Below are 72,089 nucleotides of genomic sequence, written 5' to 3' on the forward strand. Positions count from 1 at the left end.
GAAAACAGCCTGCTTCAGTACTTCATGGTGAGATCTTCAGTGTTGGTTCCAGTGACTTTCTCAGGTATTTGCTGATTTCTGAAGCTCTTCAGAGAACGATGTTAAGAAAGATGTCTTTGAAACAGGGCAAAATTCTTGGTAGTTTCAGACAAAAAAATGGAGGTAAGGACCTGCTTAAGAGGAGAGGTATTGTTAAACACTCCAGGTTCTCAGTTGAAAGCCTGGAAGGATGCATTCTAAGAGTAAGAATAAAACAGAAGTAGATAGAGTCTTTCAAAATCTGCAAACAAAAATCCAGATAGCTAATTAGATTGACATTATCTTCTCACTGTATCTTTCTTGTTGAACTCTCTCTGAAGAGATTCAAAAATCTCTTCAGAGACTGTAGAGATTTTTCTGCAAAATCCATTACATCTAATCAAAAATTACCAAGGATCCCAAGAACCAAGATCTGAATGTAAAATATAGAAAATAAAAACATATCCACAGATAAATCAGGTTTTGAAAGTATCAGACATAGAGTTTAAGATGAAAATAATTGTGATTAATAGGTTCAAAAATACATGATCAGATAAATAATTTAATCAGAAAACTAGAATTGTAAAAAGAATTAAAAAGAAATGCCAGTACTGGAACAGTACTAATCAAAGACTACAGCAAACATACTTGTGATTAAGAAAAAAATCTTTCAATTTGCCTCAGCAAAGGTTATTATAATCAGAAAGAACTGTAAATCTTCTCCAAAGAGGAGAGTTGGGGAAAATACACCAGGGATTTTAGATTTGGGTGTTTTAGTCTTAACAAGGATTCGTCAGAATTCATGAACAAGGCAAGTTGCTGGAAAAATCAATGCTTACATTAAAATATGTAAGTCCATATTGAATTACTATTAATTCAGGTTGTTTGCGGTCTAACCTTATAAATATATTTCTGAACAAACTGGTCTAAAAGGAATTTGACCTCAGATAGTCTGTGATATCATGGTTTAGTTTGGTATAGTTCTGAGAGTTTTTTGAGAGTGGTTTTGAGAGTACAGTCCTTTTTTGCAAATTGTAATTTCTGATTTAATTTTCAGTATGAACCAAATCTTTAAAAAAAAAAAATCTTTAAAAATCTCTGAAGAAAACCAGGAAAAATAATTATAATAAATAAAAATGATAAAAGTTTTCATGAATTCTAGGTTTATGGCTTGGCTGCCAGGAAGAATGATCATTTAATTAATTAAAATAGAAGATCCATGGAAAGGTCAAGAGTTAGATTAAAGAGACAATCATTAGTTTTCAGAATGTTAATTTTGATGTTATTAAGGCGTATCCAGGTGGTAATTTGAATAAGAAGCCTATTCTTCCTATGTAATATCTGGTATTAGGAAGATATAGAAAGTAAAATTCATTTAAATGTGTAATGCTTATTTTAGCCAACTGTTTTCTGTTCTTAGTTTTTCAATAAACTATTTTTTGTACGTTATACAGTTACTCTCAGTATTTCAATGTAAATTCGAATTGTTTTACTATAAAACTATCCTCAACTTGCTTTATATCTGTTGCTTTATTAATAAAACATGCCATAGCAAAGCTTATATAAACACTGTAGCAAAAATGAACTGATCTAGATATGACAGATTCTTCTAGTCATCTTAGATGTTTTAAATAATTCCTAAAATTTGTTTACTTGATTATACAGTGTCCTATGGGGTTTTGATAATGAAGTAAATCTGTAAGACTCGGGATGACATGCTGAGTTATTAAATTAGCCTCTAAATTAAATTTTGAGTATATCTTAGCTTGTCTTTGGCACCACATAAGTTTATTTAGCTCAGAAGTACATTCAAGTACATTTTAAATGGTATGATATGTCTTTGAGAATAATAAAAAATTTATGTATAGGATTACATCTCTTTTTTTTAGAACTTGGAAATCGATATCCACTTAAGTTTAACTGACTTGTTATCTATGTAAAATAAGAGGCAGTATTTCTAAAAATTTTGTGACTAATAATCATGCAGGGTGGAATTCTCTTCAAAATTCATGTTTAATCTTACTTAGCTAAGGGTATGGACAGTTTATTTTCATGATTGTGTCATCATGCCCTGTATTTAATCTCCTTTTCTGTTTTGAGTTCTATTCTTTTTTTCTCCTCTTGAGTTTCTGCATATTTTCCTCTATTGTTTATTGTATTTTTTCTTCTTTTTTATTTACCCCATTTCAGTCTCACATCATGAGATAGCTACAACTTACTGATTGTCCAGTATCTGGAACCATGGGCTAGGGTCATGTTTGAAATATGTAAGATAAAGTCTTTACTTTTTACAAACATATGAACATAGTTGTACATAAAGATCATGGGCTCTTCAGCTTTCTCCACATGCTCACAAAGCAGAGTGTGAACAAGTACAAATATACAAGGTGAAAACCACACTCATGAAGGCCAGAGGAAACAAGAAAGAGAGTGTGATAGTTAGAAACATCTGATTAAAAAACAAATCTTGGAGAAATTTGAAAGGGAGCTGGCTTTTAAAGAAAGAGACAGAAGAATATCAAGTGGGCATAAGTCACATGCACAGTGGTGTCTAGCACTGTCTCACAAATACCATCTGTTTGTTGAATTAGTCTCAGGTGGCAACGAGCAAGTGACAAGTAGGCAAAATCAGTCAAGTGAATCTGGCTGGAGCAGGGAGTCTACAACGGGAAAACAAAAATTAAAAGGTAAGGTGAGGGAATTTGGAGACAATTCCAAAATCTTAGAAAGATCTGTATGCATTTTGTGTTATTACAGAATCAAATTTGGAATATGATAAAAGTACTATTTCAAATAGTTTTAGATGTTTTGGAAGTAGTGATTCTTGTGGTAATCTATACCTAAAATATTGTAATTTTGATGGAAAAGTACTGTGAAACCAGATAACAACAATTTTATACTTGCATTAGAAAAGTATTTGCATAGGTAGTAGGCTAGCTAACAGGTGCAAAAGAAGTTGAATTAAAAATAATTCCAATTAGCTGCTATCATTGTCAACAATGGGCACAAAGTTACATTTAAACCAAGTAGGACAAACAATAATCACATGAGTGCAACCCTATTATATGGTGTTATTTTTAAAAATGTAAGATTAATGCTGTTTTCCTATTTCTGTAATGTATTCAAGCATTAAAATAATTACACAAGTACTACATGAAATGTAGTGATTAAGAAAATTCAGGCCCATACGTGTTGTGTTCATATCCTTTTGAAATACTAGCTTTTTGGACATCAGATGCATTACTCAACCTATCTGCGCCTCAGTTCCTTTACATATTAAAGGGAGGTAATTGCAGATGTCTGATAGTATTTTTATGAAAATTAAATGAGTTAACATTTGGAATTTGGAAATGCTTGTCAATTAGTAATCCACCCCTAAATGTTAGCTATTATTGCTGTTGATACTGTTGCTGTTAGATAAGATTCAAGTAATACCTAAAATATAAAGTAAAACATAAAACTTACTCTTTACTCATATAGAATCACCTCATTCTCCTTTCCAGAGTGGAGAAGAGTTTTATTTTCTTTGTATACTTTTATTATGAATTTACTTAAAAATATGTGTTTATGCATGTTTATTTAGCCTTTTAATGTAAATTTAGGTCATACCTGTGTTTAGTTCTGTATTCTTTTCATACATCATTGTGCCTGAACATTCCGTGTTAGCAATAAAACTTAAAATAGCTTAAAATATCTACTCAGTAAGTCATCATGTTCATGTACAATGATTTATTTAATCAGTTTCCTTCAGCTAGTATTTAGGATATTTTCTTTTTTTTTTCTATTATGAACAATGTTGCAAAGGGTATTCTTTTGCAAACAACTTAGTATACATATGATAGTAAAAACTTTTAACCAAGCAGTGCATGAACCAACTAATCACCATGTGTAAAATAGATAGCTCCTTGGAACCAGCTGTTATAGCACAGGGAGCTCAACTCAGTGCTCTGTGACAACCTAGATGGCTGGGATGGGGTGGGGGTGGGAGACAGGCCCAAGAGGGAGGGGATATATGTATACGTATAGTTGATTCACTTCATTGTACAGTAGAAACTAACACGACATTGTAAAGCAATTTTACTCCAATTAAAAAAAAAAAGCCTACTAATCAGAATAGCTGCTAGATGAATGTGCTATAGTAAGAGACAAGCAAACAAAATGTAGCATCTTACAAAATAGATAAATATAAATTCTGATAAGTTTTTCCGTGGACTAATTCTAAGAAGTGAAATTAGTTGTTTAAAAAATGTGGCCTTTAAAATTTTTAAAGGTATCATCAAATCTGTCCTTCTAAAAGGATTTTATTTTAAAAAACTTTAAATTAATCTAAGTTAATGTTTATAGACACTGATATTATAGTGATGACAGAGTAATAAGAAGTCATGAGTATTAAAAGAGTAACTGAATAATTTATAAAATAGCAATGTTGCAGAATCCATTAATGACATTCCTTATTGAGTTAATGGTGGCAAAATTAAAGGAAATGTTTAATATCTATTAAAATGCCTAAAATATGTATGTATTTCATAGAGCACTTGATTGTCTCGAAATCACAACTCACGATTTTTAGTTTTATATTAGAATCAGTAATCAAATAATTGCTAGAGTATGTAGTCAACAAAGAGTGGCCAGTAAGACTTTAACTCTTTGTATGTTAAAGCTAAACCTTAAGCCAACAGGGTAGTAAGTTTTTCAGAGGAATTTTATATCTCTGTGTATATTAGTCAAACAAATTCAGCAGCTGCAATGGCCAGAGCTAAGTCATGGTTTTTCAGTTTGAATGTGATTTGAATCAACTTTTGACAAATATTGACTAACCTTACTTTATGTCCCTGGTACCATGCTAGATCCTTTGGATTCACAGGTGAGTAAGATACAGTGACGTCCCTCAAGGAACTTAAAATCTAGAGAGCTAGACATATTAAATAGAGGTCAATGCAAAATACTGTTCGGGGGAGGAGCTTTAAGATGGCGGAAGAGTAAGACATGGAGATCACCTTCCTCCCCACAAATACATCAGAAATACATCTACATGTGGAACAACTCCTACAGAACACCTACTGAACGCTGGCAGAAGACCTCAGACCTCCCAAAAGGCAAGAAACTCCCCACGTACCTGGGTAGGGCATAAAGAAAAAAGAAAAAAACAGAGACAAAAGAATAGGGACGGGACCTGCACCAGTGGGAGGGAGCTGTGAAGGAGGAAATGTTTCCACACACTAGGAAGCCCTTTTTGTGGGCGGAGACTGCGGGTGGCGGAGGGGGGAAGCTTTGGAGCCATGGAGGAGAGCGCAGCCACAGGGGTGCGGAGGGCAAAGTGGAGAGATTCCAGCACAGAGGATCGGCACCGAGCAGCAATCACCAGCCCGAGAGGCTTGTCTGCTCCCCCGCCGGGGCGGGCGGGGGCAGGGAGCTGAAGCTCGGGCTTCGGTTGGATCCCAGGGAGAGGACTGGGGTTGGCAGTGTGAACACAGCCTGAATGGGCTAGTGCACCACAGCTGGCCGGGAGGGAGTCCGGGAAAAAGTCTGCAGCTGCCGAAGAGGCAAGAGACTTTTTCTTACCTCTTTGTTTCCTGGTGCGTGAGGAGAGGGGATTCAGAGCGCCGCTTAAAGGAGCTCCAGAGACGGGCGTGAGCCGCGGCTATCAGCGCGGACCCCAGAGACGGGCATGAGACGCTAAGGCTGCTGCTGCCGCCACCAAGAAGCCTGTGTGCAAGCACAGGTCACTCTCCACACCTCCCCTCCCAGGAGCCTGTGCAGCCCGCCACTGCCAGGGTCCTGTGATCCAGGGACATCTTCCCCAGGAGAATGGACGGCGTGCCTCAGGCTGGTGCAACGTCACGCCGGCCTCTGCCACCGCAGGCTCGCCCCACCTCCGTACCCTCCCTCCCCCCAGCCTGAGTGAGCCAGAGCCCCCGAAGCAGCTGCTTCTTTAACCCTGTCCTGTGTGAGCAAAGAACAGATGCCCTCAGGTGACCTACATGCAGAGGCGGGTCCAAATCCAGAGCTGAACCCCGGGAGCAGTGTGAACAAAGAAGAGAAAGGGAAATTTCTCCCAGCAGCCTCAGGAGCAGCATTTTAAATCTCCACAATCAACTTGATGTACCCTGCATCTGTGGAATACCTGAATAGACAACAAATCATCCCAAATTGAGGGGGTGGACTTTGGGAGCAACGATATATATATATTTTTCCCTTTTTCTCTTTTTGTGAGTGTGTATGTGTATGCTTCTATGTGTGATTTTGTCTGTATAGCTTTGCTTTTACCATTTGTCCTAGGGTTCTGTCTGTCCGTTGAAGTAGAAAAACCATATGATCATCTCAATAGATGCAGAGAAAGCTTTTGACAAAATTCAACACCATTTATGATAAAAACCCTGCAGAAAGTAGGCATAGAGGGAACTTTCCTCAACATACTAAAGGCCATATATGACAAACCTACAGCCAACATCATCCTCAATGGTGAAAAACTGAAACCATTTCCACTAAGATCAGGAACAAGACAAAGTTGCCCACTCTCACCACTATTATACAACATAGTTTTGGAAGTTTTAACCACAGCAATCAGAGAAGAAAAAAAATAAAAGGAATCCAAATTGGAAAAGAAGAAGTAAAGCTGTCACTGTTTGCAGATGACATGATACTATACATAGAGAATCCTAAAGATGCTACCAGAAAACTACTAGAGCTAATCAATGAATTTGGCAAAGTAGCAGGATACAAATTTAATGCACAGAAATCTCTTGAATTCCTATACACTAATGATGAAAAATCTGAAAGTGAAATTAAGAACACTCCCATTTACCATTGCAACAAAAAGAATAAAATATCTAGGAATAAACCTACCTAAGGAGACAAAAGACCTGTGTGCAGAAAATTATAAGACACTGATGAAAGAAATTAAAGATTATACAAATAGATGGAGAGATATACCATATTCTTGGATTGGAAGAATCAACATTGTGAAAATGACTCTACTACCCAAAGCAATCTACAGATTCAATGCAATCCCTATCAAACTACCAATGCAATTTTTCACAGAACTAGAACAAAAATTTCACAATTTTTACGGAAACACAAAAGACCCCGAATAGTCAAAGCAATCTTGAGAAAGAAAAATGGAGCTAGAGGAATCAGGCTCCCTGACTTCAGACTATACTACAAAGCTACAGTAATCAAGACAGTATGGTACTGGCACAAAAACAGAAATATAGATCAATGGAACAGGATAGAAAGCCCAGAGATAAACCCACGCACATATGGTCACCTTATCTTTGATAAAGGAAGCAAGAATATACAGTGGAGAAAAGACAGCCTCTTCAATAAGTGGTGCTGGGAAAACAATACAGCTACATGTAAAAGAATGAAATTAGAACACTCCCTAACACCATACACCAAAATAAACTCAAAATGGCTTAACGACCTAAAGGTAAGGCCAGCCACCATCAAACTCAGAGGAAAACATAGGCAGAACACTCTATGACATAAATCACAGCGAGACCCTTTCTGAAACCATCTCTTAGAGAAATGGAAATAAAAACAAAAATAAACAAATGGGACCTAATGAAGCTTAAAAGCTTTTGCACAGCAAAGGAAACCATAAACAAGATGAAAGGACAGCCCTCAGAATGGGAGAAAATATTTGCAAATGAAGCAACTGACAAAGGATTAATCTCCAAAACATACAAGCAACTCATGCAGCTCAATATCAAAAAAACAAACAACCCAATCCAAAAATGGGCAGAAGACCTAAACAGACATTTCTCTAAAGAAGATATACAGATTGCCAACAAACACATGAAAGAATGCTCAACATCACTAATCATTAGAGAAATGCAAATCAAAACTACAATGAGATATCATCTCACACTGGTCAGAATTGCCATTATCAGAAAATCTACAAACAATAAATGCTGGAATGGGTGTGGAGCAAAGGGAACCCTCTTGCACTGTTGGTGGGAATGTAAATTGATACAGCCACCATGGAGTACAGTATGGAGGTTCCTTAAAAAACTAAAAATAGAACTACCATATGACCCAGCAATCCCACTACTGGACATATACCCTGAGAAACCCATAATTCAAAAACAGTCATGTACCACAATGTTCATTGCAACTCTATTTACAATAGCCAGGACATGGAAGCAACCTAAGTGTCTATCAACAGATGAATGGATAAAGAAGATGTGGCACATATATACAATGGAATATTACTCGGCCATAAAAAGGAACAAAACTGAGTTATTTGTAGTGAGGTGGATGGACCTAGAGACGGTCATACAGAGTGAAGTAAGTCAGAAAGAGAAAAACGAACACCATATGCTAACATATATATATGGAATATAAAAAAAGAAAAAGAAAAAAAAATGGTCAGAAGAACCTAGGGGCAAGATGGGGATAAAGATGCAGATCTACTACAGAATGAACTTGAGGACACGGGGAGGGGGAAGGGTAAGCTGGGACAAAGTGAGAGAGTGGCATGGACATATATACACTACCAAATGTAAAATAGCTAGTGGGAAGCAGCCACATAGCACAGGGAGATCAGCTCAGTGCTTTGTGACCACCTAGAGGGGTGAGATAGGGAGGGTGAGAGGCAGGGAGATGCAAGAGGGAAGAGATATGGGGATGTATGTATATGTATAACTGATTCACTTTGTTATAAAGCAGAAACTAACACAGCAATGTAAAGCAATTATATTCTAATAAAGATGTTTAAAAAAAAAAGTACTGTTGGGAGTAACTACATAAGAAGCACCTAAACAAATATTAAGTGGAAAGTGAGCAAGTTTTAAAGAATATTTTCTGAAAGGAGTAATTGCTTTTTAGAGTTTTAGAGGGAGATGGGGACTAAGGCAGTTGAAGATGCAAGGAAGAGACTGTCTAGCCCTGGCTCTTACAAACACCAACTGCTGGTTCAATTTTGCAGGTGTGAATTAGCAAGTTATATATTGCTAAGATAATAAAAGTTAATTTTGCTGGAGAAGAGATCTTGCAAGGAGAAAATCTGGAAATAAGGTGGTGAGATTAAAACTCAAAGCTGTAAGAGAGCATGGTTTGGTCAGAGAGCCGGCGTTTTTGTGGCTAGTAGCAAATGAGTGGAGCACAGATTATGAAATGGGGATTGGTAGGAGATGAAACCTAATGCCCAAGTATGGAGTGGGCTTAGAGTAATTTTAAAATTGTGTCTTGTGGGAGACTGTGGTAAATTATTACCAAGATGGCCAGAAAAAAATCTTTCCATCTCTGTTTGCATGACTTTTTGTAAACTGACTTTGCCATACATCCCATCAAAATGTGATATTTGTTTTCCGTGAATCTGGTACGGCCTTGTGAATTGCTCTGATAAACAGAACATGGCAGAGGTGATTTAGTGTGGCCGCCAAGTTCAGACCTCAGGAAGCCTTGAACCTTTTGCTTTCCTTCTCCTACTGTTCTGAGGTTGCCACCTAAAGAAGTCTCATCTATCAAATTGTAAGCTAATTGGCTGCTGGACAGAGAAGTGCAGCCAACAGTCAGAACCAAATACCAGATATGTGTGTGAGGCCATCTTAGATCACCCAGTTCCACTGAAGCCACCAGAGAACTGTAGCCATATGCATGACTAGGAGAGACCAATAAAAGAACAATCCAGAGAAATCTGGCCCAAATTGCTGACCCACAGATTTGTGAGGAAATAATATGGTTCTTATTTTAAGCTAACACTTTTTTGTATAGTTTCTGAGACATATATGGTGAGACATTACAAGGCTTTTAAGAAAGACTGGAACAGGGAGATGATCAGCTTCACTATTAGAATATCAATCTGGCTGCTTGTGGAGAATGGCTTATAGTTAGGTCCTGAATGAAGATGGTTGCACAGCTATTTCTATAACCTATAAAAAATGATGAAAATTTGTACTAAAATGTTAGTAGTGAAAATAAGTGGACAGATTTTAGACATAATAAATAGTTGGATTGGACAAATAGTAATGATTGATGGGGAAGCTGATGTGGAGCAGGATGAGTAATGGAGCAATGAAGGATAGTGCTTAATTTGTAGTTGGGATTCTAAATGGATTCTTGGGCAGCCATTGAGGTAGGGACATAAGTAGCCATTTTTGTAGAGGGAGTGTTGAGGATATTGTTAGTGTCGACTCTTTTAGACTACTTTCCTTCATGAAATAAGAGGCAATATATTTCTTCTATGGTATATTCACAGTGATAATGAAAGGCTGGGTCCAATGTTCTGGAACAGAAAGAAGAAATTTGGCTTCGAGAAAGTTACAAATGGGTTGCAGATGAGATCATTCAAAGCAAGAGCATAGTATGAGTAGAGGAAGGGACTCAAAGACTCAAAATGTAAATCTAGGGGCTTACAGGAAGAGTTGAAGATTTAACCAGTGATATCTGAGAACAGATCTTTCTAATAGTTCTGCTGTTGTTTTCCAGCTTTGAGGATACTATCTTACTATCTCTTCAATATTTAGCCACATCGATTCTTCTGTACTCTAAGATGAATATGATACAGAATCCTTCACCCAAATTATAGTGTCATAAACCAACATTGGTTTGCCACATATTTATTGAACACCTACTACTGTGTTTTCAGGAACTTTTCTAGGCTCTATGGATACAATGCTACATGAAATAAACAAAAGTTTTGCTCTCCTGGAGTTTAGTAAATAAATTATAAACAAAATGTAAATAATTTGGGGGAGTGCTAAGTGTTGTAAAGGAAAATAAAGCAGGATGCATTGGTACAGAATAATGGGAAAGAGGTGCCATTTATGTCAATCATGTGAAAGTTACCTTCCACAGACCTGAAGAAATAAATATGGAGAAAACATGCCAATATTGGAGAGAGAACTCTGCAGGTTGAAGAGAAGAGCACATAAAAATTTCTTGAGATGGACATGAGTTTGGTATGCTTAAGAAACAGAAAGAAGGCTATAGTGTTTGAGTCACTTTATAGAAAGAGCTTAGTTGGTGGAAAATGTGAGACTTCATAGATGTCAAAAAGAATTTTGGATTTCAGTAAATCTATTATGGAAAGCCAGTGGAGAGGCTGAGACAAGACAATGACAACATTTGATTCATATTTTTAAGGGATTCTTCAGCCTATCTTATGGAAAATAGCTTTGACTGGGTAACAGTGCAAGCAAACAGAAGAGTTACATGACTATTATAGAAAGAAAGGGTAGAATAAGTGGTTAGTCTAAAAATATATTTAAAAGGTAAGGTGTTAGTTTTCTATTACTGCTTTAAAAAATTGCAAACAGTGATTTAAAACAACACAAATCTATAATCTCACAGTTGTGGGTCAGATGTTTGACATGGGTCTCATTGGGCTACAATCAATATGTCAGCAGAGGTGAGTTCGTTACTGGAGACTCTAGAATCTACTTCCATGCCCAAGCAGGTTATTGGCAGAATTCAATTCATTGTGGGTGTAGGACTGAGATCCTGATTTTCTTGCTGTCTGTCTGCCAGGCCTTGTTCTTAGCTGCTAGAGACCCCCTGCATTTTTTTGGGCCTAGCTCCCTTTGTCTTCAAAGCCAACAAAGATGGGTTGAGTTCTTCTCATGCCTTTCTGTTCTCCTTTCACTTTTGCTACATATCTCTCTCTGACACTTGTGCCTTTCTCCTCTGGTTTTAAGGGCCTATAGCTTATATTGGGCCAAAGATAATCCAAGATAATCTCATTTTAAGGTTCGCTGATTAACAACTTTAATTCCATCTTAAAAGTCCTTTTGCTATGTAAAGTAACTCATTTAAGTATTTATAATAGTAACACCAATGGGTGAAGGTCATGGAGCCAAAATGTCCTGCCTATCACATTCGATCTGACTGGCAATTACTTGCAGATATTTGAACTTTTTTTAACCTATAAAAATGGCAATTTTATGCAGTTTGATCTAATATTATTATATAACAATATTCAGAATATTTTTATGATCAATCTTTCTGAATACATATATATGATAAAGCCTCAACTTTTATTGATAGTAATAAGAAAAAGGAGTACTAGCAAAGAACCATAGTTTATATATATATATATATATATATATATATATATATAATTGCTTCATAAATCCATTTAATTTTCAGAACAACCCTATGAAGTCAGTACTGTTGTTTCCCTTGCTTAAATATTTTTGTCTATATGGAAAAATAATATTCTCACTCAATTTTTTTCTTTTTTTTCAAATAGTATATGTAATACACTCTCAATTCTTCCTGGACCAACACAAAATACACTTCTTTCACACCTACATCTGCACTCCCACACGTATCTCCTAGACAAGATTACATATTTATTAACATTTTGCCCCTCCATCCACAGTGTAGCAATATGACCATGAAACAGCTGCCCAGTCAGATCCTATATTTCTCAGCCTGTGCATATTGGTGGGTCAGATGATGAGTTATTGCTAACGACATGCAAGATGTTGTGAAATGAAACATTTCTAGGCTAAGGCACTTAATGTGTATGTGTGCTTTCACCTTGTTCTCTTTTTTCACAGATTGCTTATTTTGACAGTGGTGGAGGAGCTATGACATGGAAGGAATCTGTTTCCCCCAATTGTCTTGTGGGGTAAAAGCAACTGCTGGCCAGGAACATCAGAGAGAAATAACCTTCCACTGATATTTTCTTCACTGCAGAAGCTAGGGCTACACTAACTAACACAGCAGTTGATTATTTAAAGGAATGGTCTCTGAAAAAAAAAAATAACCTAAAGTAAGTGGCATTGGCATTGGATAGGTAGTTGGGAGGCAGGCAACGAGAAATAGGTGGTCCTGCCTGGGATGATGTAGACCTATTGCCTCCATTACCTTGGAAGGCAGAACTGGTACCTACTGAGACTGTCTCTCTCTGGTGGTGATGGGAAAGCCAACATGTTAGTGTGCATTGTTTGGTCTTACTGCTGATAACAAGTTATTACATGGAATAGATCAACTCATATGGCAATTATTCACTTTGCTAGAAAAGACTGAAAGGACATAGAGTGCAGAATTTTAAGGTCTCAGGTTTTTCAATCTTAAGGGTCTCTTTGCATATAATAGCAAGAAAGAATACTGTAATAGTTTTAAACCATAAGATCCACTAAAATGTATCAGTTTAAAAAAGGGATCCAGTTTTGAGGCAAAGATGATAAGGTGTAATCTTTCTATGAAACCCTACTGCTTAATATACCTACAATTTGAGAAAGAGAGGGTCATGAAGAAAAGACACCAAGTAAGTTAGTAAATAAGTAAGTAAAAAAGTCAGACATTAGTACTATGTCTGGAGAAGAATTATAGGTGCTTAGTGACACATGAAATGGCCTTTTCCTTCTGCCATTCTTTTATTACTTTTGAACATAGTAATTTTAGGATTTATGTAGATGATAAAAACATCTCTTTATATTACATGCCTATAAAATAGCAGTGCAACTACTCAGCACCATATTTAAAAATTATGACATGATATAAACTTTCTAAAATAATTTCTACTTTATTCAGAGTCAATCCCTAATCATCTAATAATGATTTGGTTTTTAGAGGCTCTTAACTGGAAAATTCTGACATCTTTTCTTTAAATTTTGATAGAATATCTAAGAATTAGATAATCTGGAGTATATAATATTATTACCATAAAGGATGGGAATGCCAGGTTCAGCAATCTGACCTCTCATATAGCTGACTCTGTTATTGTACTCTATCGTATACCTAGAACAAGCCGACAAAAAGTTAGCTGTGTATACCAAAATTGATTGGAAAAATACATTCATAAAATCTGTCTAACACTAATTCACTGAAAATCACATGCAAATTTTGTAACGTCCCCAAAATAAACACAGTATACAATTTGGAGTCGTTCTGAACTATACAATGGACTTCTGATTTATAGGAAGTGTATCATGAGAAGAATAGTACAGTCCTCCAAATTGTTGTTATTTGTTCCCAAACTCAGATCTGGTTAAAATTAATGTCAAACAGGAACTGTCACTGTAGAAAGGACCCTCAGTAATATAATCAGCAGAAAATGATGAAAACATAATCACAATGTATATAGCCAGAGGAAAAATATGTGACAAAGCTGACAAGCAAGTGGAATCCAATGTAATTCTTCTCTGTGAGTGGCTTACTTCCAGACAGATAACCACCAAGGAATAGCAATGTTACCACCTCCCTTGAGCAATAACATTGTCTTGTGAGTAACAAGAATGACAGACATTGACTGTATTCACAGATACATGAGGCTGTAGCGTCTGCTATGTGTTTTGAAAGGATGCAAATGTGTAACTGACAGCATATGAACACTATATGTTTGAAGTGTGGGGCAAAGGTAGACAAGCTTGATAATATATTTGCCCAGACACTTTCATCGATAAAAGTGAGTAAAATCAAATAAGACAAATAGCATGATAATTTACTGGAGAATAGTTATTTAAAACTCTTTTCCTTGTGCCCATGCACAAATTTCTATAATCATGAATATTATCTAAAATGCATAGGCAATATTAGATGATTAGAGAATGATTTGTTCCTGGAGACATAAGGAAGATATATAATTGCACTAAACATGAATTAGGAGATCAGTTTCCATAAGTTACATAAGTGTACTATTTTCTAGAATAAATTTACTGTTTTCATGTGCTGATGCAAAAATAGAGGTACAAAATAGAGGTAGAGAGAATGAGAAAATTTTTAGAAAGTAGAAAACCATAAAGATTCTTTGAATTTTATACTTCTTTAGAAATAAAGTTCAAGAAGAATGCTTGAGGGGCTTCCCTGTTGGCACAGTGGTTGAGAATCTGCCTGCCAATGCAGGGGACACGGGTTTGAGCCCTGGTCTGGGAAGATCCCACATGCCACGGAGCAACTAGGCCCGTAAGCCACAACTACTGAGCCTGTGTGTCTGGAGCCTGCGCGTCTGGAGCCTGCGCTCCGCAATAAGAGAGGCCGCGATAGTGAGAGGCCCGCGCACCTCGATGAAGAGTGGCCCCCGCTTGCCGCAACTAGAGAAAGCCTTTGCACAGAAACGAAGAACCAACACAGCCAAAAATAAATAAATAAAAAATAGATAAAAATAAAGGAATTCCTTTAAAAAAAAAAAGAATGCTTGAGTGCTTCGTAAAAGCTTTAAAAATTAGATGTAATTGCAATAATTCATTGGTGAATTGATATAGCTGCTTTGAAAATAGTAATTTTTTTTCTAAAATAAAACCTTCATGCCACAATAATGTGTGTGTGTGTGTGTGTGTGTGTGTGTGTGTAATTGTAATCATGGCACCCCACATATAACTTATTATTAAATCTGTTGACATATTCAAAAGTTAATTCAACAATTGATTTATTACTTCATATTTAGACCTGAGCTAACTTATAAGAATCTCCATGTGAGTGTCTGTTTGCTGTCACTAATAAAAAGCAGAGTAGTTAGAAGTCTGAGTTTTAGTGTCAGGTAGCTCTAGGTTCAAATTCAGGCTGATCTTAAACACATTTTGTTTTACTGGACAAGCTAGTTAATCAGTTTGAATAGATGCATCCTCATCTATGAAATGTCTCTAGTAATACTTATTTAGCAAACACATTGTGAGGATTAAATAAAATAATTTAAGGTAAAATCCTTAGCATGTTTCCTGTCATACAATTTACACTTCAAATAATATGTTTTGAAAATGTATATAAAACGTGAAGATTCTTCTGCTGTGGTAGGTGAGATTTTGTCTCCCATGACCTTCACTGCCAGATGTTATGCATGTGAATATATCTTCCACTGGAAAAGAGACTTTGTAGACAAAATTAAGGTTACTACTGTACTTATAAAACTGTGAAATAATAAATTTATGGGTTTTTTAAAACACTAAATTTGTGGTAATTTGTTCCAACAATAATAGCAAACTAAAACATCTGTACTTACATGCATACCTATGTGTGTACAGATATATAATCCCATAAATATGTTTTTGTTTAATTCAAGTACATAATAAATGGTATCCTAGAGGACTGAAAAAGCTAATTCCTCTTTAATTATTTCTCTCAGAGAGTATATTGCATATTAGAATGTGATTTAATTTAAGTATTTGAGGCTACCTACAATTTCATTGTTCCTTAGGGGTAACTGACTTCACATCTGATGCTCATTTTGCTCCAGAGATGGTGACTTTACATTACTCATGATTGTCTGCATTTATCTACCTTATGAGAATTTCAATAGCTCTGATGGTGCATGTGTGTGTGTGTGTGTTTGTGTGTGAGTGTGTGCATGCCTGTCTGTATTTTAATACTCTTCTCTGTTTAACTGTAGAGATTATTTTGGAAACAGAATGAATGAAACCACTTTATAAACCTCTCCACTTACAGTGACTACCAACTAAATTTGTGAAGTAGGAACCCAAGCTGAATTTTAAGTATATTCTTAGTAATTTGAGAATGTTCACTGATATCATGTTACACATAGAGAAGTAGTGAAGTAATAGAAAGAGAAAATGACAGTTTTCAAATAAGGTGTCATGGCTGAATTACCAAAAAATTTAGAGAGCAGTTATAGCACATGGGGGATGGTTAGCAGAGGATACATATAGAAAGTTTCAGAAAAGTTGCAAATAGATAAATATAAATAAAACTTTAAAATGTATTTTATTCTAAAATTAATGACTTTATTAACCAAAGAATACATTTCAAAATTTTATTATTTTTTTGTTTTATTAATTATTTAATTTGCTTATGAGGTAAATTGATGAATTTTACTGAATAATTATGTGATTCAGTAAATACTTTGAATGAATTATATTATTTAATTCCACAATATTTTTGTGAGGTTTTTTTTCCTATTTTCTAGATAAAACATGAGCAACAGGAAGTTTAAAAATTCAAAGTAAATAGCTAATAATTGATAGATTCAAGCCCTGGCACTATGAATTCAGAGCCCACAACACTAACATTTGCTAAAAAATAGAGTACTATGTAAGAATTTTGGCCTAAAGAGGGTCATTTAGTAGGGCTGTGATGCTTTTAACATAATTCTATAACATTTAATAAAGTGAAAAATATACCATATCTTAAGATGAATGTGATAGAAATATATAAGTATGAGTAGTTTATAAACATTCACAAACTATATAAACAATAAGATCATACTTTTGAAAAAGTGTTGAGCATAAAAATTCTAACGTAATAATATTATATGAACTATGACAGAATATAAAAATTTATATTCAACATATTTAAATTTTAAAATCATGTAAATATATACAAATATACATTTGGAAAGATTAATTTAAAAGAGGAGGGAAATATACCAAATGTTAACAATGTTTACCAAATGTTTATACTGAATTGTGGGATAATTACTGATTCTTTTCATTATATATTTCTGTGTTTTCCAATATTTTACATTGAATAGAGAAGTGCTTAAGAGGAAAAAAAATCCTGCTTATAAATAAACAAATGCAAAGCTGACAGTAATGTCAGCCTGTAGTTATCGAATGATTACTGTGTACCAGATACTTTACTAAGCATTGTATGCAACTCATCAGATTTCCACAATTCAGTTCCAGTTCTTTCAGACAACACAGTCTATCCCAGAGAGGTTCAGGGCTAGGGAAAGGGACACATACAGGGATGAGGATGGGGGGTGGATACAGAGAGAAAAATCTTACAGACAATACTGTAACAATTGAAATCACGCAAAAATAATAAAATCATATGTAACAAATTATAATCACTATATATGGAAACAGTTTAAATCCTCATTTGAAGTAACTTTCCCACTCAAATAATTCAAGATTCTTCTGGTAACCATGATTTCCAGCATTGTTCAAAAAGTTTTGTTTACCAGAAAGACTCTCTGATTTCAAATGAGTGCCAAAGTGCAATCCAAACCTTAGTTTTGTATATTCCCTTATTTTAACAATTTCCTTTTTCCTATACAAACAGTCAGATACAGGTTTCTTCTTTTCTTCTCCTCCTCTTCCTCTTCTCCCCTCCCCTGCCCTCCCCCTCCTCTTCCTCCTCCTTCTTCTTCCTTATTTTGAATACGTGTGTTTGGAATAAGTTAGAGTTAAGAGGAATACAAGGAAAATTTTGAATACAATATTTTAAAAAACGTAAGATCAATAGCATCTTAGAGAAAATCTAAGCTACATCACTATAGATTATGTCATATAAATACTTCATTGGTAGATTAGATTGGATCCTATGTAAGCTGGGTTGAGCATCACATCAACTATTTTTTTCTTAAATGGTTGAGAATAACTATGGACCTAGGAGCGTATCTCCTGTCTCGGCCCCTCACAACCGTCTTTTCCTGGCAGTTACCTAAATATACATCAGCCACTTGGATGCTGCATGCTGGCTCCGTCTTGTACTCTTGACAAGGCAGAGCTGAGTTTATGGCTTCCTGTAGCAAGGGGGAGCGCAACGTTGTCCGAGGCTTAGTAGCACCCTAGAGTGGAAAGTGCAGAGTCTGCATGTTTATGACATTTGGTGGTTTGGCTTAAACTGAGTCTTTCAATCCAAGGGCTTGATTGGCTTTGGATAAGGATCATGATACAATAGTTTGGGATAGATTGTTATAGCAAGTTTTGGGGCAAGGATTTTGGAGCATCTTGGTGTGCAAACAGTCATTTGATTCTCCCTCCTGAAAAGTTGAGCAGTCTTAAATGGCTTGTCAGGAATTCCTAAATTAACAATTAAGTTATTTGCATCAGTTATTATCCTGGTAAAGAGTTCCCTAAAACAGTAATGTCATATAGGAAGACAGTGGAGTAGGACAATCATGGTACTAATTATGCTAATAATCAAGTCATGTGACTAATAAGGCCTGTCTGTGTGTTTGTGTGTGTGTGTGTGTGTGTGTGTGGTTTTTTGGTTCTCAATGTGAACAGCTAACTCTGAATTTCAGATTGACTTTTCCCTATAATTCAGCTTAAGCCAAATAAAATTAAAAGTGTATAACTTAGGATAAAATAAAAAAAGATGATTTGGAGGATGAAAAACATGTTAATCATACATGCTAATAGATGTATGTCATCTCAGAAAAGTGAAAGTTTATTGCACTTTTAATAGGCATCATATAATTTCGTGCATAATTCTAGGGGATTTCTTTACAGTGCTGAAGTTAGGAAGTATAACAATTGCTTAATATACTTAAAGGATTTCCAAGGATGCATTTATCTTGTAATAGTGCAAAATGATTATTACATATGTGCATGTGTGTATGCCTATATACCTATAAATATACCACATGCACGTATTTATTCTAAAAGAGTAGGAAACCTGAAGAAATATGCTTACAATTAAATGTTGTCTGGAAAATATATACTCTGAATATGGAATGTCATGTCCCTCTTGTCAGCTCTGTTATTTTGCTCTATCAGCACTTCTCCTTTGCCACTACTGTGATAGAGTATGTTCATACTCAGAACTAGAGCTTTTCACTTTTTACTATTTGGAGGCTATTTAATTTCAATTGCTCCCCAAGCATAGGCCAATTCATGATGGCAAGAGCAGAGCAAGAATCCTTCACAGATACTTTGAAGTTTGAAGAGCTGCTATTCACATTGCCTGAGGCTTCCATTCCCACATTTGTGTGAAAATGAAAGCAGCTGAATACCTCTGTCATACATGCCCAGTGTTACTCTGAAAATATCTTGTGCAGATTTGTTTAAGATTTTTAAGCTATCTATATAAAGTTTAAAATAAGGATATTAAACAGATGTTGTTTTGCTATACACATTTAAAATGGCACTAAAAATGCATGACTATGAAATAATAACTGTGCTTGAATAATTAAGCTAAACCGAATATACACACTGAACATTGTGTGTGTGTGTGTCTGTGTATGTGAGAGAGACAGAGAGAGAGAGAGAGTTAGGGGGTGGTTAAAGAATTGTAAGTCATCTCCCACACTAAAGAATAAAATCATTAACCACACCTTATAACTTTGCCTATTTACTATATGCAAAAGTATACTAAATAGCACTGATCTTTTTTTAAAAGAAACAATAATTTCTTAAAGCATTCAATTTCATGGTTTTTGTATAACACATAAGAAATATGAATTCATTTGCCCAGGTGTTTAAATGTAAAACAACATGTAAAAACCACTTTCACTCTGTATTTGTGGAAGGTAGAAGCTAAAAGTTGGTAAATCCCTTCTAGGGCATATTAGAATAATGATTATTATTATTTTCAAAATCCATTTTAAAAAAATTCAACAGAGGAAATTTAGACCAGGAGACATGAAAGAAGAAAATCTTTTGAGTGGTATTCTTTATTAATTCTTTCATAAGTGATCATTTTCAAATGGGAGAGTTACACTTGAAATTTGAAGACAAATTTGAGTGTTGACCTGGGAAAAAACACACCACGTAAGAGCTGTGGGTTGAGTTTATTGTGTCTTACTGAGGAGGATAGCCCAGGAGACAGCCTTTCAGAGAACTCTGAGAAACTGTTCCAAAGAGTTGGTGAGAGGGAGAGGTGGGGAGGTCAGTATATGTATGATTTTGGCAAAGAGGCACTTGTAATCAAGCATACGTCTTGGTAGAAGGTTACTGCTGGTAATGAGGAATAGATATCTCAAGTAATGATTTTAGAGCTTTTCTAAGTATGGGAGGATGCAAGAATTCAGGTTCATTCAAATTTCTCCTAAAATATGTAACTCTCTGAAGACCTGTTCTGTCTGTTTTCCCAGAGCACAGAGTGCCTCATCCTGATCCTCACCCTGAATTCCTTCAGAGTGTGTTGTATGTGATAACTGGAATATTGCTTGCCATATCAGTGAACAAAGGGTGTCATAGTCATCAGTAAACAAAGGATTGCAGCCCTCCACCATGAGTCTGTGAGCCCTGAGGTAACTCAGGAAGGAAAGAATACTTGCCATCTACCGGCTATCAGACTGCAGCCACTCCTGATGGTGAGCCTTGAGGAAACTCAGGACGTGAAAACACAGGATATGGCCCCAGATAGCTGAGGTGCATATCAAAGGAATGATTTCAGTGAGCCCAGACTCTTGCATCTTCCCATATATAGAAAGGCGCTAAATTCCTTAACTTGACATATCTGGTTTTCTTTATTTAACAATAATCTTTTGATGTTATGACTACCTGTCCTTTATTGCAAAACTGCTATATAACCTGGCTCCCCCCTCGCCTCCTCATAGCGGGTCTCTCAGGGTTACTTGAGATGCTGCCTCCCAGGCTTGAAGTCCTAAAGATTCCAGCCAAATAAAACATAACTCTCATCTTTTAGGTTGTGAGTATTTTTTAAGTCGACATGTCAGCAACTGTAATGGCTAATGACTTGATTCTTGTAGAACTGGATGGTGGGCAACATTCTTTGTTTTATAAGAGGATGACAAGGAACTTACCATAGTCATTAGAGATTTTCCCTTGACATTAAATTCTAAAATGGTTTCTTTGTATTTCCATCTAAAGGATAATCTGGGGGAAATGAATCTTTAATATGCATATAAAGTAGTCAAGTAAACTTATTAACTCTAAAACTGAATGTTCATTATACTTCCAAAATACTTATAGATTCAGAAGATTTTGTTTGAACCTTGTGTTATCACCTTCCAAGAGCTTGAGTTATTCACTTTTGGCATGAGAGAATTAGAGAATTTTTTGATTAAACTTTTCCCTCAGTAGGATTTTCCCAGGTTATAGTTAAAGTCTTTGATTTAGAGATATCTAAGGCATATTTTTCCTCTTCCAGATTATATTGCAATTGGATATTCTATTAATTTTCTACCTTTAGTTTAAGGAATCAATAGATCAGCCACTTATATAATGTACCTTTATGCTGCTTTGTATTTCTCCTCCAGATTCCTCATCTCTGCTCCCTGGGACATCACTGAAATTAACCACCTCAATTCAAGTCCTCTCCTTTTGTTTCTTTTGGGGAAACATGATCTAATAAAAGGGACTCTTCCTCTCCAAAGTCAGCAATTTAATTTAAAACATGCTATGTATACCTGTTTCAATTCTGAAGGAGATTTTGGTTTTGCTTTCAGTGATATTTTGTTGTAAATAAATGCAGCATAGCTAGAAATAAAATAAACATGTGTAGCATTCCACAAGGCTGTTTTCTGAGACCACAGAAAATATTTCTTGTCTTCATATTCTGTTCTTTCCTGTTGCTGATTTTTCATTCAGTTCTTTATTGTGCAATCGATCTCTTACACACAAAATCGAAGGTAGAGTCTTGCCATACTTTCCTCATTACTCATTTTTTACCTTTGGTCAAGACTGTTAAAAGCAACAATGGATTAAACACAGATATTGAAAGAAAAAAATAAAATTACTAGGTGATATATAAGAAAAACCCCATTAGAAACAGCAAGGAATTATCTCTGCATACAAAAATGGGAGAATTTGGTTGGGGGAGGGCTTACTTCTTAGGAGTGGACATGTTTGGGATGAAATGTGAAAAAAGAGACCATATATCCAAACACCACTATGGGGTGATAGAAAGTTCCTCATATTGTAAAATATTTGAATTTGGCTGAGGTGCAAAGTACTGTGTCCTCCTCCTCCCTTCACAAACAACCTTTTCTTTTTGATCCTTAGATACAGTGTATGAGAAGGATATGGTATTCCTGATTGCATCACTATAAGGGAATTTTTAAAAATATGTATAAGAATAAAAAAATAAGAAGGAAACAAATGAGGCTGAACAGAGAATGAAAACATAATAGGACAGCATGTCATAGGCAGGAGGTAACTATGAAGATGGATGTTACCCAGCACCCAACTCTAAAAGTCCCAAGTGAAGTTATAGAAAGGAAATAAGATAATGTTTGTGCTATGGAATAATATTCAAATCGATTTTATCATGATTGTTTTTGACAGTGATACCCCGGCTGAAATCTGGGTTAATATGTACAACTTTGCCCAAGATTATTTATATTCTAGGTTGTCCCATCTGCATTTCAGGTTAAACCCATACTCTGTACTCTGATTCAGACTTGGATCCTCATCTGAACTGCCAAAGAAATAAGGCATGATTCAAGGGAATGCCATGTTTCTGTCCTGTGCTGGGTCTGCCTTTGGGATTTTACCACAAAGTGGCATTGTATATAATAACATTGAATTTTAATGTAATGGGGAAAAGAAGCAGTTTTAACATGTCTTAAAGATAACTGGCTAATTATTGGGGAAAAAAAATCAAGTTAGATATTTAATGTACACCAAGTATAAAAATTATTTTTCAGATTTAAAATAGAAAAATATGTAAAATGTACATTTCTGGAAAAAGAAGAATATATTTCTGTAATTTTAAGATGGTAAAAATTGTGCAGATTAGTGCTGTACAATGAAACTCTCTGCAATTATGAAAAGGTACTATATGAATATCCTTTGTGAAATCTCTCGTCATCCTCACACCCAATATACTGACCTACCTTCATCTATATATATATATCCTCTGCTTTCAGCTCTTTTACTACAGATTTGTGCCCCTGATCCTGTCAACAACATCTGTTTTGCCTGAGCTCTTGATCAAATCTATTTTTGCCTTCTCAATTTATGCCCTCCGATTATTCTCTCTCATGCATTCTTGATTTCTCCCCCTCCATGCCATAATTTCCATCAGCATACAAATATATACTAGAATCTCCAATTAAGATAAAAATATCTTCTGGCCTTATGTTTCCCTTCAGCTATGACCCTATTTGTTTCCACTCTACTTCCTAGCTGAAATTATTTAAATAGTTGTCCATATTCGGCATCCTCATTTCCCCACCCCATATTCGATTTATGATTTATTCCAGAAGTCTTCCACTGACAGCACTCCATTTAAACTGTCAAGACTGTGGACCCCAGCTTCATCCTTTAAATACTTCCTTCTCTTGGCTTCCTGACTCCTTATTTTTCTCTTTCTCTTTCTCTATCAGCCTCCCTTAATATCTGTTTTTGGTACTTAGTCATCTGCTCAACTTCTGAATATTATTATTTGATCTTGACTCAGTCTTGAACATTCTACTTATCTATACATTTCCTTAGTGATTCTATCCAATTGCCTAATATTAAATGCTATCTATATGCTGTTTCCTCAGACTGTATCTCCAATCTCAGCTTTTCCAGAAAAATATAAACTCATAAATTCAACTACTTACTTGATATTGCAATTTTCACCCCTTTCAGTAGCTTAAAGGTAACTTGGCCATAGCAGAAATATTGATAATTCTCTAAATCTGCTCTTACCATGTCTTCCATATTCGTAAATGGCACCACTTTCCATCACTCAAGCCAAACATCTTGGAGCTATGTTTGAATAATTTAATTCCCTTACATCACAGTCTCTTTTTAACTCTAGCATTAGTGACTCTTCTTAAAGCTACCAATAGAATAGATCCACTTTCAGAGAGATTCCTACTTCTCTCTGCCTTTCATATGATCTTGGTCTGAGTCACCATCTGTTCTCACCCAAACTCTTTCAATTGTTTTCAATGCTATGGAACTGAATTCTGTTTGGTCCCCTCACCCCACTCCCACCCTTATCCTGTCCCAGTCATATTTTGAAGCCCTAACCCTTAATGTAATGATATTTAGTGATGAGGTCTTTGGGAGATAATTTGGTTTAGATGATATCATGAGGTGGAGCCCTCATAATGGGATTAGTGCCCTTATAAGAAGAGACACCAGAGAGGTTTCTCTCTCTCTCCTCTCTCAGCCAGATGAAGAAACAGCCAGAAGAGGGCTGTCTGCAAGCCAGAGAGAGCTCTCACCAGAACCGGACTATGCTGGCAACTGATCTTGCATTTCCCAGCCCCTAGAACTTTGAGAAATAAATCTCTGTTGTTTAAGCCACCCAGTCTACAGCATTTTGTTATGGCAGCCCAAGCTAATATACTTTTTAATTGGATTTTCTTTTTTCCACTTTTGATTTCCTATTACCTTTTCTTTGCTTAGCGACCAGGGTGATAACTTAAATGCCTATATTATACTTTGTATAAAACATTTCCAACGGCTTTCTTACTCTTAGAATAAAATTCAAACTCATTATCCTGATCTTGTTCATATTTACCTTTCTGATCTCATGTTGCACTATATTATTCTCCCACTTTTCCACTATGTTTCAGACACACTGGCCTTCTTATCACATATTTAACATGGATACTGTCTCAGTGATTTCAGACCAAAAATATTCCTCCTCTGATCTTTGCTTCATTGGCTCCTTCCTAGGAGCCCAGCAATTTAAGTTAGCCACTAACTCACTCTAAATTCTAAGACCTTATTTTAGTTCTTTTCTTTTTGTACACAATATATGTTCTTATTTATTTAGCTTGTATGCTGTCCACCACTGCCTAAAATAAGGTAAACTTGATTCTTCCTTGTTCAACAATCTATTTCAGTGCTTACTATAGAAAGGAATAAATATTCAGTAAAACAATAAAGTTTTGTGTGGAAATTAAATATGATGTTAATACCCACTGTTGCAATAGCACCTGATAATCTTTTTTTGAGACTGTAAAACTGGCATTATCTGACAAGATTTAAAATAGAAATGCCCTTGAACTACTAATTCTACTTCTTTCAATCTGTCTACTTACTTAAATCTATCCTTCAGTTATGGTCTCATAATGAATAAATAAATAAATAAATAAATAAATATACATATATATACATATATATATATATATATATATTTTTTTTTTTTTTTTTTTTTTTTTTTGGGTCAAGCCAGCCCTGCTTTTATTCCAAGAGATTTTCTCCATGGCCGACAGGAGCTCAGGTTTAAGGATACAGGAGTTCTGCTCGGCCCCCACGGACTTGATGTCCTCTAGAAAGGCCACCCCCACATGAAAGTCAGGAGGGCTGAGGGCATCAGCCCTCACTCTTTCAAGGCCAGGTTCCCGTCCTCCGATAACCTGTGTGCTCCAGAAGCCAGCAGCTCCAATGCAGCCAGTCGCTCTGCAAGGCCTCCAGGATGAATTCACGCAGTACCGTGAGCTCTCTGATGTGCCGCGAGCTTAGAAGGTCCACTGGAGGAGGCAGCGGTCTGGGGAGCTGACTCATAGCAGCGTGTAGGTGTATTTCGCATCTCTCTAGCTCCTCCTTCTGCACTGCCTTGGTGCACACCACGCTCAGACCCTCCTTAGCCTCAAACCTGAGCCTCTGCTCTGGTTTGACCTTCTCTGCTGTGAGGTTGAAGAAGACCCGGCAGGTGGAACTGGGAGGCCAGGGGCGAATATCCGGTGCTGTGGGTCAGGTGCCCCACACCGGCTCTGGGCGCAGAAGCTGGTCCTGGTGCCTCTCCACTCTCCGGGGATGGAACAGGGCGGCCTTGCTCAGCACACAGAACTCTTCAGGGCGCTCTTGATTGGAAGCTGGAAGCATCGCCTTCTGGAAGCCGCCAGCCTCAAAAACTTGTGGGTCCCTTCCAGGCTGTAAATGCGCTCCTGAAACACTTTGTTCTATAGCTTGATCTCCCGGTACTTCTCCTCCGGATGCAGAAGGATATTGTCCAGGTATTGGCGATGGTGTCCATACTCAGCTTCACCCTGTTGCACAATTACTGGGTCGGTGAAAAAGTGGAGAGAGAATGATCCATTTGATGTGGGCATCCCTCTGGTCCTTCCTCACAGTGACCCCTGTGAGTGGGCGGGTGAAGTACACTCCAGGCACAGCCATGGGTAGAGGATTCTTTGGGCTCAAGCACCTTGTTGGTGCCTGGGGCCTCCAGCCTCCCATTCAGAGTTCCTTCAGCTCTAAGTTCCTTTCTCACCTGGCTCTGAATGGAATCCTGTGTTGGGGCTCCCGGGGCCCTGAGTTACTTATGCTCAAATCGACTACAGCAGCTGCTGCAGCCATCTGTAACTTATCGGTGGGTCCCCGGGTGGAGACTATAAAAGAAATGTGTACTAATGATATATCATTTATAGCATCATCAGTAATTGTGAAAAACTGGAAACAAACTAAAAATTCAGCAAAAATATAGTGATTAACCGTGCACTACACGTGTCGCATTGCATAGAAGACATCAAACAAATGACACTGCTGATCATAAGGCATACCATTATATTTATAACATCAAGGGGAAAAGAAGCCTTAGCCAATTACAATTATAAAATAAAATCAATTATAGATCATACGTAAACTTCAGAGATATAAAACACAAAAAATCTATATCTTAGAAACAACTAAATATAGTTTACCAGAGGATACTTTAAAATACTGAATTGTTTCATATATATTGCAGTTGTTCTAAAATAGTTGGGTGTGTGCCTGCATGTGTGTGTGTGTGTGTGCACATATATGTATAACAAGTTGTGTGCTGCTAAAATTTTGAGAACTGGCTTTTCCCCTGCAATGACCACCCACCCCCCAAACCCCTATTTATAGTGTTTGTCAATTCATAGTGTATATATTTCCACTATGCCTTATTTCAAGCTACCAACATGATGTGACTTATGGGGATTTGGGAAAAGATGCACACAGTTGGCTTTTGTAAGCCAGTATGAGACAGCTCCAGCATACTACTGCAAATAGTTATGGATACAGTCCAGGGCCTTTTTAATTTTCTATGAATATATCTATGTATCTATCTACATGCATATATCTGTGTGTATTTATATATGTATGTCTAAATATGCATATGTATTTTTTAGAAAAAGGTCTGCATATATGTTATGGAAGTTGGTATAAATTTGGAGTTGTTTTCTTGACAGATCTCTGTTTAACAGGCACAGCACGCTAGGATGTCCCCTTTTCATCCATAAAATATATTGACCGTGGTTGCACAAGGCAGCCTGAAAATTAGTGATTAGTAGGTTTCTCTCAATTATGGTCATGAACTTCTCCTCCCACCAAAAGAGTCGTGTGCTTAACAACATTCTATTGTTCCCAAATCTGTTTAAACTGGTGGCACATTTTCTTATAATTGGTTCATTTATTTAACAATCAGACATGCTTATAAAATGTGAATGAAAAAGAAACACCATTGTTGTTTCTCTGAAAATAAAATTAAGTAATTTTATGTAACCTAATGATGTCAAATTAAAAAAAAAAATCATTGCTGTCATTTTGGGAGGAGACACAAAATAAATAAAATTTGGGGAGATATATATATATATATATATATATATATATATGTATATACATATATATGCATATATAAAAGTCTAACAAGATTCTGCATTCAAATTATTTTTAAAGGGTTCTTAAGTACTCACTTCCCTTACATCAGAATTGGAAGTCAAAGAAGATGTGCTTTATTCAAGAAAGTAATGATGTTAAGAACATAGTAATAATCTCAAAGAAAAGACCTTGATTTTATGTGGTGGCTTTGTAAAGTGTCAACGGAGTGCCAGGCTGTACTTGGTTCCCCAGAGTTCCCTTTCCGGTATGTTTCTGGTTAAGGTAGCCCACAAGAGACATTTGTGCACTAGGTTTAGAGGATTGAAGTAAAGCAGCAGCCATATTGTTTTTTTGTGCTCAGAAGTTTGGGTCAGTGTCATCAGGTACTTTTATAGCTGACTCACATTGTCAGTCATTTGACGACTTACCTTGTCAGCATGGGGTTGTTGCTGATCCTACAGCTGCCCCAGATGTTCTTTGATCCTCCTTCAGATTCTGACTCTTGGGTCAAGTGTGGGGTTAGCTCCAAGATGAAGGATGCCAGCTTCTCCTGAAGGACACCCACATCGTCAAAGTTAAACTTAGTCATAACTGACATGGCCTCCAATCCTTAGGTGAGTTCCTGTATATGCTTGTATGGTTCCTATTGTTCACATTTATCTTCCGTTTCCAACAGCCTGCCCTGAAGAAGTCAAGCCCCAGAATTAGACATGAAGACAACTGGTATACTGTATTTCCAAATATGATATAACAAACTCAATTTATTTACCTATGATTCCCATTTTAACTGTTTTTTGTTCTATTTAACTGAAAACCACTGATCATTATGGCACCAGATAACACAGCTTCTATATATACTCTAATACTCAATGAGGGTCATGTCAAGTTGGAAAAAAAAGCTTCACTATTACAAAGCTGAAGATTGTACAAATTTTATTAAGAAAAAAACTTTTATAACACCAATTTGGCAGCATATATCTTATCTTCAGTCTTAAAAAAATTGTATCCTAAAATCTAACACATTTCCACTATTTAACCTAAAAGGATAGTACTGCACCTAAAGATGTGTGATTTAGGACGTTCATTACTTTACCCTCAATTAAAAAATAAAAGAAACATCTATATTTCTGTTAAAATAAGAAAATAGTTAAGTAAATTAGGATAAGCCTGTATGATAACATATTTAGAAATTATTAAAAGAAGTGTCTAAACTGTAGGAAAATATCAGTGATATAATTTAATTAAATCATTAATTTAATATTTTAAATGTCAGTACTATGATCATTTAAAGAAGGATATCAAACTGCATTTACAGATATAATAACAATTTGTATATATATGTGCACTTCTGGGTTTAAGTTTGTGAATGAATAAAAGGCTAAAAGAAAATATTTCATCATATCAAGATAATTTTATCTGTGAATGAGGAGGTAATAGGTGATACTGTTGTATGTAAATTCTTCTTTTTGCAATTTTTTAAATTTTCCAATTCTATATCTCTATTGCTTTTATGATAAAATATGTCAAACAATTTTTCAAAATATACTAGAATAAGAAAAGATACAGAATAGAGATAATTTTTGTTTTTTTATAACAAACCACTATCATGTGTGACACAAAATTATTTTATTATTATTTCTTCAGGCCCAGGGAGTGTTATGAAATGTGGATATTTTAGCATCCCAACAGCCTCATTATTTTTTATTCATACTTAGAATTATTGTCCTAGAAGTATACTTCTTCTCTGTAAATTCACAGGAAAGATAAAATACCCTCAATTTATTAATCTACATATTTTTTTAAACTCTGGGATTGGTCATCCCTCCATAGAATTTTGGCATATCTCTCTAATCTCTAATCATCCCCGCCTTAATGCAAAAAAAAATCTATGCCTCGTGTAACACTGTATCAGTGAAGTGTGCTTCCTCTCTTCATAATCATGCACTGTGATGGCTAGACCATGTACCTCAAACTCGAAACACTTGAACTTCCAAATTGCATTTTTCAGTCATATTCTCTTTTTTTTTATGCTCTGAATCCAAATAGGTCAGATGTTAGGTCATACCATTTTCTCGTAGTCTACTGAGACCCTTTGGTTTTATGCATTTTCTTTTCTACAGTAAGTCCCATGATTCACCACTTCAATATTTGTTTGGCAATATTTTGCCCCCTCTTCTTCTTGAGTTTTCTACTCAGACTATAGGTCAAGTAAATCATCTTTTCTCTCTGAAACTGTACCTAAATCATTCATCCTGATGCCTCTATCCTACTCATCCTGCAATGCAAATATATTAGCCCTAATTTCTGTCTTGCCATTAGCACTTCCTGACAATTCTTTCTCTTGTCCGTAGTTGGATCATTCCCAAATTCCCTTCAAATTTCTTTTACTCAATGTCAAATTCATTGTTTAAGCAGAAGGGCTTTATCTCCTATTTTCTCAAGAAAATATAGATAATCAACAAAGTATAATCTCAAAGTCAACCTCAAAATTAATAATAGTCTACATTCCTCTCATCTCAGGAAACAAATACCACATCTCTTAACCAAGGCCAATCTGACCAACAATACTCTTGCTTCCCCTATAAGCTCATAACTACACAAATGTATTGCTAAATGTCCATCTCTCCCCATCTCTACCAATAATTTATCACTCCAAAACTTAACCGCTTATAACAACACACTTTTATTATCTCGGTTTTTGTGGTTCAGAAATCCAGTGTGACTTGACTAGGTGCCTCTTGCTCAGAGTATCTTACGAGGCTGTAGTCCAACAACAGGAGAGCTCTGTTTATCTCCAGGCTGGATTGAGTGAAGATTGGCTTCCGAGCTCACCCTGCTTTCTGAGTTATTGGTTCTGCTCTCAGAGCCATTTTTCCTTTCTCATAAAAAGATGCATTTGTTGCTGAGTAGTTTTCCCACCCTGCATTCTGACTGTAGAAGTTTTGGGGGTCCCAAATGCCTTTTTTTCAGTTCAACTGGGTGGTGATGTTTCTGTATATAAATAAGTGTTTAAAGGACTTTGTGGGTCTTTTATAAATCTTCTTGGGGTTCACTCTATTAGACAAATCTCTTAGATAGAAGTCTATCTCTACTTTTGATTCCTGTTGAGAGGCTGAAGGGCAACCCCTTTAGAATTCATAGAGTCCCTATTGTTTGATTGAGAGTATCTTTGTAGTACACCATTAATCTCTTTAAAGGGCCTTTTATGTGACTGAACAGTACTCTGAGGCACCACCTTTGATCTTTCTGAGATCCTAATAAAAGATTTTACAGTCACACCTCTAGCTTCAGCTTTATACCATATTTTCCTCGTAGTGCCCTGGATTTGATCTTTGCTGGAGACTTTTTTAAATTTTAGCACTGAATTTTAGCACTTTTTTTTTCAAAACCATCAAGTTCTAGGTTCTTTTTTTAGCAGTCTTCTCTCAACTTATTTCTTTCCTTTCACATTTTACCCTAAATAATAAGAATAAACCAAACAACACCTACCACAATGGGCTTTGAAATCTCCTTAAGTAGATTGTCTAGATCATTAGGCACAAGTTCTGCTTTCTGCATAAGTGCAAATGACAGTGTTTATTAAATTTCTCCCACTATAACAATGATTGCCTTTTCTTCAGTTTTTAGTAATATTTTCCCTACTCATCCACAGGCTCCTCAACATCTTAAATTCTATGAGCAGTGTGTTTGATGCCCTGTAAGCCTTCACAAAACTCCCTCAATATCCACTGCCTGGTTCCAATGCCACTTCTACATAGAGATTAGGGGAGCATCCCAATTCTAGGTACCAAAATCTGCATTAGTTATCTATGGCTGCATAAAAATCACCCTGATCTTATTCTTAAAAAAAAAAAAAAAATGAACATTTGATACTTCATAGTTTCTGTTGGTCAGGAATCTGGATGCAGCTTAGCTGGGTGGTTCTGTCTCTGATCTCTCAAGAATCTGCAGTTAAGCTATTGGCTGAGGTTGAAGGTATCTCAAGAGTTCTCTCAGCTAGATTCTGCTTCCAGTTTCAATCATCTGACCAGCTGCTTATAAAGTGGCAGGTGGATGGCCATGAAGTAAATGGGCAAGAGAGCAGGAGAGAGCCCCTAAAAGGGAAGCCAGTCTTTTTATTATATGATCTCATAATTGACATCCCATCCTTTCAGCTAAATTCTATTAATTAAAAGCCAGTCAATAGAGCCAGCTCACACTCACGAGGAGGAGGACACTATACAACCCCTCCTTTTTTTCTTCTGTCCTGGTCCTGGATGCAGGAGTCTGGTTGAAGGGCCTCAGCCTGATCTGAGGGTAGGAGCCTGATCACCTCCAGTGGGCAGAGAACTCAAATTCTGGTTTTGGTCTGGTATATGCTTTCTGGTTTCTGGTAGGACCGAGTTCCCTTCCTCCCTTCCTGGAAGCCCAGGGAAAAGTCCTGGGCATCTGCAGGTGGCAAGAGACATCTGTAAGGCCACCCGTTTTGTCCCCTCTCCTTCCGCTCTTCTTTCAACCTGGCCTCCTTTCCTCCCTTTGAAATCTTTGAAGACGTGAGATATTAGCATTTACTTTGTTATTACTCAGATCTGAAGTCCTGTGTCTCTGTAGGAGGTTTTCTGAGAGACTGCAATCTTGTATTTAAGGGAGTGTCTGATTAGGATGGCCAGGCCTGTGTGTGTTTTATACTTTGTGTTCTGTGTTGTGATTTGTGATGGCCATTCTGCCTTGTGAAATGGGATAACCTTGTGTGGTCACCATATTGTTTAGACTCCAGAGAAAGTTGGTTTAGGTAAAACTCTTGAAAACTGGTTTGAAAACCAGTTCTTTTTGCATATACAGTTAGTAAAAGCAAGCTTGATCAAAGGTCTTTTCACAATTCTGATTCTGAGGGAACAAGTCCTACTAGGAGAACTAGATTTTCTCTCCTTGTGCCTTGAGACCAGGGCTCTCAGGAACACTTATCTTAACTAGGCCATCTCTAATTCCTGAGATTGAGAAAAAATGGGAAGAAGCCTTTAAAATTTTTACTTATTCTAACTGTTATTTATAAACTAGTGAATTTTATATTGTGATATCTGATTCATGACTAAGTTTATAAAATGAAGCTGAATCTCTCATTGTGTCTGTCTAGATATATGTATGTCTCAGTCTATGTCTCTGTCTTTGGATAATATTGCCGAGGTTAACTTGTAAATAAGCTCTATTTAACAGGCTTAAAGAAAAGTAAGTGCTTACAAATCAAACAATTCTAAATACAAGAGGAATTAAGCTAAATGAACTGGGAAATATTCAGTATTAAATTAATACCTGGTATAAACGTTTAAGTTTGTTGATCTAATTAATACAGATGTCTTTAGAGTCATCAACATTAAGTATAATACTTTTATTGTACCTAGGTTTAATAGAAGTTAAATAAGATCTTATTATATCTGCTGCAAATTTGTCAGCAAGGAAAGTAACTCAATGTGAAGAAACTTCTAAGGAAGGAAAATGCAAATGAGATAAGAGCTTCGGGTAAACTTTTTAGGAATAAAATAAGATACTGAAGCATTAATTACTGAGCATTGGCTTCCTTTTACAGAGAAACGAAAGGTTTAGAACTATTAATAGATATGTTTGGTGCCACACTGAGATATTTTCTATAAGAAAGCACATTTTTCAAGAAATTATTTGGATTTATGTTTACCGATCTACAGAGTGTTTATATAAAGGATAGTTCATGGTTGCTTAAGGAAAATAGGATGTGTATTTTTAGTAAAGAAGGTAAGGAATGGAATTGCATTTTATTAAGGGAAAAGGAAGTAGGTCTTACTTACAGGTGGCTGCTTATGGATGGAAAAATAAAGTGATGGATACAGAAAGTGATAAAAAGTTTTGTGGAAAGTGGACCCTGAGAAAAGAGTTCTGTGCATGGTCAGGATTGACTAAGTTTAAAATAAATTTAATTGAGTAATGGAATTTTAAAGGTAAGCAGTTGCAAAACTTGAATTTGGCTTTTCTCTCTCTTAGGAGGACAAGATTTCTTAAAATGTTGAACTGTGTTTGATAACAGATTTCAAGTTTTTTACCTTTTAAGTGATCTCTTCTGTATTTGCCTTTGAAATAGTTATTGTTACTTTGGCTAAGTGAATAACTGTTATTTCATAGTGACCTGTCATCCTATCTGACTGAGTGTTTGAAACCATTTTTGATATTTTTTTGACAAAACTTCCTAAATCAAATTATAATGGAGTCCTTTTGACCTCTAGCTAACTTTGGGATGCTTCAAAAAGCCCCTGAAACATCTCAAAGAGAAATATTAAACTAATTAAGTTCACTTGGTATGTTAAATTACATGGGAAGTATTGTCAAATGAGTAATAAATTTTCTTAGGTTATCTTGTATGGTAAATGTTACTAATATAGATATCCTAGAAATTATATGGAGTTCCTGAAATTCCGATATGTCCTGGTAAAATGTTATCAGTCATAATTCTAGTTATTATCTTAAAGTGTTGTATGTCACAGCAGTAACAAAGTTTCTTTGTCAGTTTCATTGTAATCAGATTTAAATGTGCCTTCTTAAGCCTTTTGTCATTATAGACAGTTACAGTTTCACTCTAATGCCTTTGCAAAAATGCTTCTTCTTCAAGAAAATTTATAGAAAGGACTTTAGAGTAAATACAAGTTTCTGACGTTCAGACCATAATGCTGAACTGGGTAAGAAATTGAAGATTTCTAATGAAAGAACTGATGGTTTCATAAAGGTGTTAACAAAAAGGATTAGTTACATAGGACTGAGTGAACTGGTGAATATGTTATAATTTTTATGATTTCTATCTGAAAAATTACCGGTTTAAATCTGTTTTTTCCAGATATGTGGAAACCTTCCCCTCAAACTCATTGTGACTTACAGAAATTTAGTAAATTATGCTTTTGTAAGCAGAATTGAAGCATTTATCTTTTTCTCTCTATCTGTTCCCTCCAGAGATTGGAAACTCTTAGGTTCCCAGGAGCTTTGTCAGATAAATTAGGAAGGCTACCACACTAGCAAGTACAGAAATCCCAAGGTATTTTAGAGACATCGAAACGGAGGAATTCACCTACATCTGTTAGGCAAGAATCTGTGAGAAGCACTTGGTGTGACTTTCCTAACCCTGAGAGGTCTTTTAAAAGTCCAAAGAGTTTCAGCGAGTAAAACGTCTATATGATCAATTACAGTTATATAAATCATCAGGCCAATTATTGATCCCAGACTTATTTTGCAAACAAATTAGTCTTAATTTTGTTACTTTTGGTAGAACAGAGGGTAATTTTAGAGAGAAAAAGATTATGTTTCAAAGAATATTAAAACCCAGTTTTGTTAACAGAGATCTGTATTTACTAAGACTCACCTCTCAGATAGTTCTTTGTTGTTATGTTATATTAATGTAAAAGTTAATTGAAGGACACTCTAAGTTTGTTTCTGAAGATTATTTCAGTAATCTATCTTTGGATGAATATCAGATGCCCCATGACCTACAGCCGGGGGATTATGCATACTAGAAAAGACATAATTTAAAAAACTATCTCCAACTTGGACCAAAGGACCCTTATCAGGTACTTTTAACTAGCTCATGCACAGTGAAACTGAAGGAAATTGACTCTTGGATTAATTTCCACTCACAAAGGTCCCTGCACTGGACTGGCCTGTAGAGAGGACGGCTGACCTCAAACTCACCTTAAAACAACGTTCAGAGGAGAAACTACACTCACACTAGGATGAGAAGAAGACAACATCAGAAGTAGACAGCTTGCCCAAGATCTTCTACCTGACTCATATGATCATTTATAATGTTTTCTTGACTTCTTGGACCCTTGCATATGAATCAAATATTTTCCTGTCATGAGCACGATGCTATGCTAGTTTTAAAATCAATCCAGTTGTTGGTTTTGTGGCCAGTTACCTGTGTCTAGTACTTCTGGGTTACCTTGGTGAATTTCTCCACTCCAAGGCTCTAAATTGGTTGGCCCTGAGGAAATTTACTTTAAAAGAAAAATTATAGTCATGTTCAGGTAACTATTGATATTACTAAGTGGAATCCCCTCACCTGGCCAATTAATAATGCCTGCTCTGACTCTGCCCATAAATATGAGTTTTCTTCAATTACTCAAGCTCAATCAGAGCAACAAGCAAAGTTTTAGCCAAGGAACAAGACCTCCCACAATCATGGGCTGGATTTATGTAGTTAACACCAGGCTATGGTAATTTAAGTTTAAAGGCGTCTCTATGTTGGGAACAATTAAATCACACTAAGGATAGTCAGTCTAGTAACACTAGGAAACTGGGCTGGGTGCTTTATGGAAAATGCCAATACATAATTTCCCTTAAAGATAAAGATTGGTACAGAACAGACTAAGTCAGACAACGTGGGATATACTAGGCTGCACCTAAAGGAAGTTCTTGACTTATATTCTTGCTTATGACCTTATTAATCTGCTAGCTATATTGTTCTTTTATATTGCCTGTTTTACAAAATTGTTGTTTCTTGCATTACCAAATGTGTGACTGAGCCTCTGATAAAATGATGATATACAGTTCCATATAAGATCAATGATGGTAATAGTGTAAGTCTAGATATGGGAAGAGGCAACAAGAGGGAATATTTTCCTGGACCATAAGAGACTAGATTAGACAGGTGATCCAGAGACATTTTGCCTACTCGTAAGGCCTAGTCCAATAATAGCAGCATATTGAGTGGCCTGTCAGTGAAATCTTTGCCAGACCTGGGAATAAGCATTCCTAGCACCGTGGGATGAAATGGTCATGAAATACCCCCCAAACCATGGTCAAATTCATGACCCTGAAGGGGCTCTGCCAACTGAAAATTGCCATCTGCCTCTGCAAGTATTAAGTCAATGGTCACTGCTGCCACTGACCTTCAACACCACCTGAAAGAGATTCAGGGTGGAGATCAGGAATGAGGCACTCTGTGCTCTGAGAAAACCCGGTAGAACAGGCCTTCAGATAGTGAGATATTTTCAGGAGACGATTTTATGATCCCAAACTCTTGCATCTTCTCATACCTAGAGAAATACTAACATCATTAATGGTGACATCTGCTTTGGCTATTAAGGAGAAAATTAAAATTAAAAGTCAAAATGGAGTAGCTATGATTCAGTCATCCAAGGAAATAACTAGGTGACACTATGGGTGTGATTTCAGACAAGTCCTTGTATTGCTGAAAGTCGCACACCTTGCAGCCCTCACCCCAAATTTTGATCAAGTGGAGAGAGACTTCTACTCTATGAGGCAGGACACACCCACTCTCAGCAGGAAGTAGTTATGGAAGAAAGAGACCTCTGCCTCAATTCCCAAGAAGTATATATATTTTTTTAATATGTAAATTTATTTATTTTATTTTTGTCTACGTTGGGTCTTCATTGCTGCATGTGGGCTTTCTCTAGTTGCAGCGAGCAGGGGTTACTCTTCCTTCTACTCGCTCTAGGCACTCAGGCTTCAGTAGTTGTGGCTCACCAGCTCTAGAGCACAGGCTCAGTAGTTGTGGCGCACAGGCTTAGTTGCTCCGTGGCATGTGGGATCTTCCCGGACCAGGGCTCAAACCAGTGTTCCCTGCATTGGCAGGTGGATTCTTAACCGCTGCGCCACCAGGGAAGACCAACCAAGAAGTATCTTGATTATGAAGTCTCTCAGGGGGAAGTTGTTAGGGGAAACACTGACCAAAACCACTCCCCCTGGTGAGGCAAAGGCAGTAACAATTTGCGTGAGTTATTTTACGACAGGAGATCCTGGTAAGGAACATGGAGCTAACCAGCCACCAGCAACCAGAAGAATACAGGAAAGGTCAAAAGGAGAGAAGAGACGTCAGTCCACATGTCCTACCAACCTCCCAGAATCCTCCTCGCTAGAATCCATCTTGGCTGAGCAGTTGCACCACCACCAGAAACGACCCTGAGTCAGAATGATTGGCCAGAGACAACCCGGAAACTAATCCCATCACCATAAAACCCGAGACTGTGAGCCACATGGCAGAGCGGTCCTCCTGGGTTCCCTTACCCTCCTGCTCTCCTCCCGGGTGCCCCTTCCCAATAAAGTTTCTTGCTTTGTCAGCACATGTGTCTCCTCGGACAGTTCATTTCCGAGTGTTAGACAAGAGCCCACTCTCGGGTCCTGGAAGGGGTCCCCCTTCCTGCAACAGTTTTATTTAAATATTTATAATACAATATTAAATCTTTGGTGTGTATAATTATTGATACATATAGAAAAATATATATGTACATATTTTTTTCTCTCTTCCTAATGTCTTTGCTTTCATTATATCATGAGTGTCTCTATTTATTTACTTATTTTCTTTACTCTAGGAATATATTCTGTTATGGTGTATAATTGTTTGGCCACCTACTGCAACATTGGCCTACATTATAAAGATATTTGATCATTAGTCCATACAGTTATTTCATGCATGAGAATTATCATTTTTAATTTGGCAGCAGTGAACCAACATCCCAGCATGTGTTCAAAACTGCCACCTCCAAAGAGCAATAAACAGAGTTGACTAAGTTGATTAAGACAATAAAACTATCAGAACTGCTTCAGGGCTAACAAAAATGCTTACACCAACTCATACTGTCTATAATTTCTACTATTTTTTTTTCTATTTTTCTTAATGACAGTAGTACAAGCTACTAATCCAGATTGTAAATTAAAATGTACATAAAGTGATAATGTAGTTAATAAATTTAAGAAATTTTCCATAAAACTTTAATTATCAACATATTTCAATGTAAAATGCGCCATAATAAGATACTGAGCTAAATATATTCAAGTAACAGGCATTCAGTCTTCATATTCAGAATACCACGACTATTAGGAATGAAAATGAACTGAAAATGTAATTGGCAAAAAAAATACACAAGTTATAAAAGTACTTTTTGCCTCTTAGCTTCAAGGACTGTTATCTAAAACTACACTCCCTTTTGGTAGCATTTCATAGTACAGAGTGAAGTAGGAACTTTGTGGTTATCCAGTAAATGTAGTTTATTTTCACAGTTAAATTACTCAGTTCAAGGGGGAAATTGGCATTTCTCATTACAGTTATGCTTAATAATAAATACAGTTTTGATTGACTATTGTTTATTGATTATATTTGCAAATTTCAGTTCTTGTTTATTATTTTTATATTTGATAAAGAAAATGTTAATATAGTACACACAAAGTTTAGAAGATCAATTTAAATAAATATAAAAATTGGAAAAAATATTTTGCTCCATGTATACCTAAATATATTAGGAATTCATCTAATATATTCATTCTTTTTTTTCCTTCTTTGTAAACTGAAATAATTTTATAATCAGTATAATAGTAGTAACATTAAAATTAAATGAAGCAACCAGTATACATGTTATGGAAGTTTCCAGTCAAAAAACACAGCATGATAATTCTATTAAATAGAAATGTGACATCATTTGTAAAGAATGGTTATTAGAATAATTTGCTTTGCTTTAGTCGGTCTTATTTCTAAACCATAGTTCTCAACACTGACTATAAATTAGAATCACCTGGGAGGTTTTCACTTCCTTTTTTCAAGCTTTATTGAGGTTCAATGGACAAACAGGAATTTTATATATTTGATGTATACAACCTGATGCTTTGATATTTGCATACATTGTGAAATGATCACCACAGTCAAGCTAATTAACATACCTATCGCCTCACATAGTTACCATTTTATTTCCTTTTTTTTCTTGTTGTTGTTGTGAGAACACTTAAGACCTATTCTCAGCAGATTTTATGTATATAGTACAGTATTGTTAACAGTCACCATGCTGCATATTAGATCCCCAGAACTTATTCTTCTTGCATAACTAAAACTTTCTACTGTTTGACCTGGAATTTTTTAAAATCCACAGATACCCAGACCACTGAGACCAATCAAATCAGAGTCTGTGAAGGTAAAGCCCAGACATCAATAGGATGTCTATCAGAAGCTTCAGAATAGAATGTCTATTAGAAGCAATAGAATGGCTCTAGAAGTTTCCCAGATAATTCTAATGAGCAGCTATTAGAGATAGTTTTTTGCATAGGCTCTTCAACGTTTCAATATCCTACTGTCTGTGTGTTAATAAATTAGATATAAACTTAATTTTGTATGAAATAATGTGAAATCAAGCATTTAAATATTACTTTTTATATTTTCTTTTAGTTTTTCTCTTATCCAAAATTTCTTTTTACGTTTACTTTAAAAATGAATGACAAATCATATATATATTCCGTAGTTCAGCTTTAATTTTTTATAATTTATAATTTTGCTGTTTTCAGCAGTGGAACAGACACTCCAAGATATTTACATTAAATGATATGACCAGACATTGATTAAATCAGATGTTCTGATACTCAAACATAAAGATTTTTCAAAGGTCCTATAAGTTGTGAGCTCAGTCTTTGAAGTATCTGAGGCTCTGGGTGATATACCTGTCAACTCATAGAAATTTTTGCTTAACAGGGGGAAAAGTGGCTTCTGTGCACACTGGTGAGTTTAAGTGAAAATTTAGTTTCTTTTATTTATTTGAAGTGCTAGTTTCTTCCGGGTTACTAGGATTGAATCCAGCTGAACCTGGGTGAATTCAAAGGCCGTACTCAGCAGAGGCCATAGATTCTGCTAGAATTACAGCTAAAAAGATAAAATATAGTAATGTAAAACTCTCATTTTTAGGACAGGGATGGTGTAAAATATTTCAACTTTGTGATTTGCACCGTAGTTTGGAAGCAGGTGCACAATGTTTGGAATATTCCTGCTGCTGATTCTTCTTATTAATTTTAATTAGGAATAATGCAACATTTAGAAAGTTGGGGATTTCTTGAAATAGGAATTGATTTATTGTGAAAGATTTTTTGAACACAAACAATATAGCTAGTTCATATTTGTCCAGGTATATTCCATAATTGATATATAATAATTTGCTTAAAGTTAGTAATTGGAAAGTGACACAAACATAGCTGAAGTATTAAAACATATGATTTTAAAAGAGAATAAGAAAATGAACTCATCCATCCCAAATATAAAGTATACACTATGTTGTAATAAATCACAGTCCCTAAGGGGATAAATAAAAACTAGTCGTTATCCTAAGAGTTTTTATACTTTAGTTGGCACACAAAGAAGAATAAATAGGTCTACGACATAACATGCTAACTGATGCTAGAGAATTAGAATGTTTATTGCTATTTGGACTATATTTCTAAGTTTTAAATCTATATGTAGCCATATTAAGTGATTGGGTTTCAGGAAGCTTTTATATACATATTTGCAATTATTTATCTGGCTAAGGCCTGGAAAAAATACAAAGAATGTGACAGCCATGCTGATAATTTATTTTTCCAAATTGCGATAATTGACAATATTGATTATTTTAGCACTGACCTCTGTTATAGAGTGGATGGAAATGGGCTACAAAAGTAAGTGCAAAAACTATAGACATCTTAGAAACTGAGTGAAATAAATGAAGTTGTTTGTTCCCGTAATTGTTGATCTTGTAGTACAAATTTAAGTTTTATTCAGGTAAAATATCTTACATTTCATTCATAATCTGAAAGTTTTGGACAAATGTTTTTAGTGTTTTACCCCCATTGCCTGGACAAAATGCAAAAAATCACACTATTGGTGTATTTTTGAATTAATAAATACTGAATGTATTAATTTGGCTCCATAACTCCTCTTTTCCAACAAGTTAGTACTGTTCATGTAATTACTATAATGATGTTGTAACCTCAATTTTTTTTTTTGTTTTTTTTTTTTCAATGTTTTTACCTTATGGTTAAAGCCCCTTGTGTGAAGACGGGATATACAGCTTTCCTTTAAGGCCATAATGACCCCTTTACTGAGTAGGTCATATGATACAGGCAGGCATCCTTCTCAAGCTTTGGTTGTGTAGATGTGGCTAAAGAAATCCAATTTTATTCAGTCATTGGAATGTGAAGTGCATTCCAGATGGATGAATCTGGAGAGCAGAACATCTTTTTTTCCCTGTATCTTTTATATCTTACTTTCTTACTACGACAATTCAATCTCTCAAAGACAAAATTATTTTTTCTAGTTATGAATTCATTGCTAAAATCTTTCAGGCCATTGGTAGGAGAAAATAATTAAGCTGGAAAATTGCACATTTGGAGGATAACAAATATTAAAATTTGTAGTCTAGATTTTCTCATCAAACATTTGAATGGCTATTTGACATTTAAAAATCTCTGGCTGCAAAAATGTTGACAAAAACACCCCAGTTTATATAAATATAGGCCTCCTAATTTTACTTTATTGATTTTACCTCTATTCTTGAGATTGTTATAGTGGAATCTTTCTTACCTGCCCCCCATCATTTGAAGCCTGTGTACATATTGCCAAGCTGTCTGAAGTTATAAGCAAACCCAAGTTTAATGCCACATTAAGAATCACAAAGTGATGCTTGTTTTTAAAGAAAATACATTGTTTATAATTTTTTTCAAAACTGACTTAAAGGTTTTAATAAAATTATTAAAGTTTACCTCCTCTAACTTGGGAACAAACAATAGCGTTTTTAAAGATTAGATGTGATGAATTCATTCATTTGATCAACAAATATTTATTGAGAAACTATTATAAACCAGGCTCTTTATTAAGTACTAAAGGTAAACATCCCTAAGTAGTATGAGTGTCTTAACAATCATACTATTAGTCTGGAAGAATATTTTATCAGAAATGACCCATGGACCATCTCTTTCAGAATCTTGTGATGTAATAATTTAAAACTGATGATTTCTGTGTTGCACCTGAGATCAAATGAGTTATATTATCTGCTCATAATTCCTAAGAATATGCATTTTAGCAAACGCTCCAGGTGCTTCATGGCATAGGAAGAAAAACTTTTTGTTTTGGTTCCAAGTTTGTGTGGTTTTGAAAAGTAGGCTCATATTAGCCTAGGGCCTGATTCTATATTAAAAGAAGACTGGACCAAGAGAAGAAATAGAAAAAAATGGCAAGCTCCTGACTGTGTTAAAAGTTGCATTTAAATATTTCTGTTTCAGGCTTCACAAACAAAATAACAATTCTAGCATTGGATCTTATTTTCTTCTTTGGATATTATTTCCTGTGAAAGTGTTCTGGACTTCACTCAGTTTTCTTCTCCAGTTATTAACGTATGTGAGTTCTGCAGGTGAATTATTTTATTGCTAATACCCAAGCCCAGATTGATCCAGTACGGTCTATTACAAATCCTTAGTAATCATGGAGTAATTGTTCAGCATATCATTAGATTTTGTTTTCATAATTCTAACAACTGAAAAATCTCATCAGTTGACACCTACCAAATATTGTAGTGAAATTGATACTAATCCAAACAAATACTGTTTTGTAGTCCTGCAGAAGCTGAAAGTTTTATGGGTTCTAATGCTCCTCAATGAAATAAAATGACATTTTAAAGGAAGGGGATCCAAGTATTCACAGTAAAATATCCTTACCATATAGTTAAATGAAATTATGTGCTCAGTGAATATTCACAAGAAAATTAACATTTTCTAAGCAACTGACCAACTTGAAGGAAACAATTTTATTTTTAATTAAAATTGTGGCTCATGAGAAAAGTATAGTCAGGGAATAAGGGGTGTGTGTGTGTGTGTATGTGTGCATGATATGCTTCTTGAACACAGCAAACAGTTTGACACATACAGAACATTCTGTCTAGTCTTAAGGCCCAAGAAATGACATTAGAAGGATGACATTTTCAGGCATAACCCTTTAGATGTATGGGGTTCAGAATGAAGACCAAAGTATACACTTTCATTTTTATTGAAAGTTAAATTTGTTTTAAACCTGTAGTGTAATGTAATTGTAGATATTCAAAGATGATTTATTAGATTCTTCATTCATTCAGCATGAAAGACAAGAGGAGGGAAACAACTCATAAAGACCTTCTAAGTACTGCTTAGTGAGCTCAGGTTACCCCTGGTAATCAATCCCGTTGCCTTCAGGGACTTCATGTTCACATAAATATGGACTCTGTTGGATTATAATGGCTGAGTGTACCACCAATGCAAAAATAGCCTTTGTTCTGTTCTATAGTATAGCTCATCAACTGCCAACAGCCATGACTGACCTGGTGAGTAGCTAATTATTTATTAATTTCAGATTCTTCCTTAATTATACTCCTTTTATTATGCCATCTCTAAGCCTTTGGATACATCATACTCTTCAATGTATATTTAATCGGTTAAACTGTTAAAACAGTTTCTTTCCTAGAGAATCATCCTTTGAATCACTAAATTCAGTCCAAAAAATAATTTATTGACAAAACACTTTTTTTTCACCTAGACAAGACTTCAAGTAAATAAAGAATAAGATGGTGAAGAAAATTATATTAAAATTATTTGAATATTTGTTGGCTTTTTATAGTTGGCTTAGTAGTTATTATGTATAATTTGTTTTCCTACTTAAAAATCCCTGTGTTTCTAAGTCACACAACTGAAATTTTTAGAGGACCGTGTCTTAAGAAGGTTATTATGTAGGTGACCTAATTCCCCAAGGGAATGAAATTAATGCAAAGACCAGCAAAATCTTTCTCAGGCAATTCTTCAAAGCAAAGAGCTCTATAAACCTGACATATACAAATAATTATAGTAATAATTGTAATGGTAATAAAAGTAGCTAACTCTTATTTAGGTCTTAGTATGTCCCAAAGAGTAATTTGCATTTTTAGATATGTAAACTTATTTATTTTTCACAGCAAAATCCACAAGATGAGTACTATTATTATCACCATTTCACAGGAGAGAAAAGTAAGGCATAGAGAGGTAAAATATTTTAAACAAAGTTTTACACAAAGTCAGACTTCTAGTAATTGGTAAGGCTAGAATTCAAACCCAAGCTATCTGGCTCCAGAATAAAATTTCAAATGTTGGATCAATCACCATTTGTGAGAGAGGAATCCTGGAAAAAAATGAAATAAAAATAAAATGAAATAAAATAAAAGTATTTGGTTCTTGCTAAATGGCAAAGACTTTGAATTCCTTTTGAGTTATATACAAAAATTACATAGTGATTTATAATTAGGAATTATTTTATGATCTGTCAGCTGCTAAATTGGTTAGGTTCTCCTGTAATTTTGACAAAAGCAAAGAATTGCAGACATTTGAGTTGCTAAAGATTTGTTACCCAGTCATTAGGCTCATTCACTCTCATAATATTGATACCAACATTTAGAACCCTCACTGAGAAACAGCGGTCCACAGGAAGATTAGGAATGGTGGCAGAAGGGTAATTGTAGAAGAGGAAGTGAGGAAGTTTGAGCCAAGGGCATGAGTATACTTGGGCAGATCAAATTTAGGAAAGAATATCTGGGGGAAGTTAAGGATGTTCACATTTATTCCATTAAAGCTATTCATGTGTCTATGTTTATCCTTTGGAAAGTATTCATGTAACCTGGGAAGTGGGGGTGAGTACAAACAAGTAGTCTAATATAAAAGTTGTTCAACAGAAGTTCCGTTTTCATGTGGCTTCTCCATCAACACATTAAAAAAAAATTTTTTTGTAATTCTGGTAACCAGGATAGGTCCAGGTGTAAATTAAACTTTGATGTGATTTTTTTCCCCCACATACCAGCCATGTGTATCCTTGATTTATAGCCCTCGTAATGTTGTCATATCATAAATATTCTACATCCTCCTCTCCGTTTTCTTGCTAACCAAACCAAAGTCATCACTGCACTAAATTTTCTCAAGTGTTTGTGTTCACAAGATCACCTTCTTCCATTTTACAAAGTTCCCTACCAAATTCAAAGTACAGTATAAGAATGTGCGTACTCTTATACTGGCTTATAAGCTCTGGATCTAGGCATCTCTGTTCTTACCTGTCTTCACCACCTAATAGCTGTGAGATCTTGTCACCCCTCTGTGCCTAGGTTTACTCATTTGAATCATGGAAGTAACAGAAGTATCTACATTTTAGGGTTGTTGTGAGGATAAGTAAATTATCATGTGTAAAACAATGAGAATAGTGCCGGGCATTTAGTAAGTGCTTAGTAAAAAGTTAAGAATTATTATTACCATTTAACTCTATGTTGTAACTGTTCCTATAAATTTCCTTCTTTAATTTATAATATTCTATTATGGATACCATTTATTGAGTACACATTGCCTTCTAGCCACTGGGCTGAGTTTTACATGCATCATCTTATTTCAACCTCTTAAAAATATTCTAAGGTAGAGGTTATAAAAATTTATTTTCACAGGTGAGGCTTAGAAAAATCAAATCATTTGCCTAAGTTTATACTTCTAAAACTATGATTAAAATTCAGGTTGGTCTGTCCACATTTTAAACCCTTAGATAATACTGAGATAGATAGATAGATGGATAGATTGATAGATAGATAGACAGATTTTTTTTTTTTTTTTACAGATCCTATATGAAAGAATGATATTGTAAGCAAAAACCAAGAAAATGCTATCTGTGTATGGATTCACCTAATGCATTTAGGATCATAGATACACCACCCCAGTTGTCCTTCAGGACTGAAGCTCTCATTTCTCCAGTGACTGTGAAAGGTGACTGCTGGTAGCTCACAGCTGAGTCCCCCTCCAGGAATTTCTGTCAGCAGAGAGGCATTGCCTTTCTTAGAGATTAAGAACTTCCCAGGAGCAGCCCTCATTCAATAACTGGTCAGTGCAAGAACACATAAGTCTGGCTCCTCTTATTCCAATTCAGGACATCTCAGGAGGACCATCCCAGGAGCAGAATTCCCATGTGATCTGCCAGGACCTCTATTAGGACTTCATTGCAGTTCAACTCTTCAATCTGCTCAACCCTGCTTCCCATACCCTTCTAGTTATAACCCCTCTAGCTCTCTCCCATAAGCCACACTCACTCAAATCTTTGCCTCGGAATCTGTTTTTAGAAGAGCCCAAGCCCTTCACACTCTCTGCTGTTCTGGGAATTAATGGATTAAACCCCAACTTCAAAGGAGAATACATGTTATAGAAATTTTCAGCCAACTAATCATTGTACTAGAATTAAAAGCCATGATTTATTTTGAAGTTTTCTCTAAATAACCTTAACTTCAAACAAATATTTATCAGTAATGAGCTAATTGTTTTTAAAGATTTCTACTGCAAATGTATCAATAATTCTGAATTCAGAAATCATTTGTTACTGCATGACAATTTAAAAAATGTTTTTCCTTTATAAAATGGGCTAAATAATACCTAACCATAGATTTGAGAAAATGAAAAAAAAAAAAAAAAGAAACAAGTGTGTCCATCCTAAATTCCTCCTTTTATTTTCATGCCCATGCTATAAATGTGAAAAAGGGAGAGGCACAATACATGGTGTAAAAACAGATGTACTTAGGCATAACTCTGGTAAAGGAAGTGGTGATTTCTGTTGAAATTAAAATCTTGAACTTCTCTAATATTTCAGAAAACAGTGTTTTCTCTTCACATGATTTAGAGTTCTGGAAATCATCTGGTCCAAACTCTGCATTTTATAGATGAGGAAAATGAACCTCAGTTCAAATAACAATTTTGTGACAGAATAATTATAAACATTTATCTCTGGATTCCTGAAAGATCTGCACTATCTTATGAATATTCTTATCATCTCTGAAGATATATATGTATTTAAGCAATATAAAAGGCAAATAAAAACAATGAGATACTACCATGCATCTATTAGAATGGCTCAAATCCAGAACCCTGACAATACTAAATGCTGGTGAGAATGTGGGAGCAACAGGAACTCTTATTCATGGCTGCTGGGGATGGGTAAGTGGAGCACAGAGGGTTTTTCGGGCAGTGAAAATATTTAGTATGATGCCATAATGATCACTACATGTCCATATACACTTGTCCAAACCCATAGAATGTACAACACCAAAAGTGACCATAATGTGAAATATGGATTTGGGGTGATTATGATATGTCAATGTAAGCTCATCAATTGTAACAAATGTACCACTCTGGTGGGGAATGTTAATAATGGGGAAGGCTATGCATGTGTGGGAAGGAGAAATACACAGAAATCTCTTCACTTTCCTCTTAATTTTGCTATGAATCTAAAACAAAACTGCTCTTAAAAAAGGAAAATGTCTTAAAAACTAAAAAAAATAATAAATCAAGTGTCCAAAACTTATAAGGAATTCCTGAAAATGAATGAAAAGACCAAAAAAAAAAAAAAAAAAAGGATATAAACAGAAGGGAAAATCTAAATACCCAATAAATAACTTAAAATATTAAAATATTTAATCTCTCTTGACAATCAGAAAAAAATATTAAAACAATTGTTAGAAACTAATCAGGTTAGCATATAGTATATTACAATTAAATTATATTCAATTGACTTTGAGAAGGAAACTTTTTTTTTTCGTTCCTATTATGTCTGGCATGGTTCCAGGTGATTTATCCTCATTGCCTTTCTTCCTGAAGTCTTAAACTAATGAATGAGTTTAGTCATCTTGATGATACAGATGAGCAATTTGAAACTCAGAACAGTTAGGAATTTGCCAAAGAAAACACAGCTTAAAATTCTAATCAGGTTTCAAAAATTATGTTGAACTTCGGAGTCTGTAATTTTTCTGTTTGGACATGTGTATGTATATGTGTTGGCCAAATGGAAAGGTACAATTTGGTGAAAGAGAAAACTTTGAGCTCATATCTTTTTTTTTTTTTTTTTTTAGAACAAACACTATTTATTCAGAGCTGACTCTGTCCAGCAAGGTAGTCAGCCACAACCACTTGCATTTGGCAGAGACTCAAAGGCAGATAGAGGAGTGGGAAAGCTTTCTGATTGTAATTAAAAGGAAGACATATGGTCAGAGGTTGTGAATTGTGGAAGCTGGAGGTAGCTGTATCTTGTTAATTCACAAGGATAGAGACTATGTTGTAACCATCTTCATATTCCTAGAACCTGCCATAGCAACAGGAATAAGGTTAAAAATTGAATACCCAGCATTGAAAGACTGGCATCATATTTTTATATTTAAAATTTGTAATATTTTTGAGAAGATGTTCTAAATTTTAGAAATATATTACCTGATTCATCAAAAGTAGTTTTAACCTGCTAAAATGTTTGGCTTACACAATACACACACACAAACTAGAATACAGCTCTCCAAGCTAGTGGTTATGAAAATAGATAAGGCAACTATATCAATGTAAATGGCATATTTCTTCCAATATATTTTGACATGTAGCTATTTTTACCCCAAATAATTATATCAGAACAAATCAAGTTTCTAGCGGCAGCTCTTACGCAAAATGAAAACACAGCTCATTCTCTCAATCAAGCCTCCGTCTTGGCCTTGGGGGAAGCACTATTGAGAAAGCAGAGCTGTTAAGAGGAACATTCTTCTGTTGTATTCTGACTATTAGACACCAAATCAGCAAAACATCCAGAAACCGTTACAAGTAAACACACTTCATGCAAGAAGCCAGTTTTGCACATTGAAGACTGTAGACTTCTATAATACATGTTCCAAAATTTGAAAGAAAAATATAAAGAAAATTTTAGCTATCAAAAGAAATACTGGATGAGGAGTAATTCTTGGAAGCAATACCTAGGTCAAAAGATATATTCAATTGCTAAAGACACCAAAGATGTTTATATAGAATAATAATTATAACAAGTATAAAATTTAACCCAATTCACTGTCACATTCCTGTTCGGTAAGAGTATCTTCTCACTTATTTTGCTTACCTAGCCCTTGCTGGTGATAATAAGGTTTAGTATACTAATAAATTGATTTAGTCAGGGTTCGTTAAGGAACTAGATGTCACACTCAGTGAGTGGTTTGAGGAGAGTTTAATTTAGGGATTTTTTTTTTAATGTCAGCAGAATTTAGAAAAACCAACAAGGCATATTTTGGTACACCAGGGCTAGCCAAAGAGGACAAAAGGAAAGGAGCTTTTGGAGAAGGACATGGAAAGCTCACAGAAACCTAGAAATGATGAGGTCTGAGTCTCTGGAAATTGCTTTGGGTAAAGAACCAAAATGTTTTAAACCACAGAAGGACAGTGTACTGCTTTCTCTATTGTACAATCACCCAGCAAATATCAGCAGGTCATCCAGGGAGAGTTGGAGAAAATTCATAATGTATACCTGAGGCCATGTTGCAATGTGTTATCTCAAAAAGACCCAGGTTCCCCTGGGTCAAGGCACTCCAAATTTGTGAATTGGTTTATACGTAGGAACTAAGAGGCTACGAATCTTCACTGCAGTGAGTTGAGTTAGGTTGTTGCCCACTTGATGTAAATATATTTTTGCTATTATATGCCAAACAGCATATTAGTAACTGATGGTCTATTTCATTTCTAGCAGTCCTGTAATGAAATAGCCAACACCATAGATACATGTAGGCACAGACACTGACCACCAATTCCTCTTTATAACTTAATGTGATCATTCCTCTCACCTTATCTCTGGTAGTTAAGAGCTGTCACCTGCTTTTACTACTTTATTATCTCCTTAATTTTAGTGAGATCAGGAAATTCAGTTTTATTACATCATTCCCGCAGTCAACCCTGTTACACAGAAGACAGCCACCAGTGAACATTTCAAAGATGTTTATAGCTCTCTCATCAAAGCATTTCTTAATATCTTCTAGGTAGTAGCCTCTTATTATTTCTGTTGGTACAAGAAGGGAATGTCTTAACAGGTTGAAAATAACATTTTCTTTTCCCTATGCTTTGAATTCTTTTCTAACAACATGCCTAGATAGTTCTGGCATTTCTCTCTCATTGCCTATAAGCCATTAAAGAGTCTAGGCTTCATTTAGTACTTATGCTACACCAAAGCTAATACATTACATCTTGAATTTTGGGTTTGTGAAACCATGTCAATAATTTCAACCCAATAAAGCATTATGTTTTCCTTCTTGACTCAATACCTTAGAATCCACTCCTATGCATGCTTTCCCAAGCCTGACTAATAGAAATTGGGAAGTTTTTACAATTAGCTGGTCCATGACCTCCAAAAATAGATTGCAATTGCATGTCACTGGTTATCTGTGATCCCTGGCAAGAAAGCTACAAGTGCATCCCTCAAATATATGAGCAATCCAATCCCAGAATCCCATCATGAAAATCTGTTTCCTGGGGACACTCTTAGGTACTGATTGTTGTATCCATCAGTATCTTAGCAGGTAGCACTTAAACTGGGTAATTCTAGATGAGTGTGATAAAAAAATATTACAAAGGAATGAGCAGCGTCTATGAAAATAAAGGAAAAATGCAATACTCTTGGATTAATATGGTAGCTTTCAGATTGAAAAGATGGTCATCCTCAGTTCCTGCAATTCTATGTGTACCTACCACACCTCCCGTTGAGATGGAGTATACTTTATCTTCCTTTGATTTTGGACTGGCTTATGACTTGTTTTGACAAAGAGAATGTTGTCAAAGTGATGCTGTGTCATTTTTGAAACTAGCTCTGAAGAGGTCTGGCAGCTTCTGCTTTCACTGCTTTGGAGCCCTGAGGCACTATGTAAGAAGCCTGGCTACCTCCTGGAGAGAAAGGCTCATCTGGGTTGCAGACTTTCCTGCTACCCTAGCTAAAAACCCAGCTGAATTTTGCTGCAGGTACTACCCCAGCCAATGCTAAATGGAGCAATAATAAATTGTCTGAAAATCCCTGGCACAATTGATGGTCCATGGGCAAGTGAATGGTTGTTGTTGTGTTAAATTACAAAGTTTTGGGTCTGTTTGTTATTCATCAATATATAACTGAATCAGCTAGTAAGAGTGGAACATTGTAACACCTTCAGATCTGAAGGGCATGCCTCGTGTATACCCTTCTAAGCTGAGCATAAGTTCTAGCTTCTCTTTGAGAGCCTATGCAGAAGTAATCTATAAAATTTCAAGAACTCTAAATAACTTATTGTCACCATCCTTATATCCTTTATATCCAACAGCTGGCATTGTAACTCCTTTATCCAATCTTTTCTCCCCAATTACATTATTAATTTTTGGTGTGGGAGATCACTATTTTTTGACTCTTGATATTGCTATAATCCCTGGAAAATGTCTCTTGGAAATAGAGTAGGCATTAAGATAGAGAAGACTCTGCACAAGAACACATGACAAGGATGTTTATCTAAGAGTGGTCACAATATTTTTAAACATGACTTTAAATTCCATCAACAGAATATTAGTTAAAGAAAGTTAATACATTTATATATTCAATGACCATTAACAGTTAAAGGGTAACTACTACATTCATAAAAACTAATATTTTTCTTTGTACTATTTAATAATTGCAAACTACTTTCCCAAAGAATAATACACCTCTTTTACTTATATCACTGTTAAAAACACTATTCTAAGAGATTTACACAGGATTCATAAATTTTACTGAATCACTAATGGTCATCCTTACTATGTGTCATATTGTAATAAAATGCAGCTTTCATAACTGTTATTTTGATCCTTAGTAAAATAGCACCTTTAATATGATGAATAAATACTCAGTTTGACATGATAAAGATAAGCACTGCTAAATCTGAATAGTACTTAACTATGCACCAGGCATTTTTCTAAGAGCTTAACCATATTAACTCATTTAATCCACAGAGCAGTCCAATGAGTAATATTACTAATGTCTCCATTTTACTAATGAGGACACCAAGGCAGAGAGAGATTATGTAAATTTCTACATATGTTGATTGACTACAGAGTCAATTGAGAGGATTATTTTCCATAAGGTTCCCATAGCTATGTGGACACACCTTGAAGTATGAGATATAAATGTCCCTATTTTGTTATGAATGTTATCTTTGAGTTACTGTAAAATGAGCTACCAAAGAAGCTCAGTGGTATTCATCCTCTTCTCTATTTTTTGGCTTTTTGTATCATTTCTTCCATTCCACTTGGAAAATGCTATATATTCACAGAAAGTGTAGAAAGCTCAAGTCTCTTAAAATTTTCAACAAACATGTTAACAAATTGCATCTGATATATACAAACCTGTTTGTAAGTCTGGCAAGAAGATTAAACGAGTTCACACTTTGTTATGATTTAGATAAGTTGAACTCAAGATGATCATGCTCAATAAAGACAAATAATCCTCCAACAGAGACACAAGCCAAGAAGAGGTGTGTGTTTACCTGGGGAAGGAACTGTGGTGGGGGCAGTGCTCCCATTTAAAAGGCTACAGACCATATTATGGTTTCCCCCATACCCATTAGAATTCGATACACTGAAAATTAGGATCTAATTTTCCTGTACATGGTTAATTAAGTCAAGATTCAATGCAAAATACCATAGTGATATAAAACAAATTTAAAATGTCCTACTTATCTTTTTTAAAATAAATTGAGTCATGTGTCAACAGGTGTTATTTTTCTAATGTGAATATATTTATGGAATCCTGACACAGATATAGTTTTATAGTATCTGTAAATGCTGGTAAATATCATTTGTTATTTTCATGCAAAGGTAGAAAGAAAACATTTCAATTCCAGTGCATTAAAAATGTTGATATTCCATAAAAAACAGCCTCGTATACATGAATAGTCTATAATAATGTTTTTACCAGGTAGGTAATTATCACTCTTGGAGTTAACACACTCCATTCAATTGAATGGACAAGATGTCTAACTATTATAAGCTGGAATGATTTCCATTCGGAGGCAAGATTATCAATGAATGGTAACAAAAATTTTTCATCCTTGAAACATATAAAGGACTTTTAAAAATTATGTCCAAATTTGTTATCTATGTATGATTTTTGTGAGTTCTTGAATGACTCCTGTTCCCAAACCTCTCTGACACTCTGACACTAATAATACCTGAGTCTCTATTTCAAATATTTTTAGCAACATATAATTAATGAAACCCCTGTCTATTAATTAATTCATTCATTAATAGATATTAAATATCTATATGTTATACGTGTTGTTTATCCAGTGGAATTGGTCTTTAATAGCATGGGTATTTCATTCTGATGAAGGTAATCATAAATAAATAGTAATAAATAAGTAAAAAATAAATAGATTAGAAAATATTAGAAAGCAGTAAGAGTGGTTAGAAAAAGGCTTTACAAAGAAGTGATGATGTGAACTAATGTCTGCCTGATGAAAAAGATCAAGTTAGTCAAATCTCTTGACACTGGGAATATATTTCACTCAAAACACTCTCTAATATATTTCCCAACTTGTTTAGGTTTGAATATTTTAGACAAATATACAATGAAGCTAGATTTATTAATTATTAGTAGTGGTAGGTAGTGAACCTATTCTCACTAGTGACACTAGACTTATCTTAATTGGTATTCATTCTTTCATTTTGCTAATATTTATGAAACACTTATTGAGTGTTCAACTTACATTTGTTGTCTACTGTCAAAGGAAAGAGACAAAGTAGCTAGGAATTTCAAGGGTACAGCTAACTTCCCACATTTGTTACATCCTCTTCTACAAAGAGTCCTGTGACTTGGATAAGTTGTTTAAAATCTTTATATCCTCATCATTAAAAATATGATAATAATAGTATGTATATTACAGTCTTTTTGAAATTATATGAATGATGTCTATAATCTACTCTCAGAACTTGGCATGTATTGATATCAATGGATTTATTTTAACTAGTATGATTTAAGAAGGTGAGGGAAAAGAACTAGGTCACCCATTTTTTGTAGTCTAAGAGTTACTGTGATAAAGGTATGTAGTACAATGAAAGCACTTAGAAGGATCCTTAGCTATTATTGAAAGTGTCAAAAGAAAATTCCTATGAAAGATTTTTAGATAGCAATGAATGGGAGTGGTAGACATACTACTCACACTCGTGGTGTTCACAAAGCTGTTGAAAAGCAGATGCCACTCACTAAAGTAAACCATGAAGCTTGTACATTGACTTTTTTTACTGAGGTTAATCACACATATCCTGTTCGAAGCTATCAGCCACTAAAATAGGAGGGAAATTATGAAATATGAACACAGTATATGTGGTTCATTCTAATGTTTCCTTCTGTGCAAGAAAATTTGTAAAGATCATTACTTTCTAAAACAAAGGGAGATGATGTAAGAAAACTGTCACTAGTCCAAACCATTGTACAGACTAAATTCTCATTTATATCACTTTTAGATAAAGGTTAAAGCAACTTATTGAAAGACCTGAACTTAAAGAAGAAGAATTCAGAAATAGATCTACATTTAGTGTTTTGAAGAAAAAGTTTCTCTTGTGCCTTGGAGTAAAAAATAAAATTGAAATCCAGATGGAAACCTATTGAGGATCTTCTTGAATCAAATTAGGTATTCAAGAATGGACACTGTGTGTCCATCTTGTAGGGAGAAAGATGCTATGAACTCTTTTTTCACTGTAATTCTTATTTAGAATTAATTAAAATAACTTGTGTCAAATAAATCCATTGTTCTAGCTCTAGAACTGATCCAAAATTAATGGAAACATTTCTACTCCATTAAATGTGTACTCGTATTTATAGCTTTAATTGTTGAAACCAATTCTCAACCTAAGCAAGGACATTCTAGTGTGCTCATCAAGTTGGTCTTATAGCTGATCCTGCCCTGATACTTCTCTGACTTTGTTATCTTAGTTTCTCAATTGCTGTATGTCTGCCGTATAGCATAGTTTCAAAGCATTGGGTTCTCATTGTATAACTCATCTCCTTTGTTGCAGGAATAACTTATTTGAGAGCTTGAGTATCTTGTGAATAAAGTTCTACTGTCAAACTGAATATTACTAATAGCTGCTCCATGAATCACTTATTCTCTGTCTTTTTGCATAAAATTCTATATCTTATACTTGGCTTGGACCATTTAACTAATTATGTACTCATTTTTATGTAATGAATGCCTACCATGTTCCACTGACTGTAACATCATATCTTTCCTATCTGGAGTGATATTCCATTCTTGAACCCACATTTTGGCTCAAACCTATGTTCTCAGTATTCAAATAACTGCCCCAGGGCTTGTTTCTTAGTGAACTCAATAACGTTTTTGAGTTGGGGAAACACAAGCAAGCCACCCACAACCAAGTCTCATGATTATAAAACATATTATTTGATTAATACCATAATAATAGTATTTGAAATCATTTTCATATAAAGGGAATAGTTAAATCTATGTTTCACATTCTCTAAGTGCTATTCTGGTTCTTTTTAATTTCAGCCACTGAGATGATAGGACTCAAAGGAAAACAAAATGGATTTATCCATCACTGAACACAATTAATTGTATATTGGCTTCTTTAGGAATGGAGCTAGATAAAATGACTTAATCACAATTGTTCAGGGGAAAATTATAAAAAATTAACTACTCTATGACTCTGATAAAAGAAAACGAAATTCAGCACATCCAAGCAAATGACAATCAGATAAGGAAATTACTTACAAGGATTATTTCATTATTTTAACTGATTCTGCCCCATATAGCAATACCTACTGGCTGCGGCTATTATGTTTTAATATAGAACTATATATAATAAGCCTGGAAGTCAAGTTGAGCTACATAGTTGCACACACAGCTAAATATATTGCAAATACCTCTATTACATATTAATATTTCTACTTTTCATTCTTGCACATCTCAGAAAACTTTAAAATGAATATGAAATCTGCATTATAGTTAACTCACTGAAATTGAAGTTTTATGTCTGAACTCACTGCAGAGTATATGTTGGACATAGCCATGGAGAATTACTTGTGCAAAGATTTGTCAAGTATAGCTATTTTTTGGTACAGTTGCCTCAACCTGAAAGCTTAGAGACCCATATTCTGTAACATTATGTCTTTCCTATCTGGACTGACATTCTAGATAGTAGATAGATGCCTCCAATTAGATGTAGTTCTGTGAGATCTTGAAGGTAGAAGTGTGGTGGTGGTCCTCTTCCTGCAGGCTTTGGTTGTTTTCTTCTTGTATGAAAGTACACATATATGGTGGGTCTTCTTGGGGTGTTTATTCTTCCAATATTTATTCTATATATTCCTGGATCCTTAACAAGAATTATATAATCTATATATTCCTGTTAAGTACTTCAACACCCATTCTCCAATATCTGACAATTGTAGTGGCAATGACTTCTTGTTCCTGACCTAACTCCAGAATTGGCTTCAAATGGGGCATCACCCATAATAAATCAATTTGAGAATGTTCTGGAAATAATTCCAAGATATCAATCTAGAATTTGTTTCTTCAACTCTTTCTATTGTCTCAGAGGCACCTAATTCCTGTATTAAAATTCTTCTTGCTTAAAATACTTGAGTGGATCTTATTTCCTGCACTAAGTTCTCATTGATGCCGACGTAAAACTCTTCCTCTCACAGTCTCATTCTACAACTATATTATGCACTCTCTATCTGGAAGATTCTTCTTTCCATATTTATTTTGGCTTATATTTATCTCTTCATCAATATTTAGATTAGAAATTATTCTCTATGTATACTTTTAATATCCCAACTACAAGATCTCAGCTATAGCAATTTATCTGGGATAATTCCTCTCATGTTTTATAAACTCCCATCCTGGAAACAAACGGACACTGTTGGAATGAGATTCTCTTGGACTCCATTAACTTAAGTGCCAGTATCATATAGAATAGAATTCCAAAATGAGTGTGGGATAAAACTCCTCCTTTATAAAAAAAATTGAAACAAGAAGGTAAAGAATTTCTTCTGCAATGTGTTGATAACTCAGATGGATGACATACCATGGGATCAGAGGGAAAGAAAAGAGAGAGCTGTTGCCATGTGGTGGGTGTGAATCTCCATCTAACCTTTGGGAAAGGGGGAGGAATATGCTACAGTCTAATATCAAACCTACTGAAAGAGGTTTCACGAAGAGCACCTGACAAGTTTTAAAAAGTTCTCTTTAGATGAGAGGTTCAGAGACTGGAAACTTACTTTCATCTACAAAAAGTAAAGTGGACTGAGGCAGAAGGTCTGACCCCTACCAACGAAATATAGAGTGAGAAATGGTGCCTAACTGCATCAGTGACTATGAACAGAGAATGATGCATGTTGGGAACAGAGTGTTTTTTCAGATCTCGAGTAAACTAAACATGCATGGGTGTTCCCATGAATCGGATGCAGGCCTTCTGCCTTGTAAAAAGACAGTGTGCATGGTTGTCTCAGGACCTAGAGGGGCAAGGAAATATGAACAGAAAGAGGCCAGAGGTGCACCATTAGATACCAGGGCAAAAGAAGGATTCATGGACCATCATTTGGAATAAGGATGCTTCCACCCAAGTCAAGACAATTGTAGTAGAGAGAAGTCAGACACCCTGGTAGAGCCAAGATAAGGCAGAAACTTACAGAAGTTTCCTGGAGAGAAAAGATTATATATAAGCAACTGTTAGATTCCAACACAGCAAAGATAGCTTAGAGAATTTCTACAAAAACTGTCCTGACTCCATTTCTCTCTGCCCAGCTGTAGGTGTGAGGAATTTGGAGTTTCGTTTATGATGTGGAATTAGACATTCTATTTTCGGAATCAAGATTGCTGTGCTTATTTCTAAAAGTATCTTTAGGACAGTATCTTTCTTAAGAGCAACCAGTAAAGTCTTGGGTCCAGATAAAGTTGTCATGCAGAAACAAGGGAAGCTAATTCCCTGAATCACATTTAAGTAAAGGGGAGTAGACAAAAATATGCTGCTATTTTTATTACTTTATGAATTATATATATGGACATAATGAATACACAAAAACAGCCATAACGTAGATAATCCATTTCCTTCCAGTTATTTCTCTATTTTTCTACTCCTTTTCTGTAGGCAAACTTATTCAAGCAGTTATTTGCTTGTAATTTTCTAATATCTTAGTTAATTCTCCAACATATGATCTTGCTTCTTACCCACAATTCCTATTTAGTGCTATTTCCAAAATTTTCAACAGGCTTAATGTTCCCAAATGTGATGGACACACTTCTTTACTTACATAACTCAGTCATTTAACAACAATTGACACAGATAGCCATCCTCTTATTCTTAACAGATTTTCTTAGTTCTCTTAATTTCAGAGGCCATTCCTTAATCACCTTCATTTTTCAAATTTTAAATGTTGTTATTTCTATAGAGAAACTTCTAGGGCTATACTCCTGTCTTTGTTTTCACTCTTTCTATTAGAATGTATCTGTTCATTCATTTATGTACCCTTTGTTGATAAATTCCATCCTATCTTCTGAACTTCACAACTACCAGTCTACATCTACAAGTGTTTTATCTCAGAAACATCTCAAATGTAATGAATCCCTATCTGAATTATTGATTTAAATGATTGAAACCTATTTATCTGCCTTTTTTCATACCATTAAATTACATCATCATCAGAACAACCCTGGATATCTAAATTCAGTCCTGTCCCTAAACACAAACATCCAATCATATGCCATGTTCTATTAAATGTTCCTTTAAAGTGTATCTCAATTTTACCCAATTTTCTCCATCTCAACTGTTGCTACAAACATCTCTCACTAGAACAGTGATAGTCTTTTTTGAAAAGAAATCATTACTTTCCACTTTTATTTGCCATAATTTATTCTCTGTAAAGAATGCCTATAACTTTTGGAAATGTAAATCAGAACACATTGTTCCCCAATTAAAAACTGAGGGCAGGACTTCCAGAATAGAAGGTGAGGTATTTGGGAAAACATCTATTAAACTGATCAACTTTAGGCAAAGACAATCATTCAAGGTATCTTGAATGAACAGATACTCCCTATGTGGACAGAAATTGACAAGCTTTTCCTAAAATTCATCTGGAAATGCAAGGAACTCAGAATAGCCAAAACAAACTTAAAAAAAAAAACAAAGTTGGACACACACTTCTCGATTTCAAGACTTATAAAAGCTACAAGACAATAACTTACTGGCATAAGGATAGACATATACATAAATAGAATAGAATTGAGAGCCCTAGAATTAAACCCTTAAATTATGGTCAACTGGTACCATGGTACCAGTTGGTACCACCAACTGGTGGTACCATGGTACCACCAAGGGTACCATGACATTTAAATGGGGAAACAATAGTCTTTTCAACAAACAATGCTAAGACAACTGGTTATCCCTGAAAGAATGAAGTTGGACCTCTTTATCACGCAATACACAAAGTTAACGTATAGACCTCAATATAAAAGCTAAAACTAAAAAATTTTAGAAAACCTAGGAGTAAACTTTCATGCCTCAGGTTAAGAAATGGCTTCTTATACAAGACATCAGAAGCACAAGTGATAAAAGGAAAAATAGATAAATTAGTTTTTTTTTAAATTAAGAATGTGCTTCAAAGAATACCATCAAAAAAAGTGAAAAATAAAACTACAGAATGGGAAAACAACATTTGAAAATCATATACCTATAAAGAAATTGTATCCAGGATATATAAAAAATACTTACAACTCAATAATATAAGATAAATAAAATTTTTAAAACGGGCAAAGGATTTTAATAGACATTTCTCCAAAGTTATGTAAATAATCAATAAGCACATGAAAATATTTAATAAGCACAAATCTCAACATTATAAGTCATTAGGAAAATGAAAATCAAACTCATAATGTGATAATACATCATATTCACTAGTATGGCTATAATAAAAAAGACAGACAAATCAAGAAGTGTTAAAAAGTATGCAGCATTATTAATAATAGCCAATTGAGGGACCCAAATGTCCATCTGCTGATGAATGGACCACAAACTGTGGAATAGCTATACAACAGAATATTATTCAGCAATAAAAATGAATGGAATACATAATATAAATGCTACAACGTGGGAACTTCGAAAATATTATGTTAAGTAAAAACAGCCAGTCACAAAAGACCATATATTGTATGACTGCATTTATACGAAATGCTCAGAATAGGAAAATTTACAGAGACGAAAAGCAGATTAGTGGATTAGTGGTTGTCTATGTTGCAGGGGAGTGATTTGGGGGAGAGTGACTGCTAGTAGGTACAGTGTTTCTTTTTGAGGTAATGAATAAGTGTAATCACCGTGTGATCTTCATTCACCTCTGCATCCAGTGTCTTGTATTATATCTGACATGAAATAGGTTCGATTATTACTTGTTACATAAATAAAAAGGAAATCACATCTAATGTGTTAGCCATACCTACCTAGTACATGAATCTAACAGTGAAAAAAAAAAATGCTGGGCTAATTATTAGAATGAATAGTAATTCCACTGTCAGGAGAGACTGGATAAGTAACTTTGGAAGAGATTTTTGAAGTCCATGTTGTCATTTTTCTCCACTCCAAAATAATAACCCTGTAACCTGGTCCACCTACAGTACAAGATGGAAAGAAGTTTCAAATAAGGTAAAAAAAGTCAGGCTTTTATAAATCATAAAATGATGCTTGAATAAAACTGATGTCACAACAATATACTGAAGTACTACAAAGCAATTTTAATAATCCCTACCTTATTATCAGTGGATTTTTTTCCTCTCTCAGGAATTTCTTGGTCGTAGATGACAATCTGGATCTCTTCTGTATTACTCTACTTCAAAACTAAAGTTAGCACTTGCTATGCCATTGATTTTCTTTTAAGAACACTATTAACTTTCCAATAGGTTATTATCTCCATCTAACCTATCTATTTACCATCAGAACTGAGTTAAGTCTTTTGGGAAATTCATGAGTATAGAACAATTCAACAGTTATTTTGACCATTCAGTTTTCTATCACAATTTTTATAAAGACTTATTTTCTTCCTTTCAACCTATAGATTAAAATGTCTGAATGACAAAGTCAATCATATACCTTTATCACTATCTATAATTATACAAAGAATGGTTTAGAGAACACTTTCAAATACATTATGATATAAGATTTTAACAATAACTTTTATTTTTGCTTTACAGATGATAACATTGATGGTCAAGAATTTTAACATTTTTGCTTGGATTCACAAATAAAGTAAGTAGAGTGCACAGGATTTAAACACTTAATTTTTTAACTCATAAACTGCTATGAAGGAATTAAAACAGACCCCAATTTTCCTAGCTTCACCCCTTGCCTCCTTTCCTTTCCTTTTTTTTTTTTAACTTTTGTCTCTCTTCTCTTCCCCTTTTTTTCCCTTCTAATCCCACTTTCCTGAAACTTAACTTGCATTAGATAGTTTACAGACAACCTGCAAGTCTTACAAAGATAGTTCTCAAAGTAACTGTTCTGACAGCTACCAAAATAAAATTGTACCAATGATTCTAAGCAAGAGACATGAAAAACAAATCATCTCTCAACTGTACCAACCACAGCTTTGCATCAGTTAAAGAAAATAGCAACCTGGGAAAAACCTCAATTCACAAAACCTTCTCTTCCCTCACAGCGTACAACTCCAGTCCCACTTAGCTCCGTTTGCTCCAGAAGTTACCTGAGTTTAGGTTCCCTCTCAAGTTTATCAGCTGATCAAAGCCTTCAACCTCTATTTGAGTAATTTTACTGTTTTTTTTTTTTCTTTCACCTTGACAATCCTTAAGGGAATAAAACATAGTTCATTTATTTTTGCGTATCATTCGCACTCCCTCAGACCTAATCAAACTCCCTTGTTCACAGTAGGCTCTCAGTAAGGTCAGAAAGTTTCATAATCATTTTGTAGTTCAATGAAACCAAATCATAATTCCATACCTTGTGCATTTTCCAAATATCATTAGAAACTAGATAGAATGAATTATTACTTTACATGCTCAATATATTTTCCATATTTCTCTAGATAATATACATCAATATAAGCATCTGTGTGATCTTCTGTGACATTCTTTTGCTATTACCTTTCTCTGAATTTAAGAATATAAAACCTTGACTTGAATTCCCCCTTGAAAATCAATTACTGTCCTAAGAGTGTCCCTGAACACTTCTGAGGTAAGGTTTGTATTGAAACCTCAACTTCTTCATAAAAGTGTTATTATTATGGTCAGATTATATAATTTATGTAAAAATCCCCAATAATTTTGTAAAACTCTGAGTTGTCATATAGATCACAGAGAATATGATTTATAATCATTTTTTAAAAACTTCATAAAATAGGGTGGGGAACTTGTGAATAGATTATGAGAACGACAATATGCAAAGAAAAAGAAAAGGACCTGAAACAAGTGGATATTCATGCTTTTAACTAATCCTAGTTTTGTGTGGTAACATTTAAGAATATTAGCCAAGATTGAAAGCTTAACCCTGAATATGTTTTCTAGTATTTATTATTTATGAACCAGCACAAAATGCAGTTATTTGAAGATACAGTTAATTCAATTGGGTTCCTAACCATATGGAAGCATTTTTATAACTAAGTATAAATATTCCTAAAGAAAATAGAAAAGCTTTATATTAGAAGGCTTAACCAAAGTAGTGATTAGAAATAATTTTCCAAGGAGATCAGAGTCCAGATTGCTGGAGAGATTAGAAAATAAAATACTTTAATAATTATAATGGATGTTTGAAACTTACTTAAACACCTTAAAATTCCTATTCAGTTGAATTTATGTAGTTTGCTTTTGTGTTGTGAATATGCAGAAAAGATATATTTAGATAGAAAATTTATTTTCAATATAAAGATGCTCCTTGAAACAAAATCTTTACAAACAAGTTATAAAAGTTTATAAATCTTATTAAAAAATACACATATATGTGAAAGATTTACTTTTAGATATATTTATGAAATTTACATAAATAACTACAAAATTAAACACACAATTAATTATATTCATAAGCATAGTTGATAAAGTAAACATCATTTAAAACATACCCGTAGTTCTAATGTCACTTAAAACAAACATAAGGGGACTTCACTGGTGGTGCAGTGGTTAAGAATCCGCCTAACAATGCAGGAGACACAGGTTCGGTCCCTGGTCCAGGAAGATCCCACATGACACGGAGCAGGTAAGCCCATGTGCCACAACTACTGAGCCTGTGCTCAAGAGCCCATGAGTCACAACTACTGAGCCCACACGGCACAACTACTGAGCCTGCGTGCCTAGAGCCCGTATTCCACAAGACAAGCCACTGCAATGAGAAGCCAGCGCACCACAACGAAGAGTAGCCCCAGCTCGCCGCAACTAGAGAAAGCCCATACGCAGCCGAAAAAAAAAGTCAGTATTAAAAGTCTACAATTTCAATGTAATGGAAAAAAGTTATGCATTATGCTGCATCTGGTAGCTATGTGAGCCTGAACAAAGATTATAAACAAGGATCACAAATATCTTTTAGGTAATCTAAAGCATATTTTTTTCAGTTTGCATTAATAATAACACCTCTTGTCAATTCACAGAAATTAACTACATTGCCTAAACTACAGAGTTAGTAAGTACCAGAATGAGGATCCCAGCACTGATGTGTATGTTCCAGGGTTTGACTGTTGGTTCAAGGAAGGACTTTAGTTTCTATCTGAAAGGAGGAAGAAATCTAAACTTTTAAAAATAATTTGTTTTAATGATTTGAAATATAAGCAAGTCTTAGTCAGCTCAGGCTGCCATAACAAAATACCATACTGGGTGGCTTAAACAGCAGAAATTTATTTCTCACGGTTCTAGATGCTGGGACAGCCAAGATTAAGGTGCCAGCTGATTCAGTTTCTGGTGAGAGCTCTCTCCTTGGCTTGCAGATAGCTGCTTTTTTGCTGTGTGCTGACATGGCTTTCCTCGGTGCCTGCACATGGAGAGATCTCTCTTTCTAGTCTTATAAGGCCACCGATTCTGTCTAATTAGGACCCTACCCTCTGACCTTATTTATTCTTAATTACCTCCTAAAAGCCTTATCCCTAAATACAGTTGCATTGGGGATTAAGGCTTCATTCAACATATGAATTTGAGGGGGGACCTCATTCTGCCCATATGAAAGCACATACTTTTGTCACCACAATATAATCTCTAAAAAGATTCTGTTTGGTAGCTAGAGAAATTCCTGGAAAACATACATATTATCTTACAATAATAATTTTAGAAGATTACATTCTTCTTACCAGAAAATCAGATAAGACAAAGTTTGTTATTTTTAGATAAAACTGACCTTTCATTGCAAAATGAATTGGCACTCAATGGTCTCTTATGTAAAGTACAGCTAATAAGAGGAAAAATGAAGTGATTAAGGAACACTTCAGAATTAGAACTTGGACCATAATTATCCACAAGTCAAGACCAAAACTATGAATAATGAATATCATATAAGAGAGGTTAGAGATAATGCTGGAGGAAAGTGTCTTCTGACTTAATTAACAGTACCAAGATAAAGAGTTTTCAATGGGAGAAAGATTTGAATTTCTCATGGGCTGCAATATCTTCTTCTTTGTTAATTTAAGTATCATTTTACTAACATGGTGGCTTCTACACTCAGAAAATTTTCATTTATTTACTTATTTTTTAAAAAACAAACATGTACATAGGGGTAGACAATTGGAATTATCAATGAGACAGAAAATGTAATAATTGACCTCTACTAAGATAGAATGTGTGAAATTGGAAAGAAGTCTAAAATTTTTCTCACTGGTAGTTGCAGTCACTCAATTTATTTCCTGTGCGAATATGGAAACATCATTTTAACTTTGTACTTTAACCTCAAATATCTAATGAATATCTCTATGTTATAAAATGCAATATATCTCTACTATGTAAGGAAAACATCTTTTACATTATAATTCCACTGGAAACATAGTGATTGAGGAATATTTCCAACAAACTTGAAACAACAACTAAAGTAAAATAATATCTATTAGTTGTTCAAATAAAATAAAGAAAATATTGTCAGGATAAGAAAACAATATTTACCATAAATTTTCATTGACAACACAGCATAGAACCCACTGAGTCTGTATACAGATGTAGCATACAGCAGCATGGAACCTTCAAATTTAATTTCCATTTAGAGTGATCTGAAGTGCTATTCCATAGTAACATGTGATAACACATTTGCCAAAATGCCTTTCAATCTGTTTCAACAGATGTTCAAAATGAGCTACTGTATTTCTAGTTTTATAATATGTGGGGGGGCAGGGCAGTTCAAACAATTTTATTATCTGGCCTGAAGAAAAAGGAAAAAAAAAAAATACAACAGAGACTATACAGACTTGACACTGTATTACTCTCAAATATTCATTGAACTTACAAAATGTGCCAGTGTTGTGGTTAATACAAAGCAATAGGTATTCTAAACAAAGCAGCTCCATCTGACCATGAATTGTACTTTTGCTGAGTACCTAAATGTTTGTATCTTATTACACCTCAAACCAAATTATGTGATATTATCTTGGAAACTCTACTTTTCCATATTTCAAAATGCTTTGAAATACCTCTATGTATCCTTGGAACAGAGGACTTTTCTAAGACTATCATCCAAAACTTTTATATGTCAAATAGTATCTCTCAAGAAAGACTCTTAAATGGCACTGTGATTAAAAAAAAAAAAAAAAAAATCTTAGAAGACAAAGTCAATGTTGAAAAAATGCTTGTGCATAATAAGCAACATAATTCTAAAAGTCAAGTCTCTCAGCCTGTGCTAATAAGAAAAATCCTTCAGATGAACTATTTAATTGGATTTAACAAGGCTGTTTATGGCTAATCCTAAATGCACTAATAGGAAACTGAAGGCCTATACTCAATGTTAGTTTTACTCCCTTTAGATCTTCCTCATAATTACAGTTTGGTCTTTAATTATTCTGCTTCTCATTTTCAATTTATGATTAAGACCAATAGCATGCCCTGGAGACTGAAAGTGCTGAGGTAGACAGGAATAAAACAGAGGACAATTCCTTTAGCCTGTTGGCCCAGGTAGCCAAAACAAATTCTTGTTTTGTTTTCTTTTGTTTTTAAACCAGTTGTTCCAGAATACAAATGAAGAGAAAAATTTCAATGGAAACCAATGTATATCTTTCCAAAGGCAGGCCAGAGCAATATTTTCATAACATTTTAAATATATTTAATTGCGATGCTACCAGTGAAAAAGTCCTTGGATCCTGGGTCCATAATGCAGTCTAATCCCAACTCTGTAATTTCCTGGTTTCATGACTTTGGAAAAGATTCTTAAGCTGTCCATGGTTTGGTTACTGCACCTTTAAGAATGATATAATATGGCACTAGGTGCAAGAGTTGTTTTGTTGATTAGCTTAGTATGTATAAATCATTTTGAACACTACCTGGCATATTACAAGCCCTCAAATTTATATAAGATATTACTTCTGTAATTGATCAAAATACTTTGGTGATGATGAGAAGATCTCACTAACTGCAAATTGGAGATGTTTTCACTTGACTTTAACACTTTCCTCCAAACAGACAGAGCTTAAAATTACATAGTCAAATATTTTAAGCTTAAAACTGAGACGTTTAGGGAGAATTTTAAAAATGCTTTTAACTTTTAACTATTCTTAGTGTGTTTATTCAAATAACCACTTAAATTCATGGCATACTTTATAAACTGCCTTCACATCCTAAACTAGAAATATCTCTCTAAACTCTGCTTTAAACAAACATCAGTTAGTTGTGACAAAAGTTACAGTTAATTGTGGAAAAATCCCAACAAAAGTATGAAAATGTTACTAGACTCTAAGAGTAGCACGTACGCTTGACTCTTTAGTGATATGAATAATGAAATGGGTTTAAGAGATTAACAGAACCGTATAAAGCAGTGAGGATAAAGCCAGAATCTGTCGAGCAGATGATGTTATTTTAATTGTCAATCAGGGCAAACAGAAATCGCCAGGGCATGAACCAGGAACCTTTACTGAGTCATTTATTTAATCATGTGGTCTAAAGGATTAAAATGTTGAGCATTAGTTATTCCATGTAATAGACTCACGTAGGCCCATTCAATGTCCTAAATCATGTTCTCGTGGAATTTGCAAGCTTTCTCTGGTCCCCTTTAAGTGTTCATGTCAGTCTGATGTGTAAATTATGGATCCTTCTAAGCAAGCCCTGATTAAAAAATCTAGTCTGCTGTCTCTCCTGATGTAGTAATACCCCAATGGAAGTAATCTTTCCCTTATCTAAATTCTTGTTGCATTAGATCCATGAATCTCTCAATGCCTCTCATTATCATACTCTAGAGATTTATGTAACACTGTTTGCAACCAGTATGCCACTGGTCCTCACAACCTTTGATAGGAATAAGGCATGATGAACTAAGTTAACTCAGATTGAATTGGCACGTTACCCCATAATGAACACTGTTGAGCCTCATCTTTCTCCCAGAAAAGCCCTAAAGTACTTTTGGAGTCCTCCACCCTGAGTCATCATGGTGCCAAAAAGCCCAGCTGTCTGAAGCAGACAAGCAGTGGTGAGCGTCTTCTTATCACATATTATAGAAAGAGCAGTCATAGATTTCCCTAATGTATTACAGAATTTAGTAAGAGTTGTTGCTTCAGTTTTTACTGATAGCAACCTCACCCTCACAGCCTCAGCAACTATACTAATTACTAATGTTGATTGATAACTTGCTAACTTACTTTGTGCCAAACACTGTCCTAAGTTTTTTCCATGGATTATCTCATTTACTCCCAATCCATACCTTTTGAGCTAGGCACTATTATTTTCACTCCCTGTCGCCTTTTATAAATGGAGAAACTGAGCCTCGGAAAGGTGAAGCAGCTTAACTCAGGTCACATCCTTTCAAAGTTGCAGGGCCACGATTTGAATACAGGTGGTCTGACTCCAGAGCCTGCAGTCTTTAAGGAAAGAGGGGGTTGAACTTGGAGCAGATTGGAATATCAGACACTATACTCAGAATTTTTTTTCTTCTACTAAGTTTATACTACTAGGTCCATCTTCATGATCAGTATTTATTCCATTAGATATTGTCCTAAGGACTCAGAAACTGCAAATGAAGAAATAATTAATGTTAGTCCATCTTTTGTCCAGACCTCTGAAAATGTGAATCATTTAGACTCAAATAAGAATTCTTCTAAATCAGGAGTTAGCAAAAAATTGATGTGAACGACCAGCTAGCAAATATTTTAGAATATGCAGGCCATACAGTCTCTGTGGAAATTACTCAATTATGCAGTTGTAGAAGAAAAGCAGTACAGATAATATGTAAAAACAAAGCCTGCCCTAGCATGGAGTTGATTTAAGGGTGAGGAACCGGGTACACACAGTTTAAGAAGGCAGTCATTTATAGGGTCATTTGAGTGCTGGACCCTCGAAGTGAGTGCCTCTGGAAATGTTGTACCTTTGAGGCCTTACTTGCCTCATCCTAGTCCTTTTCCTGAGTAAAGGAATGGGTATAGCTGTATTCCAAGAAAACTTTATTTACAAAAAGAAGTACTCAAGACTAGATTTGGCCTCTGGGTGGTGGTGGTTTACAGACCTCTGCACCCTACACACAAAATTTCACGTAGTCTCTGACAGGCTACTCATTACTCCAGTAAATGATTCATACATGACTCATCTTATATCCCTTAGATTACTTACAAGAGCATCCCGAACATGATAGAAAGTCAATCAATACAAATAAAAGAATGTGTCTGCACAAAGGCAAAACCTTATATAGCCTTTGAGCTTGTTCAGCTCTTAATCCTTAACAGAAATACAAGTAACTCTAAGTTGGAGATCTAAGTTGGAGGAAGGTGAGAAACAGGCTATGTTGCTTCCTATGTCTCAGAGTCGTGGGCCTATTTCTTGTTTGGAGGATATTGGAGAAGGAGGGGGAGAAAATATTACAGTTAGACTTCAGGGAAAAAAGTAGAAAGAGGAGATAATTTGAATTTCAAAGATAAATGGTTGGAGGAGAACACTAACTTTGGGTAAAATCAAGCACAGAGTTAGGAATTCTAAACAGAACTCCAGACAGCCAGAGTTGGTTGCCCCCCCCATAATATTCCTCCTGTACACTTAGACGGGGGTTCAAACTTGAACATAACACTTATTCTACCCAGGAATCACATATTGTCTCTTATGTTTGCCAGGTTTAGGAACAGTCTTACAAAGCATTTGTGAAGCATTTTCCCCCATTGCCATCATAACACAAAATGGATAAAATACTGTGAGGTATTTGGCACCTGAAAGGGGAATCACACATCATTGCTGGTGTCCACCATTAGCAGCTATAGGAGATCGTGTTTATCCAAGGACGGGACGGTGTGAGTAGAAAATAGCATTTCAGGTGCAACCGCGTGAGGGGACACAAAAAAGGAAATGGTGGATGCTGCGAAGTATTGGGCATAAGTTACATGTTATCACTATGTGAAAGCCTCTCAGGGATTTCCAGAAATAAGTAAAGGGGTAGATCATCAGAAGACATATTTTCAATGAGCATCTGAGATCAAGAACCAGGAACCGTAGGTTTTATAATGACAATCAAATGATGATTCAGTTAAAACCATTTATGTGTATCTATTCTAAGTGTCAAATATTTTAAAACTATATGAATTTAAAATATCACCTCCTCTGAAGCCTCATACAGTAAAAGGTAGATGATAGACTAAAGTATATTAAATATTATTGTCAGTACACTTCACTTATCCCCCATTTTCCATCCAGAAGTGGCATCAGTGTCTACTTGAGACTTATACCTTCTTTTAGTGACTTGAATTTTAAGGATGTCAGAGAAATACTCAGAAATACAAAGACTAAGAGAAACTTTGGAGTCCTTCACATTGAGTCCCGTCTTAAGATAGAGGGTATAACAAGGTAAAAGTTGGGAAAAAAGAATCCTTGGTAAGTCATTATAGTTTGAATAAGCATAAAAATTAAATCCACTTACTATAGTTAACAAATACGTTTTTAAAATTCTGCCACTGGGAACTGTCTATTTTAAATTCTGAATAGTGCAGCAAATTCTGAGGGAAAATAATCAGAAGAGAACATCTATACTATAACTGGAATATACCTTATTATACTAATCAGTTCTAATAAGGAAACATTATAATTCTACTTTTCAGTACATCTGTCTAATGATTCTCACAGTCATGATAAACTTGTATATCAGAACCACTAGACTCTATTTTGAATCCTTGGAAGGGAGTAAGACAGAGTTTGCCAATGTCATTTGACAATTTAAGAATTGTTTAATATATTTGAAATTAAATACGTAAGGGCATAAAAATAGTCTTATGCATTGTGTATATGTTTTAATTCTCCCTGAAAAACCCGAGTTAGAGTCTATAATACCTTGGGTTCTCTCATCTAGCATTTTAATTGAACCCAACAGTTAAGTGAATCCTGTGAACAATCTGACCAATTCCCATTAGCTGCACCCTGATGATAATACGCTGAATTTGGAGAATATCTCTCATTACAGCCTGTCAGAAAGAGGAAAAAACGGTGGTCGGGAAGTCATCTCACAAAAATAAAAATGCAGAAGTGAGATGGATTTTTATGTCTCCTAAAAAGTTGTTTTCATTTTCCTTCTTCTTCAGAGCTGACTACTTCACCCTCAAAAACCTCACTCTTTCTTTTTCAAATTACATTTTGCATTGTCTGCTTTTTCAGCAGTTGCTTAAATTTCATGTCACTTCTTGACTGGCTAAGAGAGGGTCAAAAAGTGGTTCGTCACATGCCCTGCACACACTGTGCTTTCTTCTTACTTTATTTACATTGGTTTATATATTACGAGGAGACTCAAGTGACCCTATGCAGAACAAGATGACCATTTCACTTATTAAATCAAAGAGAAAGTCTTGGTGGTATAGCTAAGGGCTTTTTGGAAAGTTTATTACAAATTGATATCCTTGTTCTTTCTAATAGGCTTAAAATAACTGGTCTCTTTTATAGTTCTCATTTTTGCCCTTACTTCTCTACTCACTTAACTGGTATGAATGTATAGTGTTGGCAAACTCAAATTGGGTCATATCCCATAGGAACTCAAGTTTAGAACCTTTTTTTCTTTCTTTTATCTCATCTGTGTTTTATGATGGGCATAAGAGAATTGATAAATGTGCCCCTTCCTGTGATGGAAGGCTACCATGATACAATCTTTTTTTTAATCACCTATATATTAGTAATCACAGCAAAAGGTAGGATATATATCATATTTACCTGAAAAACCTGACCACTTTTAAAATCTTGTAATACAGTTAAAACACAGTTATAAGACTTTTACAAGTGCAAAATAAAGACACATTCTAGCAATGGCCTCACTAAATAGCATTGCTCCAAGGCACCATCTCCCTTTAAC

At 35.1% G+C, this 72,089-nt stretch overlaps 1 pseudogene across 1 annotated transcript; it reads right to left on the bottom strand.

The window, feature by feature from the left end:
* Positions 1 to 12,069: 12,069 nt before the first annotated feature.
* On the bottom strand, positions 12,070 to 28,668 carry LOC309660876 (UBX domain-containing protein 6 pseudogene; annotated as a pseudogene). The gene is made up of 2 exons: positions 28,499 to 28,668; positions 12,070 to 26,758 (listed from the first exon to the last, which is right to left on the bottom strand). The product of its transcript is annotated as a UBX domain-containing protein 6 pseudogene (transcript).
* Between the last annotated feature and the right edge of the window lie 43,421 nt (positions 28,669 to 72,089).

The sequence above is a fragment of the Balaenoptera physalus genome (assembly GCF_965194825.1).
Source record: "Balaenoptera physalus genome assembly, chromosome: 5".
Lineage (NCBI taxonomy): Eukaryota > Metazoa > Chordata > Mammalia > Artiodactyla > Balaenopteridae > Balaenoptera > Balaenoptera physalus.